The following is a 72,089-nucleotide window of genomic DNA, read 5'->3' as shown; positions in this document are numbered from 1 at the left end:
CCTTTGGCAAAATATGGCTGAGATTCATTTCATTACCTTCAATTTCAGAGGTTTTCGAGCTCTAGCCAAGCAGCTAGAAGTTATGCACCTCGCTCGCTCAGTAGGCGCAGATTTACTTTTCTTGCAAGAATGCAATTTTCGTACCCCAGCAGATGTGTCAGCATTTCGTAGGCGATTCCATGTCGACGCTTTTTTTTCGTTGACCACCTCTCAACCATGTGGGGTTGGTGTGGTTTTTATTACAAACACCTACAGGACGAGCGCACATTGCACTTTCGGTCTTGATGGTCGCGCCATAATTACTTATATATTCATGGACAATCAGAAAACTCGTTTCATTAACGTATACGCGCCGGCCAGACGCAGTCTGACGAATGATTTTTTTAAAACAATTGGTACCTATATCCACCAGAACGTGCAGTGTGTGCTCATCGGCGACTTTAATTGTGTACTAGATTCTTGGCGAGATCTACGCGGCCCAGGCTAAGGTTCCTCAAACTACAATGCCAGGGAACTCGAGGGTTTAGTGAGACGATTTAAGCTAACAGATGCGTGGGTTGCCCTTAATGACGATGACTTTGTGGCCACGTGGAAGCGAGGCCGCTCTGCTAGCCGTCTTGATCGAGTTTGTCTCCCTCCTCCCTCGTACCACTTCTCCGCGCATGCGAGACTGTAAGCCCGCCGCCAGGCGTCCAGGGCATCAGCGACCACTCATTTGTGTCAGTACGCGTGAACGCATCGCCCGGAAGGTCGGCCGACCAGAGTAGGTGGAGAATGGACCCCGCGCTTCTGCACGATGAAGTTAGTTTGGCCTCCATTCGCCAAGCACTAGCAGACACACTCCCAAAGGTCGAAGACCTGACTCAGGACGAGTGGGACGAACTAAAAACCAGTTGGCGTGAGATTCTAGTAAGGGAAGACAAAGCCAGGTGCGTTAGAATAACTGCCGAACTTAACGACTTGATGCGGCGCATTCGCATCGTTGATGCCGGAGGCACTCTGACGCTCTTCATGAGCGAGTACCTTGAATCGCAGCGCGTGCGATATTACAGGCTCCTAGCTCGGAGCTCGAGTAATTCGCCCGACCCAACAACGTCCCCTCGAGTAGCGGCAGAAGAACTTCGTCGCGCCCGAGAGGGGGAACACGACAACAAAGGACTTTCACGAATTGAAGGGGTGATCTTGCCAGACGGCCGGCACTCCAGTGCCCATTCAGATATTGATCAAGTGTTCACGGCCCACTAGGCCTCGTTGTTCTCCTCTGAGCACGCCAGTAGAAATGCGGGTTTAAGGAGCAGGGTTCGGGATTTGTGTGGGCGATACACGTGCCCGGAAATAAATGAAGCAGCGCTCTGCGGCCGAGCCAGTATAGAAGAAGTGCGAGCGGCGCTAGCTCGAATGAGGGCGTCCGCCGCTCCCGGCCCAGACGGAATTCTTGCCGGGTTCTACTCGACATTCTTCGAGATTCTCGGCGAGCACATGACCGCCATAGTAAATTCAGTGCTTCTGGAGGGTGTGAAGCCGTCGTCCTTTTCATTGGGGCACGTGGTTCTCATCCCCAAGTCAGATAAGCCCCTCTCAGACCCAAGTTCGTGGAGACCAATAACGCTCATCAACACAGACTACAAAGTTGTCGCTACGGTTTTAACAGACCGCTTGAAGCCGTGCTAAGACGATGTGGTCAGCCCTCTCCAGAGCTCGACAGTCTTGGGTAGATCAATCTTCACTTCGCTGGCTCTCACACGTGACCTTTTTGCGTACGCTCAGACAAAAAAACTGAACGGTTGTTTCATCTCCCTCGATCAAAGCAAAGCCTTCGATAGAGTCGAGCATGACTACTTGTTGACAGTCTTGTCATGTCTGGGCCTTCCGGACAAATTTACTAACTTAGTAGGTGCTCTATATTCGGGGCTGTCTAGTCAGCTGGTTTTAAATGGGGCGTTGACCGGGGAAATTTGTGTGACGCGAGGAGTTCGACAAGGTTGTCCCCTCTATCCCGCTCCCTTCGTGCTCTCGCTGGACCCTCTGCTCCGTGCAGTTGAAGAACACCCAGCTATCCGAGGTTTTCCCTTTCCGGGTCAGGAAAGAGTTTGTCTGCTTATGCGGACGACATCTCGCTTTTCTTGCGAGATGCGGACAGTTTCCTTGCTTTCTGGCAAGTGTTCAACGAGTATGCAGCCCTCTCAGGGGCGCAATTGAACACCACAAAGAGCCAAGCCCTGAGCTTTGGCACGTTTCAGGACCCCTTGCCCGGTGGAATCCAGTTCGTCGATGGTGTGCGAGTTTTAGGAATCGTGTTCACGCCAGCAGGTGTGTCACCGAGAACGTGGGACGACGCTATCACTCGAGCGCGACGGGCCATAGATTCGATTGCACACCTAGAACTAACTTTGAACGCCAAGGCACTATTCTTCCGTACGTGCGCAGCTGCGTACGCTTGCTTCGTTGCGCGTTGTTACGTTTCGCCTACAACGCGCGGTATAGCCGGCGCGGATGCAACGGACGCCGGGGCTTCGTTCAAAGTGGCGGTCATTTTGGGCCCGTTCATCGCTGCCGCAACGCCTCCCGCCAAACGCGTCCAGGCAGGTTTCAATGCCACGTGTCGTCGTGTGTGCGTGTGTGTGTGTGTGCATGTTGGTGCCCACGCTTGTCCAAGCGCGGCAGCCGGGGAGAGGAGCTCCCCAACTGGGAGGCGAGGAGGTCTGACCGGCGCCGGCCCGGCGGACGCGCCCGTCACGTCTGTACATGTCCGTGCGTCGCCGTCTTGTGCGACTCATCCCAAGCCGTTCCTTCTTGCCCTCGGCTCCGAGGGTATAAAAAGACAGCTGCGCCGGACGCCAAAGGGAGGGAGAGGTTGGGAGAACGCCGCGCGCCCCTGCGCGCGCGTTCTTCCTTCTTCCTCTGAAACCCTACCTATCCTTCTCTCTATCTGCACCCCGGCAGTGGTGGTGGTGTTTTAACACCAGTCACAGGCCCGTGCATTTTCCTTTCCTCTTCCCCTTTCATCCACTTACTACTACTACTACTACGCCAAAGGGAGACTTCGATTTCTTCCTTCGAGTAACGTGGTCGCCCTGACCGGCTGCTCTTTTGCGATGCCAGAATAAACAAGTTGTTCTGTTGCCAGTCGACTCATCCTTTGCCAGGACCTTCGGATGTTGCCAGCTGTGCCCCAGGCCGCCAGGCCAACGCTACCCTTGGGGCTTGCAACCCATTTGCAACAACTGGTTGCCAGCGGTGGGATCCCGACAACGGAGGCCAGCAGCGAAGATATGCGGTCAACTGTATGCTGAGCATAGTATGAAGTCGATTTCATTTTTAATCTCACCATTGGGGCTCTTCCAGGTCCACTTCCTGTTTTCTCGTTTGCGGAAGAAGGTATTCATGATCCGTAAATTATTTCTATCCGCGAATTCGACTAATAACTCTCCCCTGCTATTTCTAGAGCCTATCCCATAGGCACCTACCGCGTGGTCGTCAGCCTGCTTCTTGCCCACCTTCGCATTGAAGTCACCCATCAGTACAGTGTACTGCGATTTTACTCTATTCATTGCTGATTCTACGTCCTCATAGAAGCTTTCAACGGTCTGGTCATCATGGCTGGATGTGGGCGCGTAGGCCTGCACCACTTTCAGCTTGTACCTCCTATTCAGCCTAATTACTATTGCTGCTACCCTCTCGTTAATACTGTAGAACTCCTCTACGTTGCCAGCTATATCCTTATTAATGAGGAAACCCACACCTAGTTCTCGTCTATCCTTTAACCCGCGATAGCACAGTATGTGTCCGTATTTTAGTACTGTATACGCCTCACCTGTCCTCCTAACTTCGCTAAGCCCTATCACATCCCATTTAATTCCCGCTAGTTCCTCGAACAGCACTGCTAGGCTAGCCTCACTAGCTAAAGTTCTAGCGTTAAACGTTGCCAGGTTCAGATTCCAATGGCGGCCTGTCCGGAAATCGACTTCATACTATGCGCTAAACCTGGCATCATTCAGGATGTGGCCGTCCTCGGAAGGGTGCGTTGCAGCGACCATAGAATGGTAAGGTCTAGAATTAGCTTAGACTTGAAGAGGGAACGGAAGAAGCTAGCGAAGAAGAAGACCATTAACGAGTTAGCCGTAAGAGGGAAAGCACAGGAGTTTAGGATAGCGCTGCAAAACAGATACTCGGCTTTAACTGAGGAAGATGATCTTGATGTTCATTCAATGCACGATAACCTGACATCAATAATTACGGAGTGCGCAGTAGAAGTAGGCGGTAGGACAGTTCGAAAAGATACCGGGAAGCTATCTCAGGTGACGAAAGATCTGATTAAGAAGCGCCAAAACATGAAGGCATCTAACACTACCGATAGAATAGAACTAACGGAGCTATCAAAGTTAATAAATAAGCGCAAGGTAGCCGACATAAGGAAGTTTAATATGGAGAGAATCGAGCATGCTATAAAGAACGGAGGTAGCCTAAAAACAGTGAAGAGGAAACTAGGCATAGGTAAAAACCAGATGTATGCATTAAGAGACAAGCAGGGCAATCTCATTAGCAATATGGATAAGATAGTTAACGTAGCCGAAGAGTTCTACACTGAGCTGTACAGTAGCCAATGTAATCAGAGCGCCAATAAGAAAGACAGCAGTGCACAGCAATGCGTCATCCCGCCAGTAACGAAAGATGAAGTAAAGAAAGCCTTAGAAGCAATGAAAAGGGGAAAAGCAGCTGGGGAGGATCAGGTAACAGCAGATCTGTTGAAGGATGGAGGGGACATCGTGCTAGAAAAACTAGCCACCCTGTATACGCAATGCCTTATGACCTCGACTGTACCAGAAGCTTGGAAGAATGCAAACATTATCTTAATTCATAAGAAGGGAGACGCCAAGGACTTGAAAATTACAGGCCGATCAGCTTACTATCCGTTGCCTACAAAGTATTTACTAAGGTAAGCGCTAATAGAGTCAGGGCAACGTTAGACTTTAATCAACCAAATGATCAGGCAGGCTTTCGTAAAGGATATTCCACAATAGATCATATTCACACTATCAATCAGGTGATAGAGAAATGCGCAGAATATAACCAACCTCTATATATAGCTTTCATTGATTACGAGAAAGCATTCGACTCAGTGGAAACCTCCGCAGTCATACAGGCATTGCGTAATCAGGGGGTAGAAGAGCCTTATGTCAAAATACTGGAAGATATATATAGCAACTGCACAGCTACTATAGTCCTCCATAAAGTCAGCAATAAAATTCCAATAATGAAGGGCGTCAGGCAAGGAGACACGATATCGCCAATGCTGTTCACCGCATGTTTGCAGGAGGTATTTCGAGGCCTGAATTGGGAACAGTTGGGAATAAGAATAAATGGAGAATACCTAAATAATCTGAGATTTGCTGATGACATTGCCTTGCTGAGTCACTCAGGAGGTGAACTGCAAATCATGATCAACGAGTTAGACAGGCAGAGCAGATCGATGGGTCTAAAAATTAACATGCAGAAAACCAAGGTAATGTTCAACAGTCTAGCAAGGGAACAACAGTTCACAATTGGCAGCGAGAGCCTAGAAGTTGTGCCGGAATACGTCTACTTAGGGCAGGTAGTGACAGCTGATCCGGATCATGAGAGGGAGATAACTAGAAGGATAAGAATGGGGTGGAGCGCATATGGCAAATTCTCGCAGATCATGAGTGGCAGTTTACCAATTTCCCTCAAGAGGAAAGTGTACAACAGCATAATCTTACCGGTACTCACCTACGGGGCAGAAACGTGGAGGCTAACGAAAAGAGTTCAGCTTAAGTTAAGGACAACGCAGCGAGCCATGGAAAGAAAAATGATAGGTGTAACGTTAAGAGATCGGAAGCGGGCAGAGTGGGTGAGGGAACAAACACGGGTTAATGACATCCTAGTCGAAATCAAGAGAAAGAAATGGGCTTGGGCAGGGCATGTGATCCGAAGGCAAGATAACCGCTGGTCTTTAAGGGTAACGGAGTGGGTTCCAAGAGAAAGTAAGCGTAGCAGGGGGCGGCAGAAGGTTAGATGGGCGGATGAGATTAAGAAGTTTGCAGGCAAAGGGTGGATGCAGCTGGCAAAGGATAGGGTTAATTGGAGAGACATGGGAGAGGCCTTTGCCCTGCAGTGGGTGTAGTAAGGCTGCTGCTGCTGATGATGATGATGATGATGCTGAGCAGTACAACGACTATCCGGGAGCAGTGCAACGAGCCCTGTGTGATGACTGGTTGCCTACAGCGGAACGACTGCGCTGAATTCTTGGCTGCGAGGTTTGGTGAGTGCGGGACTTTCTTCTTCTGAGTTTTGCCAGGCTTTTGTTAGTGTCAGAAACAGAGCTGGTAATTGTGGTTGTCGTTGCTGCCGGGTTAGTTTGCGGCAAGACAATAGTAGGCAGTAGAGAAAGCAGCATTCGGAGCAGCCATGGATTTGAAGTCGTTGCGCAAACCGAAATTGCTGGAGCTTGCAAGAGAGTTGGGTCTGGATGTCTCAGACAAACTCAGAAAACCAGAACTGCTAAGGGCTATTCTTGAGTTGGAGGCTGAGGATGACGAGCTGTCGGAATGCCTTGAGACCATTGAGGAGAGGGAGCAAAAAGAGGAGCGCGAACGTAAAAAGCAAAAAGAGAAAGACGAGCGCGAACGTAAAGAGCAAAAAGAGAAAGAAGAGCGCGCTTTGGAAATGAAGCGTCTCGAGGTAGAGATGGAACGCGCTCGTAATGGAAGTCAGGCACACGGTGCAGGAGAACGAGTATCGTTCAAAATGACTGACCTGATGCGGCCGTTTAAGCTTGGAGAGGACATTGGTTTGTTCCTGGTTAACTTTGAGCGAACGTGCGAGAAGCAGGGGTTCTCTCGGGAAACGTGGCCACAGCGCTTGCTCACTTTGTTACCCGGCGAGGCGGCCGACGTAGTCGCTCGCTTGAAGAGAGAGGAGGCAGAGGATTTCGACCAAGTGAAATCGAGTCTGCTAAAAAAGTACAGGCTGTCAGCGGAGGCGTTCCGTCGGAAGTTTCGGGAAAATGAAAAAGGCAGAAGTGAGTCATATACAGAGTTTGCCTACAGGCTTATGTCAAACATGCAGGACTGGCTCAAAGAAGAGAAAGCGTTTGGTGACCACGAGAAAATTCTGCAGTGTTTCGGGCTGGAACAGTTTTATAGTCGGTTACCTCAGAACGTGCGGTACTGGGTCTTGGATAGTCCAGACGTTAGTACAGTGGCTAAAGCCGCCGAGCTAGCCGAGGAGTTTGTGACGCGTCGGGCTCGCGGAGCTAAGGACGGTCAAAAGGGTGAATTTGGCTCCAAGTCTGAGAGGCCGAAGTTCACACCCATGAGAGCAAGGGGGGACACACGTAGTGCGGATGCGAGTGAAAGCAGTCCGACCGAACGTAAGGAGACGGCGGCAGCCGAAGCCGAACGCAGAAAGCGGTTCGAGACGAGGCAAGCGCGCGTGTGTTATACGTGCCAGAAGCCGGGTCACTTTTCGGCGCAGTGTCCAGAAACAAAAGGAGAAGTCGTGTGTTTGTCTTTATGTAGCACTGACGAGAACATGAAGCTTCTCGAGCCTTACATGCGAGACTTCCTCGTGAACGGGAAAGAGTGCCGAGTGCTTCGTGATTCCGCAGCTACAATGGATGTAGTTCACCCCTGTTACGTAGAACCCGATATGTTCACGGGCGAGAGCGCATGGATCAAGCAAGCCTTGGAAGCTTATAGCGTGTGTCTGCCCGTAGCAAAAGTGCTTATTGAAGGACCTTTCGGAGCACTTGAGACGGAGGCCGTAGTGTCATCTATGCTGCCCCCCCAGTACCCGTACCTATTTTCGAACAGGTCCGATCACCTCCTGCGCGAAAAGGGGCTTTTGTTTGGTGAGGCTAGCGTTCAGGCCTTAACCAGATCGAGAGTTCGGGAGCTCGCTGCAAAGGCGGTAGTTGCGGGGCCGACGTTGTCGAACAATGAAAAAGGGTCGGAGGCGCAGCAAGCTGATATTCCGAGCACGTCAGAACTGGATAAAATTGAGCCTGTAGCGTTTAAGGCACCAGGTACTGGAGAGGAAATGCCCGACACGGGAAAGTTAGAAGAGCTTCCGGTCGAGCTTCCGGGACTAGGCTCAGTGACGAACAGGGAAGACACTGATCAGGTCATTAGTGACTTAATCATTAAAGCACCGCTGTCGGCTGAGCAGAAAACCGAACTACACCAACTCTTACAAGAGTTTCAAGGTCAGTTCTCTGAGAGGCCTGGTAGGACTTCTGTCCTTACTCATGATATAGAACTTACCTCCCCAGAGCCAGTACGATCCAAGGCGTACCGGGTGTCACCCCGCCAGCGCGATATTATGGAGGCTGAGGTAAAGAAAATGCTACAGCTCGGTGTTATTGAGGCGGGTGAGAGTGATTATACCTCCCCTTTGATTTTAGTTGTACCGGGCAAGGAACCTCGTCCTTGCGTCGACTACCGCAGGCTTAATTCCATCACTAAGGATCAAATTTATCCGGTCCCTAACATCGAGGAGCGCCTTGAGAAAGTTAGTAGCGCTCAGTTTATTTCCACCCTAGATCTTGTCAGGGGTTATTGGCAGGTTCCACTTACAGTAGAGGCTAGTAGGTATGCGGCGTTCATTTCACCAATGGGAACATTCCGTCCTAAAGTTTTGAGTTTTGGTTTGAAGAACGCGCCATACTGCTTTTCAAGCCTCATGGACAAAGTGTTGCGGGGACAGGAAGAATTCGCTTTACCGTATTTAGACGACGTAGCGATATTCTCAGCATCCTGGTCTGAGCATATGGCACACTTGCGGGCAGTGCTAACCCGGCTGCGCGAAGCGGGCTTGACAGTCAAGGCTCCCAAGTGCCAATTAGCACAGGCCGAGGTTGTCTACCTCGGTCACGTGATTGGACAGGGTCGTCGCCGGCCCTCTGAAATAAAGGTGGCCGCTGTGCGAGACTTCCCGCAACCGCGTACGAAGACCGATATTCGGTCGTTCTTAGGTGTCGCCGGCTACTATCAGAGGTACATCCACAGGTACTCCGATATCGCGGCTCCCCTGACTGATGCTCTAAGAAAAACAGAGCCCCAAACAGTCGTCTCGGGCGAGACAAAGGAAAGAGCTTTTAGCGCCCTAAAGAGCGCCCTAACAAGCCAGCCTGTGCTACGATCGCCAGACTACACAAAAGGGTTCGTTGTTCAGTGCGATGCTAGTGAGCGAGGCATGGGCGTTGTACTGTGCCAACGGGAAAATGGAGAAGTGGAACACCCCGTCCTGTATGCTAGTCGTAAGCTGACCTGTCGTGAGCAGGCGTACAGCGCCACCGAGAAAGAGTGTGCGTGTCTCGTGTGGGCCGTTCAGAAATTGTCATGCTACCTAGCCGGCTCGAGGTTTATCATTGAGACGGATCACTGCCCTCTCCAATGGCTGCAGACCATCTCTCCCAAAAATGGCCGCCTCCTGCACTGGAGCCTCGCTTTGCAACAATATTCCTTTGAGGTGCGTTACAAAAAGGGGAGTCTCAACGGTAACGCCGATGGCTTAAGTCGAAGCCCCTAACGTAGGAATCCGCCTCAAAGTTGTTTGTTACTGATGTTTTCTTCCTGAGGCAGGATTTTTAACATATTGCTTTTGTATAGTGTTTCGAAGTGATTATGTGCTTTCTAGTGCAATATTCCAATTTGTGGACGCGTTCTGAGTGCTGCTTGACTACTGTAAGGAACTAGGCAGTAGTATAAAAGGGGAAAGAGCCTGGCAGAGCTTAGTGAGGGTTGTCTCGTGCTTGCTGACTGAGCGGTTGCGTTTCGGCGTAGTTCTAACGCTTGCTGGGAACGAGCACAAAAATGGCAACTCTCCCGAAGTCACTTTGCAGTGCCCTGTGTGGACCTGAACCTGAGAACGAGGCCTTCTCTGTGCGCTGCGCTCAAGCAACGCGAGGGACGACCGGTTTCGATTACGAGCATCATCGAGCGACATCCCTCCGGACAGCGGATGCAGTCCCCTGACCATCGGGATCTCCTTCTCCCGGCGGGGCGGTGTGTTACGTTTCGCCTACAACGCGCGGTATAGCCGGCGCGGATGCAACGGACGCCGGGGCTTCGTTCAAAGTGGCGGTCATTTTGGGCCCGTTCATCGCTGCCGCAACGCCTCCCGCCAAACGCGTCCAGGCAGGTTTCAATGCCACGTGTCGTCGTGTGTGCGTGTGTGTGTGTGTGTGTGTGTGCATGTTGGTGCCCACGCTTGTCAAAGCGCGGCAGCCGGGGAGAGGAGCTCCCCAACTGGGAGGCGAGGAGGTCTGACCGGCGCCGGCCCGGCGGACGCGCCCGTCACGTCTGTACATGTCCGTTCGTCGCCGTCTTGTGCGACTCATCCCAAGCCGTTCCTTCTTGCCCTCGACTCCGAGGGTATAAAAAGACAGCTGCGCCGGACGCCAAAGGGAGACTTCGATTTCTTCCTTCGAGTAACGTGGTCGCCCTGACCGGCTGCTCTTTTGCGATGCCAGAATAAACAAGTTGTTCTGTTGCCAGTCGACTCATCCTTTGCCAGGACCTTCGGATGTTGCCAGCTGTGCCCCAGGCCGCCAGGCCAACGCTACCCTTGGGGCTTGCAACCCATTTGCAACAGCGTGTTGCTCCACTGCCGCGTCGCGTGGCAGGGAAGCTGAACTCGCTCGCTGGACAAGTACTGTGGAACGGAAAGCCGGCCCCAGTGTCCCGTCAAATGTTGGCCGCGGAACGCGATAGAGGAGGTTTGAACCTGCCCTCCTGGCAGGCAACAGCGCGAGCTTTCGCCACCAAAGCAGTTCTCGACTTACTAGCGGCCCAAATGTACAGAGGTCGATCACTAGTCCTGTATTGGTTGGGTACTGGGAGTCAACTGTTCCTAACGCAGCGACACACGGGGCCTCAAGCAGAACAACCTATGCCCATTTACAAAGTGGCAACTGACTTTTTCCGGTTCTGGCTAAGCCAGTTCCCGGACACGGATATACGCGAAACACCAGTGGCACGCGTTAGTGCGGCGGTTGCTGTTTTGGATTTCAGTATTGATCAGGCAGAAAAAACTGCTCCTAAAAAATGGCAGGCCTTTGCATCGAGCCTGTTGCCAAAAGAAATACAAGACTTCGAATGGCGTCGCCGTTGGCAAGCACTGCCGACGAGAGAGCGTCTCGAAAGATGGGGCGTCGTGCCAAACGCGCGCTGCACCAACTGCGGCGCTGTTGAGACACAGCGGCACGCCCTGGAAGACTGCGTCGTAGCGCGTACTTTGTGGCTCCTGATCTACAGGATGTTTAGGGTGCGTCCGCGTCAGCGCAACTCGCGAAGGCGCTCATCCTTTGAGCGCCTTGTGATAGCAGTGGTTTTTTACGCGCTTTGCAAGCAGCGAGGCTTGGCCGAAGTGCGCGGAAGACGGCAACGCGCCATGTTTCCGCTCTTGAGGAGGGTGCGCCTAATTGTGTGGCAATTTCTAGAGGAAGAACTAACAGTGGATGGCGAAGCGCTGCTCTTGCGGCGCTGGTCGACCCACTTTATTTCTGTACATTCTAACAAAGTGGTGCTCCCAATCATGCAATACTAGTCAATACTCGCTGAGTTTGCCCTGGGTTGGTCGTGGTAACAGGTATCATCCCCTTACCCAGTTATGTACACATTTGGGAACAAGTGTTGTACGCGCATGGTAACTTTCCCCCTCCCTTTACCCCCCCACCCCAACCTTCCCCTCTTTTAAACCATCGCTTACTGAGATGTATGTTTAATTTGGAAACATGCCACGCCATGGTATTCATTGTATATAGATTGTTGGCCTGTTCAGTTTCTGTTTGTATCTGTGCATATTGGTGACTCGTTTGCGCATGTTTTGCTTCTTTTTGAAATTACATTATGTACAGTTCATGGCTGCCAGTGTTATGTAAATGTGGTCTTGTGTACCAATAAATTCTCTTTATACCGTTGTGCTGTAAGTGTAGCCTCTTTTGTGTGCACAGGTTCGCCCAATAAAAGTTAGTTTTGTCTTTCACAGTATTGCTACTGTATTCTTCAACGTCACCACCACGTGACAATATTCATGCCAAGATACTTGTAACTTGTGGTGAATTCTACGCTATTGTTTTCAAGATAGTAGGTGGGTGGAATATGTGCTTCGTTCGTGGAGGTCATGAGCTTAGTTTTGGAAAGATTTAATGGCACTAACCAATTAGAACACCATGTGCTTATCGCTTTTAGGCCATATTACAGTAATTGGTTATCAGTCTTGCATAATATACATCCATAGAGCACACAATAACCAGCAAATAGTCTGATTCTAGACGTCACGCAACTGGGTAAATCATTAACAAGGGTGAGAAAATTAAGGATCCAAGTACACTGGCTTGTGGAAAAAAAGAAGTAACATTAGCCTAACTTGAGTTAGTGTTGTTAACTGATGTGAATTGAATTCTGGAGTCAAGCAAATCTGTTATCCATGCATAAACATTACAGTGAATGTTTAGTTGTGAAAGTTTAGGTAAAAACTTTTCCTGAGCAACATGATGAAATTCCTCAGGAAAATCTAAATATTGCGTCAGATTGAAAACCGCCATCAATCAGTCAGTAATGTTATTAAAACCAGCAAGTTTGTGTCGCATGAGGAACCCTTGTATAAACCGCGCTGATGATCGAAGAGAATGTTACGATCTTCAAGATAGCTGATGACATTACTATGTATGATCTGCTCGTGTAATTCAAAAACTGTACTTGTTAAGGAGACGGGACGATAGTTAAGCGGGGAAGCATGGGCACGTGATTTGAAAATGGGTTTTATCGTAGCTATGCGCCACAGTCGTTAGCAATGATGCCAGTTGGTAACGACTGAGATAATAATGCGGTTAAGATGGAACAAATACTAGGTGATATATGCCTTATAACGTATTATTAAAACCGAGGTGATCGGCGCTAGAAGAAGTTTTAAGATTGTTTAGTAGATATAAAATACCAGGCTCACTGAAGACGATCTCGTCGATGGTTAGTCACGCTAAATAGCTTAATGCGGGCAAGGAGATAATGTCTTCATGAGCGAAAACAGTTACAAACGCCTGGTTAGGAAGTTGAGCGCGCTCTGAATCGGGGATAGAAACACCAATTGAATTCGCAAGAGCGATGCCAGGTCGAATTACTCGGTTTACCACACGCCAAAAACGGCGAGTATTGTATTTAAATTTGGAATACAAGTACGGTGAAAACAAGTTACGCCGAGTAGATTTTATTAGTGTCATGTAATCATTTTCACATGCTCTGTATTTATCACGTGTGCTCGCACGACCATTTACATTTGCGTGTCAGTATAGTTTTTTTATTTTGTTGTTCAACTGCCGACGATGGTTTGTAAACCAACGACAACAGCTTTCACCGGTAATGTTTAACATAGAAATGAAATGGTCGATGAAGTTACTGAGGACACTTTTAAAGAGGATCGAGCTCTGCTCGATGGGGCGAGAATTGAATTCAAGCAAAAAGTGATCTGAAAACCTTAATTCGGTGTAACTTGCGTCAGGATTTGGGTTTGCCATGACATCTTACTTTTTAGTAATTAACTTTTTACAAGCGCAAAATTTAATTCACTAGGGATGGCATCATGGTCAGAGATGCCTTCTTCATAAGTTGTGTCTGAAAATATATCAGGTATGCTTGTCAGATCTAAGTCAGGTATATTAGAAGAGGCTTCAGTTGATGCGGTTGGTTAATTAATGAGTCGCGTTAATCAAAAATCAAGACAAGTGCTGAGAAAAGAATAAGTTGCTGCATCTGTGGCCATTACGGGAAGTGTAGACCAAGTAAAGCTTGGGAAATTAAAATTTCCAAACATAACAGCCGGATTGGGTAACTGCGCATACACTTCGCTCAGCACCCGACGATATTCATCCAAAAACGCACCAGACATGTCGGGCGGACGGTAAAAAACGTCGAGAATAACACAAAATGCAGCAGCCTTCAACGCAATCCACGCACATTAAAGAAGAGAATTGACAACGATAGGTGCGGCAATGAATTCCTGTATCGCGATGAGAAACCCCCACAGTTGGCAACTGTCTATCACAGCTAAAAAACTTGAAATTGTATGCACTGCTATTGATATTGACATCATGAACAGTACTGTCCAGCCATGTCTCAGTAGCACGAAAAAAGCTTGACATGTATCGATGACAGATGATAATTAAAATACCATTAGCTGCAACACTTCTAATGATGGCGTATAAAAACAGACATCTGTTATCATTACCACAACGTAATTTGACAGGCGAGATGGTAGATGAACCTATGTTTAAGGAAACGGCGTGAGGAGGTCATTCTCAATATCGCGCCCTGAAACATGAATGGCCTTACTTTCATTTGTGTTCCGCACCTAAAGGTCATCGTTAAAGAAGAGCTTGTTGAAAACAAGTCGCACTTTATCCCCGTCTTTCATAATTGATTTTGAGAAGTGGAGAAGCTTCCTTCGCTTTTCGCGAAAGGCTTCGGACTAATCGCGCGAAGTGCTTAAGATGGCGTTTTTAACTTCTAGCCACGGCTCATGACCAAGTCAATTTCCCTCTCAATAAAGAAGTTGGCTATGATAGGCCGGTTTTTCTCCGAACAAAAGCGGCCCACGCGATGCATTGTGGAAACATTCTACAGTAATCTCAAAATATTGTTTACAACAATCATTCACCAGTCGTTACGACTCTTACCAAGTGTCTAACTTCTCTGGATTTACTATACCATAAAATTAAACATTGGACCGCCTAGATCGTATTTCAAGGTCGTAAATTTTTCGGCTACAATTGCAAGAACCTTGTCACTGTCCATAACAGACTGCGCAGATGGTGAGATTGCGAATTTCTGCTCTGAATTGTGAGCTTGCCTTGTCAGTTTTTCTAAACCAATTTTTAAGCCTGCTTGAGTGTGAAGTACTTTGTTGACAGATTCTTGAATGCCTCCATTGCTAGCTTAGGGCGTAAGGTTGAACCAGCCACAAGGTCAAGCTATTCCTCGTTAGCCTTAGTGATGTGTCCCGGGTTTGGCTCCACATCGCCTCCAAACAATAGCAGGCACCATAAATAAGATACCCAAGCGTGAACACTTTTCAAAACATAAGGTCGCAATGACACAGCTGAAAGACATCATCGTCACGATAACAATAAGCGTCATAGTAACGAACAAGTAGAGATACCAGTGGTGGGCGTGGGATCGCAGTGGCGGTGGGTGCCATGGCCCAGAGGGGCGTCGAAAGACTCGCACTTCTTTACTGCCCGATCAGCTGTCACAGTCCCGCATTGTCAGACGGTATCAAGTACTGCGTCCAGAAGTGGCGGAGAATCCAGAAAAGGTGAAGCCGCTAGTGCTACTATTTCTACTACAAAAGCGCTCGAAGTGCCATTGGGCGCAGTGGCCAAGGTTGAGGAAGTGCTCTTTTAAAGTAACAAGTGATTTATGCTTGATTAATGGATCGTCGCGAGCAACTGACCGGTTCAAGTACTTGTAGCATATATATATATACATTGATATGAATCGTGGCACTCCTGTGTGTTCTTTTTGTGCTTTTTCAGTATTAGTCGCCAAAATGCGTATTTATATAGACACAGTCAACTTTCTGCGGCTCTGCAGCCAAAGCTAACGCGACGTTTCAGAAGACGGGTATTTGTCGACGTGAGGAGGAGAGTGACCAACCTCAGCCCTTGCGACCCCAAACCGTCTCTTCAAATTCCCTCCTTTGCCTCACCGCTCCGCTAGCACGAACACCCCTCCTTTTCGTGCCTTGCCTTGGCTGAAGAGCTAGAGAGAGTAACCGGGGTAACGTTTTCATGCAGGCAGACAAAAATAGGACTCTATAGGCATGCAAACCACTGCCCTGTATTGGCGCACCAATTTATTAGCAGGTAAAAGCCACTTGTTCAGCCGCGCAAACAAACTCTTGCTATTACTCTAAATATTTTTGCTAGCCTCGCACAATAAAGCGGGACATTTTAATTATAGGTGGTTAAAATTTCGGTGCTTTGAGCTTATCATACTAATAGCCTACTTCATAATATCCGCGGAGACTTGAGTCTCGGCTTCCACCATATATGAAGCGTCAATAGTAGCAGCAATCTGCTCAGCAGTCCAACCAGGCTTCAGCTGGCAGATGCTGGCAGATGCGCAGGAACAACCAATATCACATTTTTTCCGAGTTCGCCGTTGCACTGGTAGGGAATATGCATATATTTTTATTAGGCTTCTACTACTGATACGAGATAAAGTGTATTTGCCTATGGCTAAAGGGTTTGTCCTATATACAGCCAACCCACAAATATATAACAATATATTAAGAAGTTTTCATTCAGCATTTAGGGCTCCTTTACGCAGAGATAATAAATATTTCCTCCCCTTACGCTAAGTAAAATGCACCGTGTTGAAAATGGCTACCTTCATGCTAACAAGTTTCGAGGTTGTACGGTAGTTAGTAGCGACGGAATGCACAAGATGAGCATGTCGAAAACAAGATACTCTTCCTAAAAAGGGGCAATAAAAGTAAGACAGTTTGTGAGAAAGCCTAAGTAGTTAATTATCGTAATGCATATGGCATTATCCTGCAATGATACAAAAATCTAACAATACACTCGGCACAAGTTGTATTCAATTGTTTGAAGTTCTGTGAAGTAGCTTTTAGCGCATGACCGCAACGCACTCTGTTAACGGTGCTTGAATTCTACAGCCGAGAGACATATTACAGATTGCTCATTTCTTTCGGAAAAGTATAAGACCGCTGGTTTTGTACTGTTTCTTTACAGGTAACATATATTTCAAAGTTTACGGTCCTGCAATGTAAAAGTTCTAAACGCCCGCAGCTAAGGTCCGAGTTTCCTGTTTCATGAAGGCATTTCAACGCAACGCTCAACATGTAGTGTGGAAAAACAGATGTTTCCTCCTTGGATAGTTTTATACTATGTGGTTCCCTTTAGAGCGGACAATTATCTGACCAGCAGCGTTCTGGAATTTGAAATGTGGCATTTGTGCAAGATCTTTCTGATTTTCTACACTGCAAATCACTTCACACATTTGAGCAGCATAATGATAATCTACATATAAATCTGTACACATAAAAGAAGGCGTATTTGTTGACGTAAAAAAAGACAAGCAGGTGAAAAATACATAAATGCACCCATTCTTAAATTGTGCTTAATGGGATGACAAGTTTAAGGGCGCTGAAAATATTTCCACGATTTACCTATGATGCTTCGCTTCCCAAGCGTCATGCTATGCTACGTGACGCTTGACAACGACGGCGCTAAAATTAAAGAAATGTATGTGGAATGCACATTGGAATGCACTTTCGACAGGGTGCACCACTCAAAACATAAAGCAGCGAATGGCACATTAAGCCGAAACAAGGGGAGAAATGTTACGCAAATATAAGTACACTGGGAAAGGATCTTAGGTCATCGGTCGCGGCACAGTGCGTGAACTCCGCAAAAGGGCACTGCAGGTGTGAGTATCGTTTACCTGAAGGCTTCGTGTACGGGGTAGAGAAACCAGCAGAAGTGGACGCGTACACAGTAGAAGGAATTCCGTAGTCCGTGTGAATTCCTTTTATTTTCTACGCCTCCTCTTCTGCTGGTTTCTCTACCTGATACCATGCGCCAACTGGCGCAATAAGCTACGCTTCGCGTACGTGTATTATTCTTCCAGAGTTGCCCAATATATAGGGACCACATATCCGATCCCGCACTCAGAGCGACTGGTGCATATTGAGACAAGGTATTTTATTTTGCTATAAACCTCTAACTGCGCGTCGAATAAATCAAACACGAACATCAGGCTGCAAAAGTCAGAAAGGTGCAAAAAACAAACATCCTTGGAATTTCAAGCGAACATAGGCGCATACGAGCCGATTTAGTAGTCCTTAACATAAAGTATCCTGCAGAAGAGGCTTTACTCAATTCGCGCCTTTTTTATTGATCTACAAGTGTTGTAAGACTCATGTGGATGGCGGTATGTCCAAATTGTGTACAATAGTTCGCAGTGCACCACAGAAATTACAGGACTTGCTCGAAAGCTTTTCTTGTTTCCCCAAAAGAAAGTAGTGCAGCTGTTGACGGCATTCTGTCCGATGATAGAAAGTAGACTTCATTGAAATACACTTGATAGTACTAGTAGCAGCCTGGCTGCCTGAGGCAGGAATCTACCTGGTCAGCCCGTGGAGGGGTGTAACCGGAAAAAGCTTAGCTATTCTATACACGGCGGGGTACAGAGGCTGTTGGAAATGATCAAGCGTACAGGAAATAAGGTTGTGGTTTTGAATGGAGGGGGGGGGGGGGGTAAGTATTTATAATGCTCCTCTTACTATTCCTTCTGTTACAAGCTGCAAGCTGACTTTATGAGGCTTAGGTATATATATATATATATATTCCATTTATTTCCATCAAAGATGGGGGAGGCGAGGCAAAAAGCTGCGATAGCAGCTTGACAAGTCCTCGTCCCCTACAAAGCAGCAGCAGTACACGCCGACAACCCGACTTATCTTTCATCGAAGAAAAACATAATAATACATAATAAAGTACAGAATGCACTACTCGTACATGAAAAACATAATAATACATAATAAAGTATGGGATGTACTGCTCGTACAAAAGTGAATACAAGTTTCTAAGTGGGAGGAAGATTAGATACTAATATCTAAGAAAAATGTAATGGTAAAAATGAGCGCACAAATGTAATACAGCAACATAAAGGCGACATTGTTTGATAGTTCATAACAAAGAAAGCATTCACAAATATATGGTCAAACTATCAAGACTTAGGCGGGAACGTACTGCTTTAGGTTAGAAAGCAATGTGATTGAGAGACGACGATGCGTTCTCGCTTCACGCATGTGCAGATGCATGGTGTTAGCCACATTCTGAGGAAAATTCCAAGCTCGACTGGCGTGAGAGTTCTGTTTTCTGCACCTGTAAAGCTCGGTACGCTGTGCGGGATGGTAAATTACGATGAGTCATCATCTAAGCCTTGCCCCATAAAACACTGTGAACCCTTTGTACTGTGCGAAGCAGAGGTTGTTAACAGTATGCCTTTCTTTTGCGGCAAAGAATATATCGGACAAACTGGAATATGTTTTAACGAACGTTTGCTTGAGCATCATAAGGACGTACAAAAAGTATCCATAAAAGGTCACATTGCTGCGCACTGCCGAGATAGCAATGATTATACTCCCAAGTTTTCCGATACACGTGTCGTTATTAAGTAGAAGGAAAAGGACATCAGAGAAATAGTTGAAGCCTTCCTAATAAAAAAAGCAGTCGAGGTATGTGAGAGCACACTCTCTGTATCTTTGACAGAAAAATAACGTGTATTTGGCCCAGGGTGTCAATTCATATCGACACACCTATCGTCATAAAGTCATGCGTACGTTTTTTTTTTTTTGCACCTTTCTCTAAAAGGCGAGCTCATGCAGTAACCTACAATTGCAGTAAGCGCCCTTTCCAAGTTCGTTCTTCGTTCGTCTTATTCAATCTAGCATCTTGTATCTTCTAGTTAATTAGGAAGAGTCCCAATTTGATTGCGGCGATAGATCGCGAGAGTGGATCGGGGCTACAGCGCGGGACACGGTGTTTGGCGGACTGGATGATGGTACCCGCTCGCACTCTCTAAACTTCTCACCGGAAACGGCTGCTCCGGTCGGAGGGCACACTAATAACAGCGCATTCTGTGAAGCATCAATCCAATTGATCGTTTGTAATTTTTATTGAAGATTTTATTAGAAGGCGTCTAGGTTGGCCAGAGAATCTCAGTTGACAGTGCATCATTTCTTCGACGACTCTTTTGCCAATTTATTACCTGCAAGAGCGCCATAAACTGTGAACAAGCTCAGTTGAGAATCAGCAGAGGTCTATATTTTGAAGCAGTTGATAAACAGGTCAACCATATACACATGAATCTCTGGGCGTTTTATTGCGCAAATTGTGTGTTGGGTTTCTGTGAAGGAATTAACCGTTGTTTTGATGGTGAAATTTTGCTTTTTGAGTGTGTGTATTCTATGTATTTTAACTTTTGTCTGAAACTCTGTTATTATACACTAATTATTAATCCTTCTTGTATACATTGAGCAAAATATTGATCTTGAGGTGCAGAGCATGGCTTATGCTTTCGCATGAGCGTTTTGAGTAGATATGCCTGTGCAAAACACGATTAATAATTGCGAATGCGGATGATAGTGTGCCTGTGGCTATTAGACTCAGCTATGCTTAGGGAGGGGCCCGTAATAGAAATCCTGTGGCTAGAAGAGTTGTTGAGTGGCAGTAACAAGCTCGATTGGCAGGTTACTTAAGGTTGTGGCCGTGCGAAATCAAGACTAGTTTCCTAATTCCTTTAAGCCTGCATTAATGTGCTGTGTAAAAGTGATGCTCTCTAAGAAAAACACCGCTGTAAGCGAATATGATGAAAGAATTGCCGAGCCGCGGCTAGCTTTAGGGGGAGTTTATTCTGGGAACTACAAATCACAAATAAAACAAAAGGCACAATTGGCACTCAGATTTGACCATCGTGATCTGCCGAAACGGCTCTTTCAAGGCTAGTATATTGCAGTGATAGAAGTCCTGTGATGTATTTCGGGAGTCGTTTATGAGATTGCAGTGAATTTTTGCTTGATATTGGCACTCGCTCGCGCTTTCTTTATACGGGCTCGTGAACCGTAATCTCGAGCTCCAGTATCCCGTACACGAGGAAGAGTCTGGTGACTCCCTCCCAAGGCATCTAAAAGCTGCAGATTGTGAACACAATTCCTGCCTCTTAGGCAAAGGCTTCGTTTCCTGCGCTGGTGCACTAGGCCCAATCAGCTTGGCCCGCGCCTGTATAGCCTGCCTGAATGCCCTTTGCTATATCCTCAACAAACTGAAGATAATCCCTTCAACATTTTCTTTTTCATTGAGGAGACATCTTATGTGTACTAGATACAAGATTTTTTTGCCAAATTTAGATCTGCAAAAAATAATCTTTCAATCATTTTATCAATGATACTTCCGATCGGAAAAGAAGACGCCGCCTCAAAGGCGCCGTCGTAGAATCCATCTGTTTGAGAGGTTATTGTGCATGAAGGCACTGTTAATGTGTGGCAGTCGTATGGCGAGGAAACGAAACTTTTGCATTCATAAAAGCTCACACGGAAATGCCACTGAAATGTAGTCGACTGCTGCTATACTAATGAAAATTTTAAATGGCTTTGGAGTATCTCAGTGCCTAAACCAATTTCATTACTGAAATTAGAGTGATATCCATCATCCGTTCTTTTTCTATATGTCCAAAGACTGAAAGCCAGGAGCGCGAACGCTGGCCAGTGCTCTTGTAACAAATAGCCTCCTGGAATCCGCTGAAAAACTGATGCAGCGATTTGGCACTCGTGTCTCATTGAAATATCCTTTAGATTATTCCCTGTATGCTGTTTTGGTGGAAGCATTATATAGCCAGGAAAAAGAGAGTAGATTTTTTTCATCTTAGCCGAAACAAGCAATCGCCGGATACAAGAGAACACTTAAGTGGTAGTTTAGATTTTCTCTTCATAGGATGAGACGCAAAAGACAGTATCTGTTTTATTTTGATAATGTTTTGCAGCGTCAATGTGGTGTACTTCAAGCTATTTGTAACTGAAATGCAAAGCTCTATTTAAGGTTTCTGTTTATTGCGCCCGGCAAGATTTTTCATCTTTTTTAATTTCTTTATGAGGTGTGTAATGTTGTGTTTTATGGCACATAGGCAACTCAGGCCATCATGCATCAAACTTAAGGTACGGGGAAATTATCGTTGATGTAGGCGGCGTAAAACATTGTTTTGCATTATCTAATGATAAAAGAAGAAAGCAATTCTGTGAATTTTTAATATAAGAGCTTTAAAGAAGGTGAGGTATTGTCAGCAGGAATCCTTGGCTCGTAAATAATGTTGAGCCACCCAACCAGTAAAACAAAACCTCAGCCTTCCTCTCATGATTGAGAATGTTGCTGAAGTGTATCAAAAATGAAGTGAATCAGTGGGTAAAAATTTAGAGTTAGCAGAGAAAACCTGCTTCTCTTAAAAAGCTAAAAGCACAAGACATGTACACAATTTTATCTTCACCTAAAACAACACTGAGTGTAAAGGAATGTGTTCATTATAAAACTGAGTAAAATATTTTTCCCAAGGTTTATCAAGTTTTGTGCGTGCGTATAAAATGTGATTAATTGTTAGGTCATCTCCACATTTTTCACAGACCGGTAAGTCTTCTTTTGTAAATAGAAAATTGTGTGTAATATGTGTGTGGCCTATAAAGAGGCGACATAAAATAACTTCCATGAAACGCTCGTAGTGCAAACACGACTTCCATTCACCTAGGACTAGCTTTACCAGGTGCAGTTTGTTGTTTACTTCATTATTCCAAGCTTTTTGCCATTTTTTTCTTAAATTCTTTTGTTCTAACTTGAAGCAGCCCTTAAAGGGTATATTTCCTTTTTTTGTTCCTTACCATGAGCTTGAGCAGCTCACAAACCTGCCCTCTCATTGCCTTTTATTCCCACATGACTGGAGACCCAGCACAGTTTTATATTTTGCCCTTGAGCTGTGGCAGTTTCTATGCTGTGCATGATGTAACCAAGCAGAAGTCTGCTAGCATTTTCAGAATGGAGAGCTGTAAGTACACTTAAGGAGTCTGTGTAAATAATAGCGTTTTTGAGGTTCTTGCTTAATATTTTTTCTGTGGCCATACATACTGCGTAGCACTCTGCAGTGAAGATGGATGAACACTGTGGTGGTTGTACTATTTCTTCCGAATTCCCTCGCACCACGGCGCTTCCTACATAACTATCTAGTTTTGATCCATCAGTATAAAATTCTGCAGAACTACTGTATTTTTCTTCGAGGGCAATGAATTCTTGTATTATATGGTGTTGTGGAGTTTTTTTTTACAGAACTTTGTAAGAGAGAAGTCACAGATTGTAAGGAAATTGTACCATGGAGGCAGTGCATCTCGTCTTCGAGCAATGCCAGGTAATGTATCCAGCACTCCGAGGTTCTGGCACTTCTCTTCAAAACGCAAGAGGACTGGCTTTATAGCTAGTGGTTTGATGTTAAACAAAATTCTGAATGGGCGCTTTATGATTATGATGCAACATGAATGTTTGGGCATCGAACGGATCTTTAATATGTATTAGCATGTGAGCATGGTTCTTCTGTCTGTAACTGACGGCTCGTTGGTTTCAACATAAAGACTGTTTATTAGTGACGTCCTGTAAGCACCAGTTGAAAGACGTAAACCTAGATTGTGCATTGTGTCGAGTCGTTTCAAGTACAATGGCCTCGCTAAACCATATACTATACTACCGTAATCTAAGCAGCATCGTACCATAAAGCGATAAATTTTACAAGGCTTGCCCTGTCAGAACCCCAGTATTTATGTGAAAGGACTTTGAGTATGTTCAGAGATCGAGAAGCTTTCTTTTTGAGAGTGCTTATGTGTAGTAGGATTGTGAGCTTTTTATTCCTAGAAATTTGTGCTCATCTTAATTTGGTAGTGTGACTTCACTTCGATACAGGGAGGGATCAGTGTGGAGTCCTCTTCTAAGCGAGAACAGCAGAGCTACTGACGTTTGCGTAGAAAACTTGAAACCAATCTTATCTGCCCATGTTGTTTGTTTATTTACTGTGAGCTGTATATGCCTCCCAAACGAACGCTAATGGATGTGCAAGCAATCTGGAGGTCGTCGACATAGACTGAATACATGATGGAACTTAGAATTATTTTTGCAAGCGAATTCATTTTACCATAAAAAGTGTGGTGCTTCAAATGCACCCCTGAGGCACGCCGTTCTCTTGAATAAGTTCTTATTAGGAGTGGCACTCAGGCGCACTTAAAATGAACGGTTGGACAAAAAGTCACTCAAGCATTTTACCATCTTACCGCGGATGGCGAGGTTTCCAAGGCCCTGCAGTATGCCAAACCTCTATGTGGTGTCTTAGACTTCGTCCAAGTCAAAAAAGATCGCAAGGCAGTGTTGCCTGTGTATAAATGCTTCTCGAACTTTGTTCTCTAGGCGCACAAGGTGGCCGGTTGTGGAGCATGCCTTTTTAAACACGCGTTGATGGATGTCAAGAAGATCACGGGATTGCAATACAAACATTAACCTAATGTTCAGGACGCTTTCAAAGGATTTGGCAAGTACCCGTGTGAGGGTTATAGGCCTGTAATTGAGAGGGGAAGCCGGTATTTTTCTCGGCTTCAACAATGGCACAATAATGGATTTTTTCCAGGCCTCCAATATCTCTCCTGATACCCATTTTTTGTTAGAAAAATTGAGAAGCGAGTCCACAGTAAGTTCAGATACATGGAAAAGCATTTCCTAATTAACTTTATCTGGTCCTGGCGCAGTCTGTTCCGCCGAAGAAAGTACGCTGTTAATTTCTTCTCGTGTAATTGGGCTAGTATATGGTTCGTGAGCACTTCCCGCTGTCGGCAGTCTTTTTTTTTCTTCTGTGTTTTTATATTTTAAAAATGAGTCTGTATAGCGAGCGGAACTAGTTACAGTAGCAAAATGTTCACCTAATAAATCTGCTTGGTCTTCTATATTTGTTTGTACACCAGGGGCTGTCAGAAGAGGGACCGTCAACGGGATGTAGTGACCATCTAGTTTGTGTACCGCCCCTACATTTTTTTAGACGAGACATAGCTGTTTGTCGGGGAAACGAAGTTTTGCCATGATGCTTTTTCGGCATTACGACCTATGTACTGAGCTTTAGCTCTTTTTTTTTTAAGTTTGTAAGGTTCTCTTGCGTGGGGTATCTGCGAAACATACCCCATGCTTTATTTTGCTCTTTCTTTGCTTCTCTGCAATCTCGTGTCCACCACACTTCATGGTTGCGTCGTACTATTTTTAAAGATTCAGGGATAGCCAAGTGTGCGGCAGCAAGAATGAAATTTGTGAACTTTTCGTTTATTTCATTGACATTAAGATTTTCTAAAGCAATATTTTCTGATGTGGCATCTGTTTTAAAAAGTCGACAGTCTGCTAAATTGAGCTTCCAACGCCGTGGTTTTGTCAGGGTGACTGATGGCGGTGGGGAGGATAGGCAGATTTCACCAGGGAGATGATCGCTTCCATAAGGGTTGTCAAAGACATCTCATTTAAAATTAATAAAAACTAATGGATAGCTAAAAGAGAAATCTGAAACAATCTTTTTTCTTGAACTAAGAGAGCTGTAAGTAGGTTTACCGGTGTTCAGTAAATAAATATTTTTAGATAGTATCAGATGCTCAATGACCTGACCTCTGCTATAATTTTTCTCACTGCCCCAGAAACAAGAGTGTGTTTTAAAATCGCCAGCTTTCAAGCATGGCTCCGGTAACTGTTCTAAAATGTTCTGTAATTCATGTTGCGCTACTTTGAGATGTGGTTGAATATTAATGCAACAAAGTGTAATGGTTTTTAGGCAACCACAGTGGCTGCTACGGCTTCGAATCTAATTTTCAATTGGATCTCGCGAGCTGCTACTCCAGGTTGCACACTAATGCCTACGCCTCTCGAGAGTCTGCTCGGCCCCTCTCGGTCATGGGGGAATACAGTATAATTATTTAGCACCTTTGAGTGCTGAGGGCCTGAATTGGTGTACTGCACGCATAAAGCAATAAATAAAATTGTGTTTAAAATGTCTTTTATGTCGTTATAGTTATTTACGAGACACCTGCAGTTCCAGTGTATTAAGAAAGCCGTCTTAATGTGTGCGTCTGTGCGTGCGTGCGTGCGTGTGTGTGTGTCTGCGTGTGCGTGTGCGTGTGCGTGTGTGTGTGCGTGTGTGTGTGTGTGTGTGTGTGTGTGCGTGTGTGTGTGTGTGTGTGTGTGTGTGTGTGTGTGTGTGTGTGTGTGTGTGTGTGTGTGTGTGTGTGTGTGTGTGTGTGTGTGTGTGTGTGTGTGTGTGTGTGTGTGTGTGTGTGTGTGTGTGTGTGTGTGTGTGTGTGTGTGTGTGTGTGTGTGTGTGTGTGTGTGTGTGTGTGTGTGTGTGTGTGTGTGTGTGTGTGTGTGTGTGTGTGTGTGTGTGTGTGGATAAAACTAGGTTAACTTTCAGTTGGCCTCCTGACTCGGAGCCTCAAATTTTTTGTTCGATCCCAGGAGCTCCGGCGTCCGTCCGACGTGGACGGCACGGAACTGCCCTGGTTCGTGTCCATTGCCTCAGCAGAGGCGCTGGACGACCGTGCAGAACGCACGCTGACTTTTAAGTTAGACCTCGACCTGTGGAAAGAGGTCTTCAGGCCTGCTGACCCGGGAATCTGCGCAGCCTGCGCAGCCGCCACGCCCAAGCGCCACATCGGCGAAGTTTCCTTTTGCAGTAAAGGAGAATCTGTTTGTTTCACCGCATCGCCTTCTTGCTTCCTTGAAAAAAAAGGTTTTCAGTCTAATTATTTATTTTTCTTTCTTCCAGGACGGACAAGCCCTGGAGTATGCAGCATGGTCTCCTTCACAGTTAGCGCAGTGCGGGGTAGCAACACAGTAATCGGATTCGTGGTCTTTCGAAGAGCATTTCGAGCCAGTTTTGCGGCCGCGACGACTCTGTGAGCCGTGGCCGAACCTCTGGCAATTGAAACATCTGCGTGGGTTGGGTATATATGGCCTTATATTTATTTTCATGTAGCAGAATTCAATGCTTTAAGGCAGTGTGCTGGTGTTGAAGGTGGGGATAAGGTGTTTAGCGTCTATTTTTTGTTATCCTTCCGAATTTTTATCCCCTGAACATTTATGACATCTTGGTCGGTAAGGCTTTCAAGCATTTCTTTTCCAGAGAGGTGGACAAAATCTATTTCAGATATGACACCTCGGACTGTGTTTAGAGATCGCTGTGACGTGATGGAGACAGGAATCTCCCCTATTGATATAATAATTGAAAGTTTTGAGTGCGGAACGATGTCACGTAATTCAAGCAGTTAGTCGCCGCTGGTCAATTTTGAGACCTTGCACTCAAGGCCCAAGGTATCTGTCAGGGACTTTGCAAAAAAAAAAATGGGTATATAAGTCTCGCGGGATTTCCTTCTGTGTCGCTATAGACAACGTGGAACTTTAGGAATGACACTTTTCTTTTCTGTAAAAACTCTTCATCGTTCCGCTCCCTTTTGATAAAGCGATCATGTTTGTAATGGAAGAGTGCCATAAAAAATTAGGTTTTTCAGCCGTGGTGCCAGGCACTCAACATTGAGTCCAACTAGGAGACGGGACAGGAACTTGCAAGTGAGTCCTGTCTACGCCAGCTTACACCCAAACTATAACCAAATATGACGCAACTTACGATGGTTTGCCACACAAGGTTTACCCTCGCCGACAGGAAAAAATGAAAAACTAAGAAGTGAGTAGGGGACAAGAGAGTTGTAAGAAAGAAGTTAGGAAAGTGAAAGATGGAGGGGAGGACAGGAAAAGGCGACTGCTGATTTCCTGCGGTCGGATCAGGCCGGAGGTGCCGTCTACAGGAAGCTGTGCCCAAAGTGTTGTGTTACCTCCGCCGAGGGGCCTTAAAGGCCTAAACGCTCAGCATCGACTCAACCACCAGGATCCGCTTTAGCCCGGAAACGGCGATGCCACGCACGGCTAAGCGCGGGTACTCGAGTCCGTGGTGATGCACTATTCACCATCATCCCCCTGCGAGGATGCCCCTGCGGATGCTCGAGTACCCGTGGTGTCGCCACTAACCAGCGTCAGCAGGCTGCAGACGCCCCCCTGCGGGGTTATTTCTTTATGAATGTGAACTAAAATTTTTCAGTACATTAAAAAAATTATCTGATGATTGCTCTTAAAAAATTTCAGTGCTACCATTCCTCTACCCTTTCCACGTACACAGCATGCACCCTTGTGGGCTTTAGAGTGATGTTTTTGCAGTACTTTTCAGTTGGTGTCCGCAAGAAATTTCTTGACAGCAGAGAAGAGGAGTAGCAAAATTACATATCTGAACTTTTGAAAAACGAAAATTTTGGCCATTTTGTGTTATTGAAAACCGCCTTTCTTTTTGAGTCCGCACAATGTTAGAAGTAGATGCTGGAAATCAGTATAGCACGATGGTACAATCTCTTTCAGCATATCGGCAATTCGCACTTCAACGGCAAACCAATATTTTAGGAGCACAACGCCATGAACATTGGGGAAAACATTTCGGTGTGATATTTTATGAATGCTGCAGGGACTATGCAGGATAAAGCAACAAATCTATAGTCAGTGCAAAGCAACAAGTTTTGAATGATAGAGCATGAGGAAGTATTAAAAAAAACCTGAATGTGACGTCAGTGATGCCCCATAATTTTTCTGGGGCTGTGGGGCTGAGGGACGAAATTTTGAGGCGAAATAAGAGTCTTGAATTGGGGTTTCTGCAGCGCAGCCAGTTTAAGAACGGAAAATGTTAGGTGTGTAGCGTGGCAGCTACTCTTATTCACTGTGATGAAACACGAGACCCAAAGGTTTGAAGGTCGCTCGAAGATCGAAATCTTACCCTATGCTCTTATTGGGCGATTGAGATGGTCAAGATTATGCTGAGCCACAGCCGCCTCTTACATCTGTGGTGGTTGCGGTACCTTCCCCCTCTTCCCGAAACTTTGTACCTGCACCATTGCTTTGACGTTCGTTATGCCTGATGTCACGAGCCAGACAGCACCCATCACTTTGTCTACCATCCTCTGTTCCGGCGGGTCCCGGCAACGCGGCCCCACTGCCCTGAGCGCCGCCGACAGCCGCGATATTGACGACTGGTTGCCGTCGTACGGGCGATGCCACCAAGCTCCATAATGCCATATTTTAGTTCACCGCTATTGATAATTCGTGGTTCCGAAACCTCGAGGCCGACTTACCTACCTGGCCTTCCTCCAGAACCTGCTTACAGGAGGTATTCGGTGGGCCAGCTGTCCCCAAACCGCGCGCAGAAGTACGCCTCAGCACTTGGTTTGAGCAGCCCAACGATATTTTCGCAAGGTATATCGATGTTCTTGACTCACGCAAGCCCATCAACCAATCAGTTCTTGAGTTCGTTAAAATTAACACCTTGAACGTATCCCCGTTGCGTTCGAGATGTTGCTCACGAAGATTCAGCAAAAATTCGTTGATGTTATCAAATTAAGCCAAATTTATGCGGTCTTACAGAATAAGCGCGCTTCTACTCGCCATTGTGGCGTGCCGGACGAGTCGCTTCCTGCGCCGGTAGTTTGCAGTTTCGTTTCTGACCCGACCTCACTGCTTCACGCGATCAGGGCCTTTACACAGGTAATAGTGGCCCGCCAACTGTCACTCCTTCCTGCGTCTGGGTACCCTGCACAATCCCTCGATTCCTCCATCTCACGCTTCCACGCGCCATCCCGGAGCAGGTTGCTGACTTTTTCACCTCTAGTACTCGGCTTCTGCCTGTGACTGTCCCCCTCACATATGCTAATGTTGCCACCAGATCACGGAGCCCTGACTCCTACATCTCCCACCCATCCGCCGTGGCGCTGGCTCTGCCTCTGGCACCCACCCGTCGTTACCCGCTGCCTCGCCGCGCCGTCATGAATCCATGGCGTGCCACTGACATCCGCCCCATCTTTGATGCCTATAGCTTCTGGGCTACGTCGCGCGCCTTCGTCGCCAACACGCGCCAAGTTTCTGGGACGGTGCACGTTTGTAACGCTAAGACTATGTGCCTCTCCCGCTACGTAGTGGTGAGAAAGAACTCATACGCTTACAAACATCGACCAAGAAACTTGTCACTTGTACCGTTCTTGGCCCGTTGCCTAGCAACATCAACACTACGTTAAGTTCAAAGTTAAAAAAAGCGTAACACACAATTGTGTCTAAATTTCGCATGGCCATCCCCGAATTTCCCCGTGCCCAGAATGACGCTGACCTCCCAATTTGGCAAAAGTCATCTCCAAAAATTCGACCCGGCCCTACCCCGAGACTTGACCTTGGTTGATTTGGGCCAAAACCAATGTCCAACCATAAATTGAGCGTATCTGACACAATTGCTACCTCCAAATGCGGTCCAGGCCATTACCAAAATTTGATCTTGAATATCTGGAAAGGTGTTTCTCACTATAGAAGGTTTAACTACGTTGAAACCCTAACTTTTTTTTCCTCCGGCTCGTCGGCGGACTCCTTCGAACTTGACCATTCCTCCAACTCTGCGCCGGTGGCCTTCTCCTCGTCACCGATCTTTCACTCCCGTGCGCCGTAGCTCTCCTTCATTCCGGAGCAAAACTAACAGCCGCAGTTCTGGATGCAAGAACTGCGCTTCTCTAGAACTGTTCAAGTCCTTCGTCTTTCATTAAAGTAGTTGAAGTGTTTGTCGATGCGCGAACATTTCTCGCATTTGTGGACACGGACGCTGATGCCCTATTACCAGCGCATACTGGCAGATGCCCATGGCTGCTGCTGGCCCACAGAAAAAGGCTTTTGTTTTGCCCGACGGCCTATACAAATTTTACATCATGGCCTTCGGCTTGTGCAACGCGCTGGCCACATTGGAACTAATGAAGGACAAAATTCTCAGCCAACTCGAGTGGCACCCTTATCTCTGTTACCTGAACAATGTCGCTATCTTTATTAGAGACGTTTTGTCCCATAGAGTCGGCCTGGAGCGTGTCCTGCAATGTCTGACCGATGCCCGCCTGCAGCTGATCTTGAAGAGGTCTGATTGGCTTTCTTTAGGGTTACCATTTTTGGCCTCATCTTCAAAGGAAGCCTTCTTCGCAATCCTGCCAAAGTGCACGCCGTCGCAGAGTTCCATCGACCTACTTCCCTTATAAAGCTTCGTAGCTTCATAAGGCTGTGCCCTTTTATCTGTCGCTTCGTGCTCAATTTGGCTTGTATTTTTCATCCTGGGACCGGGCTACTTGCCGGTGACACCAACCCCTCGTCTTGGGAACCTGCCCGTGATGCGGCCTTCTCCACACTTCGCGCCTGCTTGTGTCCATGTGTTCTCTGATGCTCAACCATTTGACCCCTGTCAGCACACTTGAATTTAGGATCCTACCAACAGAGTGGGTTCGCAGTCAAGACTCAGCGGAAATCCGGGTAAGCCGAACATGTTTCGTATGCCAGGCGTACTTTGACAAAAGCCGAAAGGAATTATCCTGTATTGCAAAAGAAACCTTGGCGATTTATTGAACTTTTGTAAAATTCCCACTTTATAAATACTGTCCCCCATTCTCTGCCGTTACCGATCACAATGCTCTCTGTTGGTTTTCCTCCCTCAAAGACCAGTCTGGGCACCTTGCTTGTTTGAGGCTACGTATACAGGAATGCGAATATGAAGTCGTCTATCAATATGGCCGTAAGAACTCTGGTACTTACGCCCTTTTATGCTCACCCCTGCCCTAAGACTTCGACAGAACATCTGTCTCCATCAGTGTTTGCTCTTCCCTCGACACTACCGAAATTCCATTTGAACAACGCCAGGTCCTCTGGGTCGCTTCCCTCACGCTCTATCTATACACAAAGTGCTTGACAGCGGCTTCCCGGACTCTCCGCTGTCAAGCACTCCAATTTGCCATACGCGACGGCCTTATTTACCTCCGCAACTACCTTCTCGACGGGCGCACATGGCTCCATGACATTCCTAGGCAACCCCGTTCCGATATATGTGCATATTTCCACGGACAACCCAGTACGCCCATGCCGGCGTGGTGAAGACTAACGTGCGCCTTTGATCCACCTTATACTGGCGGGAAATGCATCGCTCTATTCGTCAAGACGTTCACTCCTGTGCGGACTGCCAACATAACAAAATATCTCCGCCTTTCCACCGTTCTGATGCAGCCGTCGCCCTTCCCCGCGCACGCATTCGACCGCGTTGCCATCGATCTCCACAGTTCCTTCCCATCACTGATCTAGACACCACTGGGTCATAGTGACAGTGGATCCCGGTAAACCAAAGCAGCGCAAAGTAACAGGACGACGACAGGAAAAGAAAGAAAAAAACACGCGCTGTCACGTCTTTGTCTTTCTTCTCTGCCGTCGTCGTTTTGTGTGAAGTTCGAAGTTTATTCTACCTCAAAGCAAAATGATACTTGAGATGTGGTAGGGAAGGTGGAAAAAAAGCTAGGTATAAGTAGCTTGACTGTCCCCACCTCCCAATAACTGACAGCGGAGGCTTTGGCAGAGGTGAGTAGCACAGATTCACACAACAAATGTGACAGCTACGATGCTAGTTTGCGAACAACAAAAAATGCAAATAACCCTCTTACATCGCAATTGATAATAAACAGCAAAATATTAGCAAGCATTATACAAAAAGCGAAGTTTAGAAAGAGCGCGCAATTTCTCTATTGTGAAGTGGTATTTGTTTAAGACGTATGGAGTGCTGGACTGAACAATTTGGAACCCATATTTGTGCGAGATCCTGTAGTATGCCAGAATTCTGTGCTCACCGAGCGTAAAGCTGTGTTACTTTTCGGATTTGCCAATGTTTTCAATGTGTGTGTGCCTCTACGCATTTTAGATTTAAGTGTTGACCGTAGCTTAAAGTCACGCAACTGCTGTAATTACACGATTTTTAGTGTAGTGAACAAGGGAGATGTGTGGGCATCTTAAGGCTGCTTTGAAATGACTGCTAGAGGTTTTTAAAATTATTATTAGGTTATGCACTGCCTTCATAGTGCCGTTTCTCCTAATGAGATGGCAGTATCGCAAATGCGATTCAAACAGGGCCATTTATATTATACGGTTTTGGTGGACCGGAAGAAAAAACACACTTCTTTAACATACCTAAAGCCTCCGAGAGTTTAGTGCGAAGGTAGTCAGTGTGATGGTGCCAAAGTATAAATTCATTAAATACTACTCCCCACGGTGTACTGGCAGGAGAGATTTCAATCACGGAGTACTTTAAACGTAGGATCTCACCAAAATTACGCACGTGGGACACATTTTAGGACGGAATAAGACTAATGCATTACTGATAAATGATGCACTAAGTTTACTCAAAATAATATTTCCACGCTTTGTTAGATCATTGGCATCTGTTCCTGCTAAAGAGGTACTTGTGTTATCTGCATACATAACATAATTAGCCGAGTTTTCAATGTTTACAAGATGGTTGATATATATAATGAACAAGAGCGGCCCCAGAATACTGCCTTGGGGAACGCTACATTTAATATCGCAGGCAGTTGATAATTCTCGGTCAAAACAAATGGATTGATGCCTTCCTGATAAATAGCTCCTCAACAGCTAGTATACCACGAATTCCTAACAAGACAGTGTTTATAACTTAGTGGTGTGATTTATTAGGTGGAAGGCTTTGCATAAATCAATAAAAATATCTAGTGTCAGACGTTTATTATCAGTGTTGTGTAGTAATAATTCGTTTTGGTGTAACAAAGGGACCTCCGTTGATAAACCAGGTATGAAGCCATACTGATCTCAACTAATAACGGAATTCCTATCGAGGAAAGTAAAGTGTCTTTAGTCAATTATTTTTTCTAACGTCTGCAAAAACAACGAAAAAATATATATGGGCCCATAAATACCTAAATTATTTCTGTCACCACTTTTAAACAAGACTAACTTATGCTATCTTCGTTTTCTGAGAAAATATTCTTGTAGTAAAAATTCGATTGTAAATATGCGTTATGCACGGAGGGATAATGTCTAGCACCAAAATGGCTGGTTGCATTTTTATGCCATCAAAATCTTCTCATTTGGTTTTCTTAGATGCAATGAATGTGTTAAAGACGTCGCTGGTGTCTGTTGAAGCTAAAATCTTGATGATTCAGAAGGAAGCCTCAAATAATTATGTATAACAGGATTGTGGAAACTCTGAAGAGGTGTGACATATTTGTTGAAAACATATTTTAACATTTATCCCTTTGGCTTTGTGTTAGGTACAGTTAAGCCTTTCAAATCAAAAGTTCGGTTCCGAGAAAATATAAATGAAGAAAACTGCTACCATAGATGTTTAGTATCCTTGACACGATCAAAGTAGTTGCGTTTGAATACCGAAGTATTTTGTTTAGATGATTTCTATAATTTTTAAATGCCTGTAATGCATCCACATCGCGGTTTTTCTGATACGTATTGTACAGTTTATTCTTTTCATTTATTATTTTCAACAAGTGCGGCGTCATCCACGGTTTATGCGCTTTTCTCGGTTTCACAACCTTCGTGCATGGAATATACTTTTTATACAGGGAGCTAAATACATCTATAAAAGTATTATACACTGTTTACGCGGAAGAAGATGAGAATACGTTGTTCCAATTTGTTTGTATAACTTCTTGCCTAAACCAACCCAAAGTGTCTCTATGTCATGAACAAAAGCTGATGGTATCGATTTACAATAAAGTCCTTTTTGCTTCTCTACAATTAGATAAATTGGCAAATGGTCATTGATAGATACTTCAATTGTTAATGCAGGTACACTTTCTTGTGGCATATATATAACAAAAACATCAATAAGTGTACCTTTGTTCGAAGTTAAGCGTGTAGGAGTAGTGAGCACAGTATATATAAATCAAGAAGCGCGGATAGTTCGATTTGATTTTAACTTCTCTACAGCATATCTATATTGGTGTCTCCGCCAAGCACTAATGTATAGTTCTTGGGAGGAGACGAATGAAAAAGTTCATCTAACAGCAATAAAATCCTTTCAATACAACCATCAGTGGGCCTGTAAAGGACATAAAGAATAATCCTTCCTGATTTCACGCAAGGAATTTCTAAATCAGGCTCAGAATGAGAAAATTGTTTAATGTATTCGTAAATTATCCCTTCGTTTAAATACAAGCAAACAGCACCACCTATTTTTTTCCTATTAAATATATATTGCTGTATCTTTCGATATGAAACACATACTCACCATTTGCGAACCATGTCTTAGTCATCATAATAGCTTTGATTGCACTATTCATGTTTTCTAGAAAAAACAACATTCATCGTATTTGCTCTGCGCTGACTGCATGTTCAAATGCAAAAATGTGAGAGGCGACACAGGCAATTCATTATCTAGTAGATTATATCCAGATAGGGAAACAGAGAAATTGTCCATGACTGATTGAAAAATACTGAAGCATTTGAAAGTAATAATAATATACTTGACTAGCAAGGTCGTCCAAGTGTTTGACCACATTAACAGAGCAGCCCTTTGTTTCATGAAGGTAAAACTTGCTATTTTTACACCAGATGTACTTATAACCATTTTGTTTTGCCCGCCGTTTGGTAGCAAATAGTAGCTTCCTGGTTGCATTCGACGAGTTCTCGATCATGAACACTGATGACTGCTTTTCCGCGCTTTCTTTAGCCTATATCTTCAGACTTCGGCAGTGATTCACATCAACCGACACGTAGAAACCTCATCCTTGCCATGCGCGCACACTCAGTACGTTGTGTTGCTAATCTTGCATGATCTCCTCCTTCGCCATGGTTCCCCAGGGACTTCTGGGCAACAGGGAACGTGTCGTCCTCTCATAAACCGCCCAAGCACCCCGTCGCTAATGGCGCAATCTCCACCTCTCTAGAACAGGCTACCCGCCGCGGTGGCTCAGTGCTGTTGTGCTCGCGCTTCCTTCCTGCTGTGGAATTCGGCGAAGTGGGTCATGGGGAGGAGTCCATGAAGACCACCTCTGGGGGAGTCGTGACGCAGGACTGCCAGAGGGAACGACAACAATAGCGTCCCCACGTGTTCGAACAGGAATGCCGGATGCAGCGACGATAGCGTCCCCATAGCGACGATAGAGTTCAACAGGGAATGCCAGCGACGACCATAAGTGTATTCGTTCCCGTCCTCGCCACGACGAAGTGCGGTATCAGTGCGGTCCCCTTCGGTCACGCTGGATTTTAACAATTGCCCGAGTGCCGCACCTGCGACAGAGCTTCCGCGTTCCGGTCACCAGTGCATGCTATTTCGACACCTGCGGGGAGACAGCCTGCATTCGTGTGTCATGCAGGTGCCCTCCGGACGCACGTGCGCGGCCACCTGGAAGCCGCGGGGACGACAACGTGGCCCGGTCCTGTTCCGTTTCTCTCGACCGAGCTGCGAAGAAACATCAGGACCGCCCTGCCCTGGTTGGTACCATCAGTGTCATCGTGTGATTGGACATCATTCTTCGAACTGTATTCCCCAGCTAGGGATCTGGGGAATACGAAGAGTATTTAAGAAGCTGCTGGTTTGATGCCAGGAAGAGCCCCCTTCTTGAGAGGTATCAGAGACTCCCGACTCCTAAGAAGCTCTCTTTACTGAGAAGCACTCTCAGTTGCCCGTACTTGTACATAATGTAAATAGTCCTTGTATAAAGTTTTCCAAGTTTTCTTTCTCCGATAGTCCTCATCTCTTCTCCGGCCCAGTCACGCTACCTGAATCCCAACAACTAGATGGCAGCTGTGGGACGTGCACGTGAAGTTACCAGCTCCATCGGACCTCGGCAGCTATGGGACTGACAGGCGTCAACTATATTTTGGGAGGGTGAGCGCCCAATGTTTTCCGCTCATTTCGCCAGACCGTACTAGCACAGGCAGATGCTAGGTGCGGATTCCTGTTGTCTGGGAAATTGATTTAGGGAAACTGCTTTGTCCACTTCAAGGTAGGGCTTTTGTTTTAGTGGGCTTGCTAACGCATGGTGGAACTCACGGTGGAGAAGTTAAAAGTGCAGGACCTGCTCGAAATTTGCCAGGAGCTGGGGATTTCGCTGCGTTCTGCGAAAAGAAAAAAAGAAATTCTCGAGGTATTGCGGCAGGAGGAGGTGACTACTGAGGAGGTCGACGAGGCTTTGGAAACGATTGTTGGACTCAAGAAAGAAAAAGAAGAGCTTCGGTTGGCTCAAGAAAGACGGGAATTGTGTGAGCAGAAAGTAAAAGAAGAGCTTCCGTTGGGTCAAGAGAGACGGGAGGTCAGTGAGGCAGAGGAAAAAGAAAGAGAACATGCTCGAAAGATGAAGGAGCTCGAAATCGCGTCGAACGGAGGGAATATGGCGCGTCTTAGCCCTGTAGCTTTGGTAGAGGAGCAAGGGAGGCACAGATTGCAGGATCTCGTCTCACAATACCGCGTGGGAGGCGATATTGCACACTTTTTGGTAAATTTCGAACGTGCATGCGGGAAGGTGCACGTCGACAAGAGCGCTTGGTCGGAGAAGTTACTTCCTCTCCTTCCGTGCCAGGCTGCCGAAGTGGTGGCTCTCCTCTCACGGGAAGAGTATGATGACTACGAGAAGGTAAAGAGTGCACTGCTTAGAAAGTACCGGCTTTCTGCTGAAGCCTTTAGGCAGCGATTCAGGCAGGCAATGAAAGGCGGAGAGTCGCATACTGACTTCGCGTACCGGCTTAAAGTCAACTTAAACGAGTGGCTTAAGACCGCTGAGGTGCACGGAAGTCATGACAAGGTACTGGAGTGTATCGCACTAGAGCAGTACTATAGCGCGATTCCAGAAGATCTGAGGATATGGCTGCAAGATAGGCTAACAGATATAGACCTAGACAAAGCGGCACAGCTCGCAGACTAGTATTACTTTCGCCGAAACCTCCAAAGCAAGGCAGGGTACGATAACAGGTTAGGAAAGGTAGAAACCTATCTAAAGAGAATCCCCGACCGAAGAGTGCCACCAGGACGCCGAGATCACCAATCAGAGGAAGCGGCATCAAAAGGAGGAGGTAGCGAAAACAAGATGGAGTCGCCCAAATCTGCCGATTCGCCGAAACAGCCGGCACCTGGAGCTCACGCGTCTGATGCGCGAAAGCCCATTGTCTTCTATAATTGCAACAAGGAGGGTTACACCTCAGTGATTTGCAAACAGCAAAAGATGGCGTTCGCGTGCATGCGAGAGTGGCAGGAAAACCTTAAATTGCCGGAGACATACATGCGGGACATGGTTATAAATGGCAAGAAATTCAGGGCACTGCGGGATTCAGCGGCTGCCATGGATGTTGCTCACCCGTCCTGTGTTTCCTCCACGGGCTACACCGGCGAATGCCATGGATTAAGCAGGTCGCCGAAGAACAGAGTGCACGCTTGCCTATAGCTAAGGTGACCCTGGAGGGGACTTTTGGTAGGCTAGACTCAGAAGCGGCAGTTAGCGCAAATTTGCCGACACACTTGCCCTACCTGTTTTCGAACAAATCCGGGCAGCTGCTGAAAGAGAAAGATCTCTCTTTAACCTCGGACTTGGCTTGCATGGCGCTAACACGTTCTCTAGCGCAAAAGCCAGCAAAGAAACTCGACTGCGTTCCGATAAATGAGCAGGCACCGCACCATTCTCCCGACCAGCCGGGGGATTCTTGTAAGACAACTGATCCGTCTGAACCCCATGATCATGACCATGAAGGTGTTCCCGAACAAGCGGTAGCTCATGAAATCTAAGGAACTGCCGATTCCATAGAGAATGGGGCAACAGGAACCAACGCGAAGGGTTCGACATTAACACCGGCTTCGACTTGTTGGGAGGAGTTGACTAAGATTGATAGAAAAGCACTTATTGCAAAGCAGAAAAACGACCCATCGTTAAGAGCTCTAAGCAATAAGGAAAGCGAGGGAGTCGCCAGAAAGAACATCAGCTTTCATGAGGAATCAGGCCTTCAGTACCGAAAATACTGCGACTCAAAGGGACGCGCATATGAGCAACTCCTAGTGCCTGAGAAGTACCGGCGGCAGCTTCTAGAGCTCGCGCACGGAAATGCATGGGCGGGCCACCTTTGCATAAAGAAAACAAAAGCTTGATTAGCCCTCGAATTTTACTGGCCTCGCTGCTTGAAAGATGTGGAACCGCTTGTTAGATCTTGCGACACCTGCCAGCGGGTCGGCAAGTCGACGGATAAATGGAAAGAACCCATGAAACTAGTTCCCATAATTAAAGAGCCCTTTAGGCGTCTTGTAAAAGATACTGTCGGCCCACTGCCCGCGTCCAACTCTGGCTGTCGCTACATTCTGACCTCACTGTGCGTGGCAACCAAATTTCCCGAGGCCATTCCCTTGAATGAGTTATGTTCCGCATGTGTAGTAGATGCCCTTTTGTCAACTTTCTCTCGCGTGGGGTTCCCTGCAGAGATAGAAAGCGATAACGGGAGCGTGTTCACAAGCTGCTAGACAACAACGTTCTTTGAATGGTGTAAGATTAAAATATTCCGCAGTTCCATTCACAACCCTCAGTCACATCCAGTCGAGCGTATGCACTCAGTGCTAAAGCGGATACTTAGGTCTCTGTGTTTTGAGCATAAGGGAGATTGGGAAGGCTGCATTCCAGCAGCACTCTTTGCAATGAGATCTGTCCCGCACGAAAGCACAGGATTTAGCCCCGCTGATCTAGTCTACGGGCGTGACTTGATGACCCCATTGCGCATGCAATGCTAAGGGAGTCATGGGAGGGTTACGGAGAGGATTCCTGTGTAGTGAAATACGTCCTGAAACTACTGGAAAGACTTGCAAAACCAGAGACCTCGTGGAAGCAAATGTCAGAACAGCGCAGTCACTGTCTAAAGTGTACTACGACAAATCGGCACGCAAGCGCACCTTTCAACCTGGTGACCAGGTGATGTTGCTGCGTCCGTCAAAAAGGAACAAGCTTGAGGTACAATGGGAAGGGCCAGCTAAGGTGGTGTCCAAGCTTTCGGACACCAACTATAAGGTAAAAATTAAGAAGAAACAATCGAATAATCCCCAGTAATTTGATGAAGCCTTATGTGCTGCGTCAGGCCATTGTTAACATGGCGCTGAACATGCCAGATGAAGTGACCTCGGACATACCTTGTGACCCTCATGAGGACGAGAAAGCAGCGAATGAGCGACAACGGGAGCTATATTCAATCGACAGAGAGCCACGTTTGACGGAAAGTCAGCGAGGAGACATGAAAAACGTCGTCCAGGACTTTGAGGCGGGGTTTTCAAACAAGCCAAGAAAAACAAACCTAATCGAACACGACGTTCAGCTGTCCAGCGAACAGCCGATCAGGTAACATACCTAGGAGTACGTTTTCCTATTTCGGTCAGGATGAATAAGAGCGAGTGAGAGAGAGAGAGACTCTTTATTGAAGAAACAGAGAATTTAGCCGGCGTTTCAATATCGCTGGCATGCTACTCTGCGTAGGGAGGGGAATTTGGGAGATAAAGACTGAAGGAGAGCAGCGTGGAAGAGGTGAAAAAAAAACGAAGATAAAATGCAGCCATGAAATGGGTACTAAGGATGCAGTGGCGAGTATTGATATACTCGCCAAATCAAGTCATCTATTCCCGTACCGCATGCCCTCTAAGCACCAATCTGATTTCATTTAGCGAATTTTTTTTCCTCTCCAAGTGCGCCTCGAGCGGGAGCTCACGGCTTGGACAGGTGCCCTGTCAATACTACTCGTCGGGAGACACCATGTGTTCATTCAGGCAAAAAATTTCATCTCTTCAAGTTTTAGTTGAAGTTTCTTGCTAAGTGCAGTTTTGGCCCTGAATTTTGGTCTGGCGGGATGAGTGGGTTCTGAGGGCACGTGTTTTTGTCAGGTGTGGTTTGGCGTCTGTGATCCCTTTTGGCCAGCATTGCAGAAAATTTCCCAAAACGGCCATCTGACGAGGGGAAGCGATGCCGAGCTTCGGCACTGAAGGTCATCAGAAGACTCCCAAAGAGCATCTGGTCCCTGGCACGACCAGTCAGCCGAGCTGCGCGCGAGCAGTTCGTCTTCCGGGCGCAATATCTGGCGGCAAGGGTGCTGTTGTGCTCGCGCTTCCTTCCTGCTGTTGAATTCGGCGAAGTGGGGCATGAGGAGGATTGCATGAAGACCACCTCTGGGGGAGACGTGACTGCCGGACTGCCGGAGGGAACGACAGCAATAGCGCCCCCGCGTGTTCGAACAGGAATGCCGGAAGCAGCGACAATAGCGTCCCCATAGCGACGATAGAGTTCAACAGGAATGCCAGCGACGACCATAAGCATATTCGTTCCGGTCCTCGCCACGACGAAGTGCGGTATCAGTGTGGTCATCTTCAGTCACGCTGGATTTGAACAATTGCCCGAGTGCCGCACCTGCGAGAGAGCCTCCGCGTTCCGGTCAACAGTACAAGCTCTTTCGACACCTGCGGGGAGACAGCCTGCATTCCTGTGTCATGCAGGTGCCCTCCGGACGCACGTGCGCGGCCACCAGGAAGCCGCGGGGACAACAACGTGACCGGGTCCTGTTCCCTTTCCCTCGACCGAGCTGCGAAGAATCAGGACCACCCTGCCGTGGGTGGTACCATCAGTGCCATCTTTTGATTGGAAATCATTCTTCGAACTGTATTCACCAGCTAGGGATCTGGAGAATACGAAGAGTATTTAAGAAGCTGCTGGTTTGATGCCAGGAAGAGCCCCTTCTTGAGAGGTATCAGAGACTCCCGACTACTAAGAAGCGCTCTTTACTGAGAAGCACTCTCAGTTGTCCGTACTCGTACATAGTGTAAATAGTCCTTGTATAAAGTTTTCCAAGTTTTCTTCCTCCGATCGTCCTCATCTCTTCTCCGGCCCAGTCACGCTACCTGAATCCCAACAGTGCTTAGGGCGTTCGCCTACTGGCGCGGGCGGCCGCGTTTTGATGGAGGCGAGACGCTAAGCCGCCCGTGTGCTGGGCGATGTCAGTGCACGTTAAAGATCCCCAGGTGGTGCAAAGTGTTCCGGAGCACTCCACTACGGCACTTTCTTCTTCCTTTCTTCTCTTAGTCCTTCTTTTTCCCTTCTCATACGGCGCGCTTCAGGTGTCCGCTGATATGTGAGACAGATACTGCTCCATTACCTTTCCCAACAAATTCAATTTTTTCTACAACAGCCTACAACCCTCAAACAAATCACATGACGGAACGTTTCAACCGCACATTGATCGAATTGCCGGCCATAAGTGCTGTATATAACTACTCAAATTTTCAGCGCGTTCCTTCTTTGGAACATAAGCTTACGACACTGCCACACCAGAGTCACAACTGTCTTCTCTACATTCTTCATTCCATATGGCCGCGAGCGTGCCTGCACCATGGGTGCCGTGCTCCCGTACTGCCCTAATGTGTCCGAGGCCCTAACCATTCCTCAATCAGCCACATATCTTGAACACCGCCGTCTTCACTAGCTCTCTTTAAACGGAGGACCGGAATCGCTAGCAGCATCTTCGCGCTCCCACCGGTCGCCTTCCGTCCTATACCACAGAGCCAGTCATGTGTCTTTGGGTTCCGTCAACCGGTCCCAGCTTCTCCATGAAACTCCTTTCAAAGTGCCGAGGCCCTTACCGTGTTATCTGCGAGTTCTCTTCAGTAAACTGCATTAGTGAGCAGCTGTATTGATTCACGATGCGTGTCATCGCGGTCCTGGAAGAGTGCACGTCAACCGCCTCAAGCCGCGCTACGGTCCACCTATCGTGCCTGTTCCCTAAGTCGGCAGGATGCCTCCTTTTCTACCGGGATGTAATTGTCGCCTGGGAGCCAAGCTCACTCCGTGTAATTAAAGACGACGACGACCCGGAGGTGCGAACCTCGCCTCGCAGACCGAACGCTCAGCTTAGACTGTTGTAGGGTTTTGCAAATGATCTACATTCGGCTGAGCCACCACCTCCTCTTAAAGATGTAACGATAGAAGACGGGAAGAGAATAGAAGGAGTCAGGGAAACAATGCGAGCTTACTAAAACGTAGTTGAAATTGCGAAGGAATGACCACGGGATGTGCAATGCAACTACCAGAAATCTCATGCGTCCTTATGGTTGCAAAATTCATTTCAAAAGAAAGGAAGCATAGCTTTGATGAATAAAAATGAAGTATACGCAGTAGATTAGGCAGGTTTTTGGGCATAACCTGGCTTCGGCTGGCATAGCACAGGGCTAATTGGTGAGGTTTGAGAGATGGAGTATGTCGTGGCAAAAAATGACAAAGATTAAAAAAATTCTCGCTGGGAGAAGACAAAGCTCGGTGACGCGCTCTCTGGAATCAGTGCGTATACTGATTATCTTCCACATAAGTTGCCATGTTTGCTGCTGACCGGATGAACAGAATGTGTACATGTGTCACCAGACAGCAGAGATCAGGACCAGAATCCCCATGACTGCGAGGCGCTTCTTGAAGCTTCTGTTAGGAGCACACCCATCGTTTGATACAACTTTCGTTGTAAATTTGTATCACAATGCGAGAATGGTTTTCCGTGAGTCAAACTTAAATATACCAAATCAATGGGAGTAATTCACGTGTTTATTGTACAAAGCCCTACTTTTTCATGCTACCTCACGAAGTGTGCGGCAGGCATATGTGATAGCAAATTTATTTTTCACTGGTTGTGTTAAACATGGCGACTAGGGTGCCACCTCTCTTTTGGGCCGTTTCAAGCAAAGTAGAAAATCGTTTTGCCTTAATTTAGACCACAGCGTGGTCTGCGATTTATTCTGCTGCGAAGCGGTAATTTTCTGAGACTTCTTTTTCGTGTGCGTGACACTCGTTTTGCGCACTCCCACAGTTAATTTTCGAATAGTTTTACTTTGCCGCAGTGCCGTCTTCAACAATTTTGGAAGAATTTTCAGAAGTCGACCCCCCTGGAAACAATGTGGTGCCGGCGATTTTTTTTATTTTGTTCAGAAAACAGCCGCTACTGATACTATTTCTACCAAGATAGCGGTCGACGCGCCCTTGAGCGCTGCGGCCCAAGTTGAGAAAATGTTCTTTTCAAGTAACAAGTGTTTTATGACTGATTATATGATTGTCGCAAGCAACTGATCGCTTCAGCAGGTTGCTAGCAGATCTAGAAATACACTTTTATGAATCGTGCCACACCTGTCATTGTTCCATCTGTGCTGTTAAAATTAGTTGCAAAAATGCGCATTGCTATACTTGCGGTAAACTATCTGCATCTGTGCAGACAAACTAACGCGACGGCGAAGAAGACAGGTCTCAGTGCGCGTGAGGTGGTACCCTATCTACTGTTGCATTTGGGTTGTAAGCCCCAAGGGTAGCGTTGGCCTGGCGGCCTGGGGCAAAGCTGGAAACATCCGAAGGTCCCGGCAAAGGATGACTCGACTGGCAACAGAACAACTTGTTTATTCTGGCATCGCAAAAGAGCAGCCGGTCAGGGCGACCACGTTACTCGAAGGAAGGAATCGAAGTCTCTCGTTGGCGTCCGGGGCAGCCCCCTTTATACCCACGGAGTCGAGGGCAAGAGGGAACGGCTTGGGAAGAGTCATCCGATACGGCGACGCTTGAACATGTTCAGGCGTGACGGGCGCGTCCGCCAGGCCGGCGCCGGTCAGACCTCCTCGCCTCCCAGTTGGGGGAGCTCCTCTCCCCGGCTGCCGCGCTTTGACAAGCGTGGGCAAAACAAGCACACACACACACGCACGCACGACGACACGTGGCACTGAAACATGCCTGGACGCGCTTGGCGGGAGGCGATGCGGCAGCGATGAACGAAGCCGCGGCATCCGGTGCATCCGCGCCGGCTATACCGCGCGCTGTAGGCGAGACGTAACAGACCGCCCCGCCGGGAGAAGGAGATCCCGATGGTCAGGGGACTGCATCCGCTGTCCAGAGGGATGTCGCTCGATGATGCTCATAATCGAAACCGGTGGTCCCTCGACGTTGCTTGAGCGCAGCGCACAGAGAAGGCCTCGTTCTCAGGTTCAGGTTCATACAGGGCACTGCAAAGTGACTTCGGGAGAGTTGCCATTTTTGTGCTCGTTCCCAGCAAGCGTTAGAACTACGCCGAAACGCAACCGCTCAGTCAGCAAGCACGAGACAACCCTCACTAAGCTCTGCCAGGCTCTTTCCCCTTTTATACTACTGCCTAGTTCCTTACAGTAGTCAAGCAGCACTCAGAACGCGTCCACAAATTGGAAAATTGCACTAGAAAGCACATAATCACTTTGAAACACTAAACAAAAGCAATATGTTAAAAATCCTGCCTCAGGAAGAAAACATCAGTAACCAACAACTTTGAGGCGGATTCCTACGTTAGGGGCTTCGACTTAAGCCATCGGCGTTACCGTTGAGACTCCCCTTTTTGTAACGCACCTCAAAGGAATATTGTTGCAAAGCGAGGCTCCAGCGCAGGAGGCGGCCATTTTTGGGAGATATGGTCTGCAGCCATTGGAGAGGGCAGTGATCCGTCTCAATGATAAACCTCGAGCCGGCTAGGTAGCATGACAATTTCTGAACGGCCCACACGAGACACGCACACTCTTTCTCGGTGGCGCTGTACGCCTGCTCACGACAGGTCAGCTTACGACTAGCATACAGGACGGGGTGTTCCACTTCTCCATTGTCCCTTTGGCACAGTACAACGCCCATGCCTCGCTCACTAGCATCGCACTGAACAACGAACCCTTTGGTATAGTCTGGCGATCGTAGCACAGGCTGGCTTGTTAGGGCGCTCTTTAGGGCGCTAAAAGCTCTCTCCTTTGTCTCGCTCCAGACGACTGTTTGGGGCTCTGTTTTTCTTAGAGCATCCGTCAGGGGAGCCGCGATATCGGAGTACCTGGGGATGTACCTCTGATAGTAGCCGGCGACACCCAAGAACGACCGAATATCGGTCTTCGTGCGCGGTTGCGGGAAGTCTCGCACAGCGGCCACCTTTATTTCAGAGGGGCGGCGACGACCCTGTCCAATCACGTGACCGAGGTAGACAACCTCTGCCTGTGCTAATTGGCACTTGGGAGCCTTGACTGTCAAGCCCGCTTCGCGCAGGCGGGTTAGCACTGCCCGCAAGTGTGCCATATGCTCAGACCAGGATGCGGAGAATATCGCTACGTCGTCTAAATACGGTAAAGCGAATTCTTCCTGTCCTCGCAACACTTTGTCCATGAGGCTTGAAAAGCAGTATGGCGCGTTCTTCAAACCAAAACTCAAAACTTTAGGACGGAATGTTCCCATTGGTGAAATGAACGCCGCATACCTACTAGCCTCCTCTGTAAGTGGAACCTGCCAATAACCCCTGACAAGATCTAGGGTGGAAATAAACTGAGCGCTACTAACTTTCTCAAGGCGCTCCTCGATGTTAGGGATCGGATAAATTTGATCCTTAGTGATGGAATTGAGCCTGCGGTAGTCGACGCAAGGACGAGGTTCCTTGCCCGGTACCTCAACTAAAATCAAAGGGGAGGTATAATCACTCTCACCCGCCTCAATAACACCGAGCTGTAGCATTTTCTTTACCTCAGCCTCCATAATATCGCGCTGGCGGGGTGACACCCGGTACGCCTTGGATCGTACTGGCTCTGGCGAGGTAAGTTCTATATCATGAGTAAGGACAGAAGTCCTACCAGGCCTCTCAGAGAACTGACCTTGAAACTCTTGTAAGAGTTGGTGTAGTTCGGTTCTCTGCTCAGGCGACAGCGGTGCTTTACTGAGTAAGTCACTAATGACCTGATCAGTGTCTTCCCTGTTCGTCACTGAGCCTAGTCCCGGAAGCTCGACCGGAAGCTCTTCTAACTTTCCCTTGTCGGGCATTTCCTCTCCAGTACCTGGAGCCTTCAACGCTACAGGCTCAATTTTATCCAGTTCTGACGTGCTCGGAATATCAGCTTGCTGCGCCTCCGACCCTTTCTCATTGTTCGACAACGTCGGCCCCGCAACCACCGCCTTTGCAGCGAGCTCCCGAACTCTCGGTCTGGTTAAGGCCTGAACGCTAGCCTCACCAAACAAAAGCCCCTTCTCGCGCAGGAGGTGATCGGACCTGTTCGAAAATAGGTACGGGTACTGGGGGGGCAGCATAGATGACACTACGGCCTCCGTCTCAAGTGCTCCGAAAGGTCCTTCAATAAGCACCTTTGCTATGGGCAGACACACGCTATGAGCTTCCACGGCTTGCTTGATCCATGCGCACTCGCCCGTGAACATATCGGGTTCTACGTAAGAGGGGTGAACTACATCCATTGTAGCTGCGGAATCACGAAGCACTCGGCACTCTTTCCCGTTCACGAGGAAGTCTCGCATGTAAGGCTCGAGAAGCTTCATGTTCTCGTCAGTGCTGCATAATGACAAAAAAACGACTTTTGTTTTTGTTTCTGGACACTGCGCCGAAAAGTGACCCGGCTTCTGGCACGTATAACACACGCGCGCTTGCCTCGCCTCGAACCGCTTTCTGCGTTCGGCTTCGGCTGCCGCCGTCTCCTTACGTTCGGTCGGACTGCTTTCACTCGCATCCGCACTACGCGTGTCCCCCCTTGCTCTCATGGGTGTGAACTTCGGCCTCTCAGACTTGGAGCCAAATTCACCCTTTTGACCGTCCTTAGCTCCGCGAGCCCGACGCGTCACAAACTCCTCGGCTAGCTCGGCGGCTTTAGCCACTGTACTAACGTCTGGCCTATCCAAGACCCAGTACCGCACGTTCTCAGGTAACCGACTATAAAACTGTTCCAGCCCGAAACACTGCAGAATTTTCTCGTGGTCACCAAACGCTTTCTCTTCTTTGAGCCACTCCTGCATGTTTGACATAAGCCTGTAGGCAAACTCTGTATATGACTCATTTCTGCCTTTTTCATTTTCCCGAAACTTCCGACGGAACGCCTCCGCTGACAGCCTGTACTTTTTTAGCAGACTCGATTTCACTTTGTCGAAATCCTCTGCCTCCTCTCTCTTCAAGCGAGCGACTACGTCGGCCGCCTCGCCGGGTAACAAAGTGAGCAAGCGCTGTGGCCACGTTTCCCGAGAGAACCCCTGCTTCTCGCACGTTCGCTCAAAGTTAACCAGGAACAAACCAATGTCCTCTCCAAGCTTAAACGGCCGCATCAGGTCAGTCATTTTGAACGATACCCGTTCTCCTGCACCGTGTGCCTGACTTCCATTACGAGCGCGTTCCATCTCTACCTCGAGACGCTTCATTTCTAAAGCGTGGTCGCGCTCTTCTTTCTCTTTTTGCTCTTTACGTTCGCGCTCCTCTTTCTCTTTTTGTTCTTTCCGTTCGCGCTCCTCTTTCTCTTTTTGTTCTTTACGTTCGCGCTCGTCTTTCTCTTTTTGTTCTTTACGTTCGCGCTCCTCTTTCTCTTTTTGTTCCCTCTCCTCAATGGTCTCAAGGCATTCCGACAGCTCGTCATCCTCAGCCTCCAACTCAAGAATCGCCCTTAGCAGTTCTGGTTTTCTGAGTTTGTCTGAGACATCAAGACCCAACTCTCTTGCAAGCTCCAGCAATTTCGGTTTGCGCAACGACTTCAAATCCATGGCTGCTCCGAATGCTGCTTTCTCTACTGCCTACTATTGTCTTGCCGCAAACTAACCCGGCAGCAACGACAACCACAATTACCAGCTCTGTTTCTGACACTAACAAAAGCCTGGCAAAACTCAGAAGAAGAAAGTCCCGCACTCACCAAACCTCGCAGCCACGAATTCAGCGCAGTCGTTCCGCTGCAGGCAACCAGTCATCACACAGGGCTCGTTGCACTGCTCCCGGATGGTCGTTGTGCTGCTCAGCATACAGTTGACCGCATATCTTCGCTGCTGGCCTCCGTTGTCGGGATCTCACCGCTGGCAACCAGTTGTTGCATCTGGGTTGTAAGCCCCAAGGGTAGCGTTGGCCTGGCGGCCTGGGGCAAAGCTGGAAACATCCGAAGGTCCCGGCAAAGGATGACTCGACTGGCAACAGAACAACTTGTTTATTCTGGCATCGCAAAAGAGCAGCCGGTCAGGGCGACCACGTTACTCGAAGGAAGGAATCGAAGTCTCTCGTTGGCGTCCGGGGCAGCCCCCTTTATACCCACGGAGTCGAGGGCAAGAGGGAACGGCTTGGGAAGAGTCATCCGATACGGCGACGCTTGAACATGTTCAGGCGTGACGGGCGCGTCCGCCAGGCCGGCGCCGGTCAGACCTCCTCGCCTCCCAGTTGGGGGAGCTCCTCTCCCCGGCTGCCGCGCTTTGACAAGCGTGGGCAAAACAAGCACACACACACACGCACGCACGACGACACGTGGCACTGAAACATGCCTGGACGCGCTTGGCGGGAGGCGATGCGGCAGCGATGAACGAAGCCGCGGCATCCGGTGCATCCGCGCCGGCTATACCGCGCGCTGTAGGCGAGACGTAACACTACTCAAACCGTTTCTCCAAATTCCCTTCTTTGCTCTTCCACTCCCGTAGTACGAACACCACTTCCTTGCCTGCATACCCTTGGCTGCAGAGCAGCAGAAAATGCTTCCTTGTGTCACCTGTGGCTTCGTGTAGCTTTCACCAACCATTACTCTTTCTTAATCGGTATGACTGATAGCCCTGCACGTGCCATCTGCGGGTGTGACGAGACAATATCCCACATTCTTTGTGACTTCCCTGCCTACAGCGCCGAAAGGCAGTCTCTGTGCTGAGCGCTGGAGCGTCTAGATCCACACCCACTGACGGAAACGAATTTTCGCGGCCAGTGGCCGCGGTGGACGGCAGTGGAGGCCTCCAAAGCACTCCTCCGCTTCTTGAGAACTTCTGGCCTGCACGACAGGCTGTCTTAAATTCCTGCAACTCTCTTTTCTCCTTCATTTTTTTATGCCCTCACCCCTTTCCCCACCCGTGCAGGGTAGCAAACCGGTTATTCCTCTGGTGAAACTCCCTGCCTTTGCTCTCAGTCCTCCTTCTCCACAGAAGGTTGATCGGGAGTAGAGTTTTCACAGCGGAATAATAATAATAATAATTGGTTTTTGTGGAAAGGAAAATGGCGCAGTATCTGTCTCATATACCGATGGACACCTGAACCGCGCCGTAAGGAAAGGGATAAGGGAGGCAGTGAAAGAAGAATGGAAGGAGGTGCCGTAGTGGAGGGCTCCGGAATAATTTCGACCACCTGGCGATCTTTAACGTGCACTTACATCGCACAGCACACGAGCGCCTTAGTGTTTTTCCTCCATAAAAACGCAGCCGCCGCGGAAGGAAAAAATCAGATTCTAGAGGCACGCACTCACTGGATTGTATTGGCACAACAAATTATTAGCAGGTAAAAGCCAGTTTGTTAACCGCGAAAACGAAGTTTCTTTAATACTTTAAACACTTTCATTAGGCTACCCACGTTGAATCGCTTCGCTTTTATTTTCGGTAGCCTAAATTTAGGAGCTTTGACTTTGCCCATCTTGCTGACGCCGTGTTTAATGAGATCCCCAGAGACTTCAGTCACGGCTTCCACCATAGAGGCAGCGTCCATAGCAGCAGTAACCTTCTCAGCAGTCCAACCGGGCTTCAGCACGCAGATGCCCCATCCATTGTTATATTAAGCGCAGGAACAACCAATATCACACCTTGGTCCGAGATCGCTGTTGCTCTGGTTGGACGAAAAATATACACATATTTATGAAGTTTTTTTGTTGATACAAAACAAAGTGAATTTGGTTTTGGTGACAGGGTGACTCGCATATAATGCAGGTTCACAATGAACTAACAATATCAAAAGAAGTTTTCCGTAGACCTTTTAGGGCTTATTTACACAGCGGTCGCAAATTGTTCTCTCCATACGGTATGTGAAATACACTGCATTGAAAATAGCTTTCCCCGCGATGAAAAATTTCGACGCTGTACGATAATTAGTAGAGACATGGTGCACAAGATGAGGTTGTCCAGAACAAGATACTGTTCCCAAAAAGAGGCAAAAATAGCAAGACTGTTCCTGAGAAAGCGCAAGTAGTTTATTACCCTAATGCTTAAGCGCAATTCTGCTATGCTACAAAATTTAACAACACATTCAGCCCAAGATCTTTTTAGTTATTCGAACTTCTCTGAAGCAGTTTTATCGAATAACATTGCAAACTGTAGTGCTATCTATTAAGCGTACTTTACCTCGACAGTCGATTACTGTAAACTAAAGAATGCCAATTTCTTTGGAAAAAACCTAAGACCGCTGGATTTTTGGATAATTGGAGAGACATGGGAGAGGCCTTTGCCCTGCAGTGGGTGTAGTAAGGCTGATGATGATGATGATGATGATGATGACAGCTAACATATATTTCAAAATTTATTTTCCTGCACTGCAATGTACAAGTTGTAACCGCCAGCAGCAGAAAGGCTGAGTTGTCTATTTCTTGGAGGCATTTGAACGCAGCAGTCAACAGGGAGTGTAGAAAATCAAACATTTCCTCTTTTGACAGTTTTACAATATCAAGTTCCCTTTTGTGCGGGCAATCATCCGATCAGAAGCATTCTTGCGTTTGGATTGTGGAAGTTGTGCATGATCCACCCGATCTTCTACACTTCAAATCCCTTCACACCTTTAAGCAGCTTAGTAATGTAGCACTCGACGCATGAAACAACACATACTTGACGTGAAAAAAAAAAGAAAAACAGATGACTAATACATAAGTGCACGCATTCTTTCTTCAATTGTGTTTGATAGGATGACGAATTTAGGGGTGCTGAAAAAAATTTCCGCAATTTGCTATGGTGGTACCCTTCCCAAGTCTCATTTACGACAGCGCTAAAAATAAAGAAATGAATGTCGAATGCACATTCGAATGCACTTTCGACAGAGTGCATCACTCAAAACATAAATCAGCGTATGGCACATTAATCTGAAACAAGCGGAGAAATGTTACGCAAATATAAGTACACAGGGAAAGGATCTTAGGACATCAGACACGGTTCAGTGCGTAAACTCTACAAAAGTGTACTGGACATGTGAGTGTCGATTACCTTCGTGTACGTGGTGGAGAAACCAGCAGAGGAGGAAGCGTACACGATAGAAGGAATTCCGTAGTCCATGTGAATTACTTTTATTTTTTACGCGTCCTCTTCTGCTGTTTTCTCTACCTGATACTATGCGCCAACTGTCCAAACAAGCTTGCACTTCCTGTACGTATATTATTCTTCTAAACTCGCCCAATATATAGGGGCCACATATCGGACCGCGCACGTAGAGCGAGTGGGGCTTATTGAGACAAGGTATTTCATTTTGCTATAAACATTTGACCGAGCGACGATTAAATAAATCACTGACATCAGTCTGCAAAAGTCAGCAAACTGCAAAAAACAAGCATCCTTGCAATTCTCAAGCGAGATAGGTGTATACGAGCCGATTTATTAGTCCAAAACATAAAGTATCCTGCAGAAGAGGCGTTACTCATTTCACGACCTTTTTATTGAACTACAAGGGCTGTAAGACTAATGTGAATGGCGGTATGTCCAAATTGTCTACAATAGTTCGCAGTGAACCACAGAAATTTCATGGCGAGCTCGAAAGCTTTCATTTTTTCACGAAAACGAAAGTATTGTAGCTGCTTACATCATTATGTGAGGTAATAGAAAGTAGATTTCATCAAAACACATTAAATGTTAACTGTAGTAGCCTGTCTGCCTGAGACAGGAATCGTACGTGGTCAGCCAGTCTGTATTACGTGAGGAAAGCATTCAAGGTGGTGGGATGAGTGTAACAGGAGAAAACTGAGCTGCGCTATACACGGCGGCATACAGGCACTGTTGGAAATGAACAACCGTAGAGGGATAACTTAAGTGTGTGTGGATATGAATGGGGGGGCGGAGCAGTATTTATCCTGCCGCTCTTACTATTGTTACAAGCTGCAAAACTGACTTTACAAGGCTTGGGTTAGTGAGGAAAGGGAGGGGTGGTCAAACTATCAATGCTTAGGCGGCAATGTACTGCTTTAGGTTTGATCGCGATGTGGTTGAGAGACGACGGCGCGTTCTCCCTGTACACGTGTGCACATGCATGGTGTTAACCACAATCTGAGGAACCTTCCAAGCACGATTGACGTGGGAGTTCTGTTTCCTGCACCTGTAAAGCTCGGTAGGCTGTGTGGGAAGGCAGATTCCGAACAGGCATCACCTAAGCCGTGCCCCATAAAACACCGTTAATCCTTTGTACCGTGCGAGGTAGCGTTTGTTTAGAGTATGCCTTTCTTATGCGGGAAAAAATATATCGAACAAACTGGATGATGTTTTAACGAACACTTGCTTGAGCATCATAACGACGTACAAAAAGTAGCCACAAAAGGTCACATTGCTGCGCACTGCCGATATTCCAAAGATTATACTCTTAAGTTTTCCGATACACGTGTCGTTAGTAAGCATAAAGAAAAGGACATAGGACACCAGAGAAATAGTTGAAGCCTTCCTAATCAAAAAAGCAGGCGAGGTATGTGAGAGCACGCCCTCTGCCTCTTTGACCGAAAAATAACGTGTATTGGGCCGACCGTGTGAATTCATATTGAGACAGCTATCGTCACACAGTCATGCGTATGTTTGTTTTTTTTTCTCTGGCACCTTTCTCTAAAAGGCGAGCTCGTGCATTAAACTACAATTGCAGTAAGCGCCTTTTCACTGTTTGTTATTCGTTCGTCCTATTCAATCCTGCGCCTTGTATCTTCTAGCTGATTAGGAAGAGTGCCATTTTTATTGCTGGACTATATTGCGAGAGTGGGTCGGGGCTACAGCGCGGCACACAGCGATTGAGGGACAGGATGATGGCACCCGCTCTCACTCTCCAAACTCCTCACCGAAAGCGGCTGCTCCGTTCGGAGGGCACGCAAATAACAGCGCATACTGTGAAGCATCAATCCCATTGATAGTCTAATTTTTATAGAAGACGATTTTATTAGAAGGCGTCTAGGTTAGCCAGAAAATCTCTGTTGGGAGTGCATCAATTTTTCGCCGTCTCTTTCGCCAATTTAATACCTGCAAGACCTCCATACATTGCGATTAAGCTTATTCAGAATCTAATGAGGTCTATATATTGAAGGAGTTTATAAACAGGTGAACCATGTACCCATAAATTTCTGTGCGTTTTATTGCGCAGATATTGTGTTGGGTTTCTGTGAAGCAATTAAACGTTGTTGTGGTGGTAAAAGTTTGCTTTTTGAGTGTGCGTGTGCTGTGTATTTTGACCTTTGTCTGAAACTGTTAGCGTACATAAATTACTCATCCTTCTTCTATAGATACAGCTAGATATTCATCTTGAGGCGCAGTGCTTTGCTTACGCTTTCGCATGAGAGTTTTGAGTGGAGATGCCTGTATAAAACACAATTAAATTTTGCGAAGGTGGATGATAAAGGCTTTCTGTGGCTTTTAGGCTTATCTAAGCTTATGCAGGGGCCCCTAATAGAAATCTTATGCGTAGAAGAGTTCCTGTTTGTCAGTAACAATCTCGATTGACAGGATACTCAACGTTGTGGCCATGCGAAAGGATGACTATCTTTCCAATTCCTTGAAACTTTCATTCGTGTGCTGTGCAAAAACCAATTTTCTCTAACAACCACACTGCTGAAAGCGAATTCGATGAAAAAATTGCCTAGATGCGGCTAACATTAGGTGGACTTCATTCTGGGAACTTCAAGCTACCAATAAAACAAATGACTCAATTGACATTCAGATGTGACCGTTGTGACCTGCCACAACGGTACTTTTCAGGTATTTATATTGCATTGATAGATGTCCTGCGATGTATTTATGGACTCGTTTATATGATATTGGATTGAATGCCTGCTTTATATTGGTACACGTTCGCGCTGTCTTTATATGTGCGCATGAACCATATTCTCGTGCTCCAGTATTCTGTGCACGGAGAAAAGTTTGGTCACTCCCTTCCAAGGAATCTAAAAGCAGTAGCTTGTGAATAACACGCTTGCCTCTTAGGCAAAGAATTCGCGTGCTGCGTTGGTGCAGTAGGCACAATGAGCTTCGTACGAGTCTGTACAGCCTGCCTGATTGCCGTTTCGTATGACCTCAACAAACTGAGCAGAATCCCTTTAACATTTTTTAAGCGAAATATATTGCCTCAGGGCATCAATGATGGCTGAATGTGTTGATGAATGATGCAGTAGAGATTAGGCGAATAGAAAAAAATGAGCTGATTTGATTAAGTTCAGTAGAGAACGATGGTACGGTCCTTGCGTCCAGGATATGTATAAAGCAGGGTTGCTTGGTGAAAGAGCTGCTACCATCACGTTCCACATCCTTGTAGGCTTTAGAGCTGGGCAGTCCCACAGTAAGTGATGTATATCGGCTTCAATGTCCTCTTGTTTACATATCGGACACTTGGCCGAGGAAACAAATCTAGGTACTGAGGCCATTTCGGAATGACGGCTGGTTTGAGGGCAACCCCGACCCGGATCCTCCTAAGCGCAACCTCCTCTGCACGGGTAAGACCGCGGGGGAGGGTTACCGCACACGGAGGGATGAGAACACGTGTGCGGCGCCGGAGGATTTCCTTTCTTGTTGAAAGGAGGGTAAAATTGTCCAAATGAAGGAGCCGAGGCGGTGATGAGTGTATTCGCAAGGCGGGTCGCTAAGTCTGCCTGGCTTTGATAGGTCAGCAGATCCCGTGGGACCCACTCAATACGTACTGGCTGCGCGGGATGCGTGCCGCGAGCCGGTGGATGTCCTGACATATCGTTGGACAGCGCCTAACATGTCGTAGCAACCGGACAAATTGAAGGGCGTCAGTGCAGATGACAACGCGGGCTGCAGGGAGCACAGTTATGTCGGCCACGGAGCAGAGTGCTTCTTGAACTGCAACAATCTTAGCACAAAAGGACGAAGGGGGTTCCGTAAGCTGAAACCAAGAGGTTTGATTCAGGGCAGGTCTGCACGAGCAGTAGATAGCTGTTGTTGCTTGGCAGTCTTGTATGCTTGCGTCTACGTATACAACAATGGATCCTTCAGGCAGGCAAGCATCTTGTTCCTCAAATTTCTGGCGAAGCAACGATGACGAATGAGCAGGTCTTGGCCGGCGATTATCAGTTGTCTTGTTGTCGCTGAGCTGTACAAACTTCCATGGGTTAAGAACTGGCGTTGGCGGCTGAAGAATGGAGTGTGACGTTGCATAAGTCCTCAGTGCATGCGTGGAGTGCGATAGACTGGCCTTAAGACTGCGCGCTTCACGGCGCTGCTGCACCAGCTCATCAATGATATTGAGGTGAGCATTGTCTTGTAAAGCCGTGTCCGGTGTTATGCGTGGAAGGCACGTAATGGTCCTAATAGCCTCTCGGTTCATGGCTTCAAGTCAATCCCATTGCGCTATTTTAAGATGTTGAAACTGGGCTTGATAAACAACACATGGCTGCTAAACTGCCTTCACCAACTGCCGTGCAACGAACGAGCCTGCGCCATCAGTTTTAGACGCAATTCTTCTAATTAAACCCAAAGTCTGAATAGCTCGCCTTTTTGCCTGAGACAGCCATGCAGTCGCTGATCTTCACTGGTGAATCAATAAGCCAAGGATTTTTACACTCTGACTTTCCTGTAGTGAGGTGCCTGATAGACAAAGACTGATTGGACTTGCAGCAAGTTTACGGCGTCCCTAGCGTTTGGCGATTGACGTGTATGTTGCTTTATTCACGGATAGCTGTAGTCCAATGGATGATGCGTAATTAGACGTAACATCCAAGACAGATTGAAAGGCAGCCTCCTGAGTACGGATATCTTAGTGAGTACTCCACAGCGTGATGTCAGCGTACTGAAGAAATTTTATGTCACGGATGTCAGGTAAGCGCCAAGCCGTCGGCGACAATACTGATCTCTGGTGCACGCTGCAGAGAGGAACAAATGATCCGACCGCTTCGCCGCAGAGGCGTATTGCAAATTTTCTGCCTTCCAAAAATGATTCAACAAAACTACGCACTCTCAAAGGGAGATGAAGCATGTCAACGGAGTTCAGAATGGCTGCATGACTGATGTTGTCAAATGCCTTTTCAACGTCCATTCCTAAAACGGTCCGCACATTGCGGCTGCGGGTAGATGCTGAAACAGCAGATGCAAAGACAGTCAACCCGCCCTTTGTACCAATATACGTACGAAAGCCGATTTGTGCTGGGTGATAAAAACCGTGCTGCTCTAGCCACCATGACAATCGTGTGGCTACCATTTTCTCCGCGAGCTTGCACAGCGCAGGAGTTAAGGAGATAGGTCGCAAGTTGGCAAGGTCCGTCGGAGGCTTTCCTGGTTTCGGGATAGGAATCACGACAGCGGATTTCCAGCTATCGGGCACTACACCGTCCAACCATACATTGTTTATGGCGTCTAGTAGTTGAGGGAGTGCAGCGCTACTCAGGTTCTTGTACACCTCGTTCTGAATATTGCCCGCGCCGGGAGCTGTTTTCCGTTTCGCATCATCTATTGCAGCCAGCAACTCAGGCATAGAGAATGGACACGCAATTCCATCTACGTCGACATGAGAAAGCATTTCATATACATGCGCTGGGATGCCTGCCATATTTAAACTAGCGGCTGAAGAAGGCACAGCATCGTATTATATGAAAAACTTTCGCGCTGCTTTTTGGCGAAATCATCTGGCGACAAGTCAGCCGCGAAGCATGCTGTTGCTGCTGGGTCAGTCGAACGGCGACCGCATTCTATTTTACGGAAGGTTCGCCAGATAGAGGCATTCGAGGATTTTGCAGAAAATTGTTCGCGCCACGCATGCCACTGCCGTTGAGAGAGGTCGCGTTCATTTTTGCGTGCCTAAGCTGTAAGATAGTGCTATCGCGTACGTGCATGCGACGAAGAAGGGTCTCGCGTAGCAGCCAGCTCGGCTTGACGGCGTGCCGCCCACAAGTTAAGAAGGCCGAGGTCTGGTGCCAGTCGACAAACATCAGTACAGGTGGTAGTTGTAGCACTGTTGAGCGCTGTTTGTACGCGCTCAACAAGGATTGGCGAAGAGTCCGAGGAGAGATTGTCCATACCGGAGCGAAAATTGTCCCACTTGATTTTGTTTTTCATTGAGGACACATCTTTTGTGTATTAAATGACAGCTTTTTTCCAAATTAAGAACTGAGACAAACAATCGTTCAAGCATTTTATCTTCCCGTGGAAAGAGCAGACGCCGCCTCAAAGGTTCCACCTCAAAGGTTCCGCCTCAAAGGAAGGCACTGATGATGTGCAGCAGTCATATGGAGATGTAACGAAACGTTTGCATTCATAAAAACTCACAAGGAGATATCATTGAAATGTGGTTGACCTGCTGCCTTATCGGTGAAAATTTTAAATGGCTTTGAAATGACATAGTGCCTAAACCAGCTTCATTACTGACGTTGCAGTGAAATCCAGCATCTGTTCTACTTCTAAATTTCCGAGGACTGAAAGGTAAAAGCGCGAATGCTGGCCAATGCTCTTGCATCAAATAGGCTCGTGGAAACCAATTTTACAATGAAAAATTGATGCAGTGATTCGGCCTTGCAGTCTGTTTGAAATATTCTTTAGATTATTCCCTGTATGCTTGTTTGGTACAAACATTTTATTGCCAAGAAAAAGGGAGCAGTTGTTTTTAGATCCTAATCTAAGGAAATATTAGGCAGTTAAAAGAGGACACATAAGTAGTAGTTCAGGTTTTCTCTTCATAGAATGAGACACAAATGACAATATTCATTTCCTTTGCTTAATGTTTTCCAGCATAAATGTGATTTAAGGCTAAGCTGTAATCAATCTGCGTTTAAGGCAGGAAAAAAGTTTTTTAATTTTTTATTTCCTGATAAATATGCATGAAAGTTTTTCGGCACACTAAAAATAAAGTTATGATCCATCTCACGGAAGTTCTGTGTAACCATATGTCTACTTTCCATGCACACAGCATGCACAATTCTTGTTGGTAAAGTGATTTTTTTGCAGTACTTCTCAGTTGGGGTCCGCAAACAAACGGCTGTGGTTTAGCTCTGGTTAAACCTGGAGTGACGCGATATCTACAGCTGGCCGTGTGGAACTCGCTCAGTGGAAATGCAGTCAGTCTTTCGCCCCTGCGTTTCGCTGGCCGTTCCTTCTCCTTCATCCATGAACGTGGATTCACTCTCCCCCCTCTCCCTCTCTTCCCCTACTCGGTTTCACCGGCGCTGGCCGGCGCGCCGCGCTGCAACCAGCTGCCACTTACTGCCACGGTGGTCACGGCGCCGCCGCGCTGAAGGCTCGAAATGCTGTTGTAATATAGGCGCGCGGCGGGCACACCAGCTGCGTGCTCTGACGTCACTCCGAGCAAGCGCACAACTGCTGACAAGGCGGGCGGCGTCTGCTCCGCCATCGGCGCAGCGGCGAGGCGCGCGGAGCGCACTCCAGCTGCGGGCTGTAACGTGGCTCCGCGCATGCGCACAGCTGGCGCAGCGATGGCGCCACGGCTCACCGCGCAGCCACGCGTACCCCCCGAAGTGGCTGGCGTAGTGTGGCTATCGCTACAAGAAATTTCTTGACAGCAGAGAAGACCTGTAGTAAAATTTCAACATATATTGACTTTTGAAAAACCAAATTTTTGGTCATTTCGTGTTATTGAAAGCCGCCTCTGCTCTTGAGTCCTTCGAATGTTATTAGTAGATGCTGGATATCAGTATATCGCGTTGATTAGGTTCCAGCATATCCGCAACTTGCAGTGCAACGAAAAAACCAAAAGTTTAGCAGCACAACAACATTTCAACATTAGGAGAACGTTTCAGTGTTTGATTTTATGAATGCTGCATGAAGCACCAAGGACAAAGCAACGAAACTCTGCCCAGTACAAAGCAAACGAGTTTCAATGATTGAGCATGCGGCAATTTAAAAAAATCTCAATGCGCCCTGAGTGCAGCTACATATTTATTAGAACATAATGTCAATGCAATTTAAGAATAAAGGCTTTGCCGAAAAAAATTTTGGTGAGAGAAAGCTCGGAGAAATATTGCATTGCATGAACTAAGGCTTGTAATTATTCGTCAATCCAATTTAGGAGTCTTTTTCCCCGTCGCAGCCGATGTCTAAGAGGTATTCTAATACATTTACGTAGAGACCTAAAGTTCTGTTTACACAGGCCGGGTTGCAGTTTCAGACCTTTGATGCCTTTCGTCAAGTAGCAAAGAAGAAATAAAATATTCACAGTTTGGGAGCACACATCTACAGACTGTGATCCTCTTGCTCTGAAATGGAAAGGACAGATAGCGAGTAAAATCAAGTTGGAATAAAGAGTGCTGTTTTTTATAAGCACATCTAAACTTTGTCCAGCACAAAATCATGAAAGCAGCACCACGCTGGAGGTTGTTGTATAGTATTGAGATCTGTTCATTCTACATAGAGGCAGCAATGAGGTTTATATCACTACTGCTATACACTGCCAGGCAATAACCATTACCTTTCTGCGTGCTTCTTGTTCGTATAGCTAGAGTCTCGCTCATTTAATCCGCCGAGCGCGCAATAAAATTTTTCTTAATTGAATTATTAGGAAACATGAATCTGAGCAGAAGATCTCACATAGTACGGCTAACGATACGCGAAAAATTGCCTATATTCTGCCCTGGTTTAGCCTATTGGCGGTCGATTGTTGGATGTAGCATGCGCTACCCTTGCATAGTTTTCATAGCTCTATATACCTGCTCCCTACACCATTCGTAGGAAAAAGCTGAGTCTCTTCAATGGAGGAAATGTTCTTATCGCTGCCTGGCACAAAAGCATAGGGTAGGTAGTCAATACCAAATGTTCAGCTCATATTAGCAAGGTATTCGATGTTAAACTCTTGCGCAGTTATACAGCCTGCATCCAGTCAAGCGTGGAAGCAAAATGAAAGTTTTTTGTGCTAACTTTTAAAATTATGTTCATTCCGATAGTTTCATGCATCATGTTCAGGAAAGCAGAAGAGTATTATTATAAAAAAATTATTGAGGTATAGGTATCTAAACTGCTTGTGTGTATAGTGAATGCTAAAATGAGCTGAATATTAAACCGCTAGAAAGGAAAGCTTCAATGATTCGTGATCTGGGGCTTCTTGATCATGCCTGGCTTTTATGATAGGATTCATTGAACGTTGTGCCCAAGGAATCTCTGCCAGTTCCCTAGGGACTGGCTCTATGCTTATATTTTTCTTACAGTGTACATCTTTTTAAATATGACTTAGTCTTATTTGCGATTAGTTAGCGAAGCCATCCAAAATCTAAATATTTTATCTAGAAGACGCAAGAAAGCACCTGCCTTCGGGAATTTCGAACTCAGTTGAAGCTTAGTGCTGCTGATATCGCACGTATTCTGGATAGCGTCATTGGTCAGGGCCCATTTAAAGCGCACAGAAAAAGTTTCGCCTTGCCGCGATGGTGGATCAGTGGTTTTTGGTGCTTGACTGTTCACCCGAAAAATGCGCGCTCAGTCCGAGCCGTGGGTGTCGCATTTTGATGGATGAGAAATGATAGAGGCGGATGTACTGTGCGGTGGAAGTGCAGGTCAAAAAACCTTAGCTGTACGAAATTATCTGGAGGCCTCCATTACACCGTCCCTCGTAGCCTGAGTCCACATAGCACGTTAAACCTCATAGTCCGGCCAAACTAATTTTGCTCCGAATTCTTTAATGCTAAGCTTCCGCCGCCAGTGTCGGAGGCTTCAAACAATTCCTACTATTGACATTCGTGCATGCAGTATTTGTTGAGCAGATACAGAGCTCAGCCTTCACAAAGCAAGATTGTTTTCTGGACTTTTTTATTAAACTGTGATTGTTTTAAAATGTAAGGCGAGAATTACATAAATTTTCTCAAGCGGTCCGAACGACGGGTCAGTTCTTTTTATTTTATTGGTTAAAGTATAGTTCAAAGGCTCATAACGCTGCATATACGTCGGCTGTGTGGCTCTGACCGCTTGATTAGGCCAATGACAGCGAGGACGGGCCTGCTAGCACGACATGGGGAAGGCTGTATTTCAGTATGCCAGAGTTGCTGCTCTGCTCAAAAAGTTCTGAAATATCTACGTTATGAATAACAGCTTCATTGTATTGGGCAGCATCTGGGAGGAAAGAATATATTCAGCCAAAATTTCTGTTCATGATTTTGTAATCACAGGCACTGGTGAGAAATGAGGCAAGGCTTTCTTGGGAGGAAGATTTTCCTTATTTAGGACGTCGCACTTAGAAGCTCTCGGTGCAATGAAAACTTTGATCAGAAATAAAAAAGGTAATTGATGGTATGACTCTGAAGACAAGGTCTTACGCCCCTAACCTCCCCACGGGCCACGAAGCGTCGTAGTGGAGGGCTGCGAATTAGACGATTACGAAATATTTATCCCGCATAGACATTGCATAGCAGGGCGTACTTTTTCCATTCCTGTTGCAATAAAATGTAAATCATTCAGTTTGATGCCCACATGGACACGTATCGTAAACGCGGACAAAAGATCGATATATTTGAGCCCGTAGTATACATTCTTTCTCTTCGCTTAATTAGTTTATATATCGGAAACACCAACAATTCATATAGAAAAGACGGCTTGGATACTTAACTTGCTCATACTCACTCATTCCACAGGGCGCCTAGGATCAATAGTAGCAACAATGAAGCAGATTTCATTTCGTATACAAACTGCAGTACGGTCTTGTTCACAGCTGCTTCGAAGTGTTCTCGAGCTACGCTGTTTGTTCTGTTTTTTTATACTCTATGCCTTGTCAGCGACAGAAACACGAATAAAAATAGTATTGCGCCGATTGTAATGCAAGCAGCGGAGCTTAATCAGAGACCAGACGAGAAAAGAAGTCCATTAAGAATTGCTAACTGCAGTTTTTGGTCTCGAAATGTTCCATGCGATGACACTTAGAGGGAAAATATTCAGATGTACCGAATCAATTAAGCAAGCGCATTAATGTCTTCATATTCACTTGTTGTTAGGTGACAACCACTTGTTGTTTCCCATTAACAATATTTTAAGAAATTAGTTTGATATTTCAAACTTCTTGACGGGCCCGCCGCTTGTGACACTGGCGAAATATAAGGAAAATAAAATCCGTGCAATAATTTCATTCTCCTACTTTGGCCGAAGTTTGGGAGTAGCATGAACATGGATTATGACACCCTGCGGGGTACAAATCGCAGTATACAAAACTAGGAAGGAATTTGAAAGGCACCTACAAAAAAAACCCTGTGTGCTAGAGAGCAGAGTAGTGAAGTTAAAACAGGGGCTCGTTATGATATACCTCACAAAATCCAAGTCACTGAAACCAAGAACCATAGCGGATGTTTTTTTTTATTTCAACGCTGCAGCCTGAAAGGCCCCGTTACACAGAAAATCCGCTGTCGGCTGTGTCGGCGTCCGTGTTGAGAGCGATAAATAATGAGGAGAAGCAATCTAGGAAGGCTATCTAGGTCACGTTACCTTGTGACCTCCTCAGAAACTTCCCACAAGATTGTGAGCAAACTGCAATCCCTTGTAGGTGGGAAGATAATTTAATTGTATATCGCGAGCGGTTGCTCGGGAAGCGCAACTTGGGTCGCACAAGAGCCACCGCTGGCAGCACCTGCTGTCGAAGGGCAGTGGCGCATTCCTTAACAGCTGCTTTATGCTGCAAAAAGTGGTATGAGTACCAAAAACGTCCTATAGATATAAATTTGAGATTGATAAATTCTGCAGTTACGGGTATTAAATTGTGAACGCTATCGCGTCATATCCTGAAGAAGCAGACACGGGTATTAAATTGTGAACGCTATCGCGTCATATCCTGAAGGCGGAGTTTAAGCTTTTTTTTTCGCTCAGAAATGGGATATTAGTGGGGTAAAGTTTTAAAGAGATAATTGAAAATAAAGCAGTACAGTAACAACCACACGCCGCAGGTGGCATCAAAACTCACGACCATCAAATATCGCGTCCTTGGTCTTACCAGCTGTGATAAACGGACGGCTGTCCAATCTTCATTTGAAGGTACTTACTTGATTGTAACAGAACATTGGATGGACGGACGGACGGATGGACGGACGGACGGACGGACGGACGGACGGACGGATGGATGGATGGACGGACGGACGGACGGACGGATGGATGGATGGATGGATGGATGGATGGATGGATGGATGGATGGATGGATGGATGGATGGATGGATGGATGGATGAAGGGAAGATGAAGGAATGAAGGGATGGATGGATGGATGGATGGATGGATGGATGGATGGATGGATGGATGGATGGATGGATGGATGGATGGATGGATGGGTGGGTGAGTGGATGGATGGATGCATTTGAACGGTTTTATTGAAAAATGAAGCACATGTAAGAGGTAGATAAAATAATTATTACAGAAGGAGGTCCCAAAGTGGAAACTGTCAGGGGGAGCTCCTCTTATTCGTTGTATATATGAAGTACAGTGAAAATATGGCAGATAGCAAATACATAGTGGAAAACAGGATGGATGGATGGATGGATGGATGGATGGATGGATGGATGGATGGATGGATGGATGGATGGATGGATGGATGGGTGGATGGATGGATGGATGGATGGATGGATGGATGGATGGATGGATGGATGGATGGATGGATGGATGGACGGACGGACGGACGGACGGACGGACGGACGGACGGATAGATGGATAGATGGATGGATGGAGGGACGGACGAACGAACGGGCGGAAGGAAGGAAGGACGGAGGGATGGACGGATGGATGAATGGATAGATGGAAGGATGAATAGATGGATGGATGGATAGATGGATGGGTAGGTGGGTGGATGGATGGATGGATTGGAACGGTTTTATTGCAAAAAAACGCAGGTAAGAGGTACAAAAATAATTACAGAAGGTGGTCCCAAAGTAGAAACTGTCAGGGGGACCTCCTGATATTAATTTGATATATGAAGTAAAGTGAACCTATGGCAGATAGCAACTACATAGTGGAAAACAGGATGGGTGCATGGCTGGATGGATGGATGGATGGATCGATGGATGGATCAATGGATGGATGGATGGATGGATGGGTGAGCGGGTGGGTGGGTGGGTGGATGAATGGATGGATTTGAACAGTTTTATTGAAAAAAGAACATGTAAGAGGTAAAAAAAGTATTTATTACTGAACGAGGTCCCAAAGTAGGAACTGTAAGGAGGAGCTCCTCGCATTCATTGTATATATGATGTAGAGTGAACATATGGCAGATAGCAACTAAATAGTGGAAAACAAGATGGATGGTGGGATGGATGGATGGATGGATGGATGGATTGTTCTAACAAACTTCCAGTCACTTCTGGTGTCCCGCAAGGCAGTGTCTTGGGCCATTACTGTTTCTTATCTATATTAATGACATTACAGACATTATCTCTCATCCTGTTCAAATTAGGTTGTTTGCCGACGATTGTGTTTTGTTTAATGAAGTTAAAGTTCAAGACGACCAGATTTTACTTAATCATAACCTACACAATATTAGTGAATGGTGCGTTAAATGGGGGATGGAACTAAACGCTGACAAGACAGTATTTATGCGGATTACTAATAAAAGAAACAGTCATTTCTTTTCATATAATCTTCCCACTCGGCACCTTTCAGAAGTCAAAGAATACAAGTACCTAGGAGTAACACTAACGAATAATCTTAGTTGGAATAAACATATTGAAACCGTATGCTCTTCTTCATTTCGCAATCTCTGTTTTCTTAGGCACAAGTTAAAACTAGCTCCCCCTAACGTTAAGCAATTGGCCTATTACACCATGATTAGACCAAAACTTGAGTATGCATGCACTGTTTGGGATCCTCACACAAAAACTAACATTAATGCCCTTGAAAGAATTCAGCGCAAAGCAGTTCGGTTTATATTTTCTAAATATCGCACCTCTGACTCACCATCTGCTCTGTTGCTTCAACATAATATACAGTCCCTTGAAACTCGGCGTAGAATACTAAGGTTAAGATTTCTCTTTCTATTGAAAACTAACAAACTGTCAATGGCCCCCGATTTGTATCTCCAACCGATAACGTCCAGGTCAACAAGAAACAGGCACACTGAATCGTTAAAACCTTACTTTGCCAGAACTAACATATTCAAATTCTCTTTTTTTCCCCGCACCATTACCGAGTGGAATCAGTTACCACCATCATCAACAGTTGACGTTGATGCCATTGAACAGGCCGTTCATTGATTTTTGTTTTGTGCTTTTTTGTATTGTGTTTATTGTGCCCCTCCTGCCAGAGCCCTTCACTGGGCCTGCAGTATGTCCTAAATAAAATAAAATAAATAAAATAAATAAATGGATGGATGGATGGATGGATGGATGGATGGATGGATGGATGGATGGATTGATGGATGGATGGATGGATGGATGGATGGATGGATGGATGGATTGATGGATGGATGGATGGACGGATGGACGGACGGACGGACGGACGGATAAATACGTGGGTGGATGGATGGATGGATGGACGGACGGACGGACGGACGGACAAAGAGACGGACGGGGGGATGGATAGGTGGATGGATGGGTAGGTGGGTGGATAGATTAATGGAGGGATTTGAACGGCTTTATTGAAAAAAGAAACACAGGTAAGAGGTACATAAATGAGTGCAGAAGGCGGTACCAAAGTGGAAACTGTCAGGGGGACCTCTTGTTATAAATTGTATATATGAAGTAAAGTGGAGATATGGCAGGTAGCAACTACATAGTGGAAAACAGGATGGATGGCTAGATGGATGGATGGATGAATGGATGTACGGACGGAAGGAAGGACGGACGGACGGACGGACGGACGGACGGAAGAATAGATGGATGGATGGATGGATGGATGGATGGATGGATGGATGGATGGATGGATGGATGGATGGATGGATGGATGGATGGATGATAGTAGCGTCCGCTTCGAAACCGGGTGGTGGCAGCTGCCACCATATTCACCAATTTTAAAAAATATTTTCCTACACTTCTAACCATATATCACCTGTCTGGTTTTGAGTCAGCAATCTGCTAAACACTTGTTGCAAACGGTCACCACATAATTATTTACATGACCAACGAATGGGGCTTCTGGAAGAGTGACTATTCCTGCATCAACATCAGGATGGATACCATCACATTTCAGTGCGAGGGGTTCAATTATTCCTTGAGATTATCCCCACACAGCACATGTATGCTAATCTTCGTAAAATTTAAGTGTGTTCACCTGCGCCACCCTCGTCACTAGCGGCTGATGTAGTAAGACGTGTAGAGCCTCGAGTGCCACGTAAGAACCTGGTCGAAGAGTGGGAATGGAACCTGTGCGGCAACCATCTAACGCTATCTAGGTCATGAAGACTGCCAGAATCAAGGCCCTCGAAAGCTATTGAGCGCACAAAGAAGGAAAAATCGAGCCTCGTTGTAACATAGAAGGACGAAAGGCAAAAGTCACAGAAACCAAGGAGCAAAGGGGATGTTTAATTCTATTTTTTATCTGGGGTGTCCTTCAATGGGAGACTAGTATAGGTAATTATTTTTTGGTTTTTTTACTTGTGTTTCGTCGTCTGTGCTGGAGCGTGCAACAATTCACGTAGATTAGCGTTGGCTGCAATTTCAGGGGTGCATCGCAAAAAAGATAGACACTAGTGAAATTTGGAGAGTGGATGTTTTTAACAAGGTTGGAACCTGACATTGTACATGATTTGAAATGACCAGAGCGGAAACAGATGGGGACTCGAGAAGAAAACACACTGACGACAGGACGGGCGCAGACTAACAATTCTTTATTTTGCAGGAAAACCCAGAACAATATATACCAAAAAAGCACGTGACAGTCAGAAGACCAAAGATTACAACCTAATCCACAGTCATCAAGGGGCGGCCAATACATGTATAGAGCAGAAGAAAAAAACAAAAAAAAACGAAAAAGGGGCTGAAACTTTCTGAAGTGAACATATCAAAAAGCACTTTAACCAGCAAAAAACCAAGGAAAACACACGTGCCAAACAACGTCGAGGCCAAAGGGCGATGTCAAGAACACTCTACCATGAACAACGAGCGAGCCTAAAAGAGCTCAAGCAGGCGAAGCAAAAGCAGAGTCAGAAATCTAAAATCAGATAAAACGTCATACAACCCTACGGATGCTCAAACGACTTAAAACAAACGAATACAACCTAAAATGGAGCAAAAAAAAAAAAAAACTTGTCAACGCCAAGAATCTAAGAGGTAAAAAGAGTCTACATGTAAAACACAATTTGGACGACTACCGCTTATGAGCCGCACTAAAAATCTCAGGAGAAGAATGCGCACCGGCTAACATAAAACTTCAGGAGCAAACGGGAAGTGGCAGGCGAACATGCAAAATCAGGAATCTTTAGGCATGGTCAAGAAAACGCATTTCTTTCTCGTGCAGTGAAATGGAGGGCGTGCTTACGCACCTGTCCCCTGCCTTAGCAATACAGTAGGCCTCAATGTCCTGCCTTTCTGTTTTGTTTTTTGATGTTGCTAAGAACCTTGTTTCCTCTAATGTAGGTTTACACTTGTGGCCAGGCTGGTTGCAGAGGTCAGCTAGATTACCTCCAGACCCTCTATCTACGTTGAGGAAGTGCTTCCTGGCCCTGACTATAAAGCATTTTCCCGTCTGGCCTATGTGCACACTACCGCACGTTAGGGGTATCTGATAGACCACCCCAGTCCGGCAGTGTTTGTACTATTGCCAGTGTCTCGTAGTGCAGGTCACCTGTCTTGCCTTGTTCAAGACACATATCTTCGAAAGCTTGCACGGTGCGTAAAAGACGACCTGGATGTTGTACCGTCCTGCGATCTTTTTTACGTTGTGCGACATCTTGCGAAGGTACGGTATGATTGCAACGCGTTTCTTCTCTCGCTCCTTCCTAACCTCCCTCTCCTCCTTTAACTTTTTAAGCGTAGCCTCACATATATTAGCTACCAATGAAGGTATGTACCCGGCAGGGTACAGGCGCTGTACCTGGTTCTCAATGCTTTATTTTGCCGTATGCACACAGCTCTTGGCTAACGCCGCCTGAAGTGCGCTTGTCACTGTCATTCTTTTTACTAGCTTAGAGTGCGCGCTGTCTAATGGTCGCACTCTTTCTAGACCTTACGTTGTAATACCAGCAAACATGGTCGTCTTTGACACGCAAATCAATGGTGAAATTCAGACCACTTGACAAGTTTTTGAACAGTTCGGGGATACCATTAGCAGCCTCCGGCAAATGGTCAATGGCAGCTGTGTCCATGACTACAAGGTAGTGATCTACATATCTATAAACTTTCACGACTTTCACAAGATTCCTGATTTTGCATGTTCGCCGGTCACTTCCCGTTTGCTCATGTAGTTTTCGTATGTTAGCCGGTGCGCATTCTTCTCACGTTTTTGGTGCGGCTCATAAGTGGTAATCGTCCAAATTGTGTTTTTTTCATGTAGACTGTTTTTACCTCTTACCTTCTTGACGTTGAAAAGTTTTTTTGCTCCATTTTAGGAAGTATTAATTTGTTTTTAGTTCTTGGTTTTATCTGATTTCAGATTTCTGACTCTGCTTTTGCTTCGTTTGCATGGGCCCTTTTAGGCTCGCTCGTTGTTGCTGTTAAAGTGTTCTTGACACCGACCTTTGGCCAGGATGTTGTGTGGCACGTGTATTCTCCATGGTCTTCTGCTGGTTAAAATGCTTTTTGATATGTTCACTTCATAAAGTTGCAGCCACTTTTTCGTTTTTTTTTGGATTTTTTCCTTCCGGTTCATACATGTGTTGGCCGCCCCTTGATGACCGTGGCTTAGGTTGTAATCTTTGGCCCCCTGAGTGTCACGTGGTATTTTCACATATATTGTGCTGGGTTTTTTTCGAAAATAAAGAGTTTTTAGTCAGCGCCTGTCCTGTCGTCAGTGATTTTTTCTTCTCGTGTCCCCGTCCGTTTCCGCGCTGGTCATTTCGGATGATGTCCAACCGACTCGCCCTAACGGCAATTTTGATCTAACATTGTAACTTCCAAAACGAGTCACTCTTGAAAAATTGGTAGGCAACTAATTCAAGTAATAGTAACCTCTCTTCCCCAACGACTCGTCCGGTGATAAGTGTGTGGTTTTTTAATGTATAAAGTTATTTCACAAGTGCGGCAGACTTTGGTATGCAAGACATCATAACTACACAGCTAATGTACTGTATCTCGAAAAACAGCAGCTATTGAGGACGACTTGTCGTCCGAAGCAGAAAACGCTATGTTGTCTGCTCTTACCCAGAGAGCACAATGTATTGAATGGAATCAGGGTTAATAAGGTCAATAAAAGGCCAGTTCTTCATGTTGTACGCATTTACGATATTCGGAATACTTCGTAGATTTCACACTGATGGCTTTAGATTCTTGCAATTCATGCAGGTAAAATTTCATGACAGTACAATTCCAGTTCACGACGGTTGCCTCCCTCCGTGGTGAAAGTGTTGTCAAGCGGATAGAGTGAAATATAACAGAGTTTGGCTGGAAGGTCAAACTCCAAATTCAGGGACAACTTTACCCGCATTACGTACAAAATATTCTCAGCTGCCTCGTTTAGCCTGTAAAACTGCTGGGCATAGCTTTGCACATTCTGAATTTGTGCCGGGTCCTTGATTCTAGTGTTATTAGGGCGTCTGTGCTCAGTTACACACGAAGGACTGTTACGGCTCCGGTGTGAGCTTTAATTGCATACGGCATAACGTTCCATCCAGAAACCCTGGACGCCTACCGTTCACGTACGCCCTTCCATAAGCTCATCCAGTTTCTATTGTGAATATCACCGCGAGCTGCCTGCCGAGGCTGCGCTAACTCTTTGATGCAATAGACTGCCGCCCAAACAATTATTACGCAGAGCGTTCCAGAACTCACGCGCCTGTCCTAACTGCAAGGCAAGGCGTATTTTTCCCATGGACGCGCATGAAAGTAGCCCCAAATGTGGCGGCGCTCGATTAACGGGAAAAAAGAATTAGCGGTTTCTCACTGAAGAAAATTGCGGAGTAACGGCTTTCCGTCTCGGTGGGCACCTCCACCTCATCGTAAGAAAAAGAGGAAGCTGAAAATGAAAGAAGAGACAGAGAGAAATACGTGCCGCAGGGAAGCACCATAGGCAAGCCGTTGTGGAGCATAAAATTGTGCTCTACATACTGCCCTTTAGCCACTTTCTTTTTCGAAGACAGCGAAGTGGTGTCAACATATAGAATTACGCCCTTGTTTCCTTCATGTGTTTGTTGCTGAGGGTCTGCCCTTGTTGGTTCACTAAAATTCCTGAGCACCTTTGCCACTGTGAGAAAAAGTAGCAGCACGGACATTCCCAGTCTCTGTAGGAACCTGGCTGTTGAGTCCCTTCCTGTGAGCTCAAGATAAAAGTAATTTGAGCGGTAAATGGAGTTTAGCGCCCCGAAGCTGCATGAAGGCTTTCTGTCATGGTGCAGCGGAGGGCTTTGCTTTAATTTGGAAAAACTCTTGTTTTGCATATCGGCTGTGCGATACAGCTGGGACGGCTGCAGGTTAGCTTAGTCTACTTGCGGTTGTTTATCGTGCAAAATGACTTGCCCAGTACACGAGTGTTCTTGTATTTCACAGCAATCATAACTGAGCTGCATGAACCAGGATTTCGTCTCGCAACCTTGGGTTCAGTGGCCAACAGCAACGAGCTGATGCAGCGGGTAAACTGGAAAACGTACGTGAGAAAAATCGAGAAAAAAGAGGCTTTTACTCCTTGACACTGCTCTCTAGCGTACGCATGGTTAGCATACTCAGGGTTAAGTACCACGATATAGACTTCTGGTATGCAACAACACTGTTGCTTTCGCCGATGTCCTGAAAGGTCTCTCATGTAGTTCATTTAATCTGTGGCCTGGCGCATTTGGGCAAATTATAAGGTGTATATTACACACTGAAAATAGCACTTGTGCCACATTCTTCACATGCAGGCCTTCATTTCACGAACTGCGGTTGTAACACCTGTTTTGAAGAAAAAACATTTTTTGCACAGGCGAGCAAAAAACCTTAGAAATATTTTAGTAATTATAGAAAAAAAGGGGACATACTCATATCCCACATTTTTAATCGCTTCTCTTTTGACATCTCTGTGGACAAAGGAACTGTGCCACCTAGTCAAAACGATATCAAATTTGTGAACCTTCTGTATCATTTCGCTTTACATGATACTAACGGCTTTCGTTCTGAAGACGTGGTTAGCAATCACTTATTCCCTGCCGAAAAAAAGATGAACATATATTTAACAGTGCGCGAAAGAGGATGTCTGCTCCTTCACGTATTATGGTCCCCAGTAATGAATGCACCGAAGTATCAAAAACACCAACAAAACATGGCACTGACAAAAAAATTACCAACTGCTTAAGAATTTTATTCTCCTGACATGATGCGGTCAAAGCAGTAGAACTGGCAGTACACTACTAAAAAGATATTTTTTAAGAAAACGCAATAAAAAAGATAGGTAGAGAGCAAAACCATTTTTAGGGGAAATATCGCGCAGAGAGTATACTCTCACAACATTGGAAGATCCATTGTTAATGTGTGCGGGAAGACGGGACATTCGCAAGACACATAACACCGTCTTTGGATTTCAACTGATGTGTATTCAGAGAAACTGACCTTATAAGGTTTTATTTCCACAAAGAACTCAACACCAAACGTAAAAGCCTAAAAATAACAAT

The sequence above is a fragment of the Amblyomma americanum genome, chromosome 7, assembly GCF_052857255.1.
Source record: "Amblyomma americanum isolate KBUSLIRL-KWMA chromosome 7, ASM5285725v1, whole genome shotgun sequence".
NCBI classification, from domain to species: domain Eukaryota; kingdom Metazoa; phylum Arthropoda; class Arachnida; order Ixodida; family Ixodidae; genus Amblyomma; species Amblyomma americanum.
Note: the sequence above shows the minus strand (reverse complement) of the source record.